The 72,089-nt window shown below is 41.4% G+C and overlaps 4 protein-coding genes across 5 annotated transcripts in view; all 4 read right to left on the reverse strand.

The window, feature by feature from the left end:
- LOC143127979 (lymphocyte antigen 75-like) overlaps nt 1-6,897 on the reverse strand; it is a 12,601-nt gene extending 5,704 nt beyond the window's left edge. Inside the window, exons 1-2 of the mRNA XM_076289665.1 lie at nt 6,821-6,897; nt 6,009-6,062 (exon numbers count right to left, since the gene is read on the reverse strand). Of these exons, the coding sequence (XP_076145780.1) occupies nt 6,009-6,042 (34 nt within the window). The 5' untranslated portion in view covers nt 6,043-6,062; nt 6,821-6,897. The remainder of the gene's footprint in view (nt 1-6,008; nt 6,063-6,820) is intronic.
- A 13,859-nt stretch (nt 6,898-20,756) lies between these two features.
- On the reverse strand, nt 20,757-49,754 carry LOC143127009 (macrophage mannose receptor 1-like; the record flags this gene model as incomplete). Its single annotated transcript, XM_076288311.1, has 6 exons — nt 49,672-49,754; nt 46,333-46,386; nt 25,107-25,490; nt 24,180-24,527; nt 22,425-22,703; nt 20,757-21,052 (listed from the first exon to the last, which is right to left on the reverse strand). Coding segments are annotated over exons 2-6 (1,341 nt in total), but the record flags the coding sequence as incomplete, so codon positions are not given.
- Nucleotides 49,755-52,361: 2,607 nt separating this feature from the next.
- Nucleotides 52,362-61,282, reverse strand: LOC143127980 (C-type mannose receptor 2-like). The gene is made up of 6 exons (XM_076289666.1): nt 61,147-61,282; nt 57,328-57,705; nt 54,355-54,702; nt 53,526-53,777; nt 53,346-53,444; nt 52,362-53,198 (listed from the first exon to the last, which is right to left on the reverse strand). Exons 1-6 carry the CDS (start codon nt 61,178-61,180, stop codon nt 53,152-53,154), a joined length of 1,158 nt encoding a protein of 385 aa, XP_076145781.1. The 5' UTR covers nt 61,181-61,282; the 3' UTR covers nt 52,362-53,151.
- A 4,607-nt stretch (nt 61,283-65,889) lies between these two features.
- alpk1 (alpha-kinase 1) overlaps nt 65,890-72,089 on the reverse strand; it is a 10,249-nt gene continuing 4,049 nt past the window's right edge. For both annotated transcript variants that reach the window (XM_076288673.1, XM_076288674.1), the window contains 5 exons: nt 68,988-71,451; nt 68,573-68,717; nt 68,210-68,375; nt 66,761-66,947; nt 65,890-66,142 (listed from right to left, as the gene is read on the reverse strand). In XM_076288673.1, coding sequence (XP_076144788.1) covers nt 65,940-66,142; nt 66,761-66,947; nt 68,210-68,375; nt 68,573-68,717; nt 68,988-71,451 — 3,165 coding nt within the window. In that variant the 3' untranslated portion in view covers nt 65,890-65,939. The remainder of the gene's footprint in view (nt 66,143-66,760; nt 66,948-68,209; nt 68,376-68,572; nt 68,718-68,987; nt 71,452-72,089) is intronic.

The following is a 72,089-nucleotide window of genomic DNA, read 5'->3' on the forward strand; positions in this document are numbered from 1 at the left end:
CCACATCGTTGTAACACCATACCAAGGGTCTTAAGAAGTGAGTCAATTTGGCTGATTACGTTAATGCATTTCCAGGGCTTGTCAGCTCAAAAAAAGCAGTGGCTATTGCTAACTCATTCATTTTCAATGCTTAGCATGTTAGCTAACATTAATAGGTTGCATATGACAACAGCAAATAGCTAACGTGTTAGCCTAACTTACTTATTGTTGACGTTGACCCGACACGTTCATAAGTTAGACCATAGACTGATAAGGACGTCCATCAAACTAAAAGGGTTCGTTCTTCAATGTCTTCAAATTCGTTCGAATTCCGTGTGCATCCTACATCTTTCGTGCTGCTATCCTGTTACCTCTTCCTGCTGTTCTGGCAACAAGGTTTCACGCGAGATTACGCCACATCCCAGAGAGTTGTGTTGTCTCATGATGGCGCCTGTCTGTGTGAACGAGACGTGAACGGTACTGTTTTTCTTTTTAATAAACTGCCTGTAGACTTACACAGTTCTGAATGCTTCGGTTTACATGTAGATACCCTCATTATGCTACGGTGTAGTGTGTTGCTATTTGGAGCCTTGGTAGCTATTTATTTTTACTACGTTTAGTTCAAGCGCTCTGGTTCAAGCTTCGTTGTGTTTGGTCATAGACATATACACTAGATGTCGCCTTGACTACTGCTGTTCATTGGAACGAATGCGTCAATCGAGACGCCATCTTGCTTCAGTGATCCACTCCTCTATAATGCATTAGCGTCAATCTGGGCAAAGATCTAGCGAAAATAAAATCACCATAAATCGTCAAAATCTCAAGCAATTATCTAGTTTTTTGGGTTGTTCCAACTGACAGGCATGTATTTATGGTTGAGTCTAGAGAAAACTAAGCTTAAGACGATAATAAAGATACATTTTACCCGTCTAGCCCCATAGACTCCCATTCATTCTGCACTAGCTAGCGGCGGCCCCTAGAGGAACAATGAGTAAACTGCAACCAGGTTCGATACAATGAAAGTAAACAGGCTCTTCTAGACAGGCTCTGGTTGAGGCCACATACCCCTCGTCTCGTTTACTCATGTAAATTGTAATCTCACCAGAAGCTGCTGTAGATCTGTAGAACATTTACCTCTGCTACTACATAGGCTACGCCAGTCGTTACTTTTATAATCATGGGTCAGTGCCATGGGCAAACGAGATGTAGCTGAATTCATAAATGACAAAGCCATGAGAAAGGTGATTTTCTTACGTTTCAACAACAAAGAAGCCGATCTGCCATCATTGTGAGAAGTTCCCAAATTTGTCGCTAATCGCTAAAAAGGTTTTCTATCGCTGGGGATGGCCAAACGTCGCTAAATAGGTAACGCTGACAATACAGGAGAACTAGTTTAGCGCTTCAGATCCCTGTATAAAGATGGCGGCGGTGTTGACGCATGCTGAGAAGCAGAAGGCGACATCTAGTGTATATATCTATGGTGTTTGGTGGGTCAGGTGACGAGCCGTCAGATCACAGCACAGCACCCAGAATGCATTGCAACACACCGTCATGAAGGGACTCATCGTCAGTGATGCCAGTAACGCGTTAGTCTATTTTGACCACTTTTTTCAGTAATGAGTAATCTAACGGCTACTATTTACAAACCAGTAATCAGATTAAAGTTACTTATCTAAGTTACTTTGCGTTACTTTTTTTTTCATTTTCCTTAATAAAAAGATATATTCTTTGCTTTCTTCTTGTCTTGGGGATTAATGTCATGTAGGCTATGCTCACGTTTTCAGCATGAGCACAATTCACGTGTAAAACCACGCCGCGACACAAACGTAAACAATGGAGGGAGAGATAGAGAGATGCACATTTCATCAGTCATTACTTTGAGTTTGTGTCAGCTAAACATGACAACATTAAGGTACATTGTACATTCTGTGCTGGCGACAAAGTGCTGTCTAGCTAGACATCCCAAGTCTCCCGAAGTTTTGGGAGTCTCCCACATATTGATAGCGGCTTCCTGACGCCCGCAAATTACATAAAATCTCCCGGAACCTAGAGCGAACAAGAGCACGCAAGCCAGACCGGACTTCAAATCGCGTGTGCATATGAGCTTAACACGCACACAACGGAGGGATAGAGAGAGAGGAGTGGTGTGTTTGTGCCTGAAGCGCATCCAAAACAGAGAGCATCCTGGTCTGTTTTGCTCAATCAACCAATCAGTGTGCATATCTCTTTTCTTCCCAACTTAATTAATCAGTTCAGTCAGTGTATCTAGGAGAGCGTGATGGCAGCGTCAGTGCCCCTCAAAAAGGAAGATTTAAGACCCATTTCACATCAGACTACACAAAAGTGTACCTAGGCTAATTGTCTCAAAAGATTAAAACATAATGATAATCTTGCACACTGCACTGTTTGTAACAGCGACTTTAGCATTGCTCACGGCGGGTTAAATTATTGCAAAATACTTGTTGAGGTGAGTTTAACAAGTGTAATTTAATTTGCATATTACTCAGGCCTATACAAGATGGCTAGTTGCCAAGGCTACATGAAAAACAAATCTACAAAAAATCTACATATTTTACTATAACAATTTCTATCAATAGGCCTTCCTTATTTGGTGTACTTAGACATTATTGAACAAACATCTGAATTTCAGTATCTAAGTAGGTTAGGTTGGGATGTCTGCTATACATTGCTGTTAAAATGCACTTCCAGTATAGTGAGTATTGGCAAAACCAGTTATCATTTGTATGTTGAGGCGGTGGGGGTGTTGTCGGCAGCTGCTGAAAGTAACTTATAAAGTAACTTGTAATGTAACTTCAGTAAAGTAACTAAGTTACTTTTTAAAGGAGTAATCAGTAATCAGATTACTTTTTCAAGGTAACTGTGGCAACACTGCTCATCGTTAGGTCGGCTTTAAATAGCATACAGAACCTATAGTAATATAACGTTGTCTGTAAGCTCCACAGATCGTGACAATTGAATTGATTGTGGACTTCTTGCCGGGCAATGATGAGTAACTTAACTTGAATAGTAATGATGCGTGGATGTGCATAATATCTGTATGAAAGTGTGTTTCTCAATGTAATAATCTATACAACTGTACACATAACTAAGTTTGAATGGAGCTAGCTGGGCATGGGACTGGGCTGAATGGATTGGGAAAATACTTTATTTATTTTTTTAATGACCTCATATTTGAAAATCGGACATACGGGTCAAAAGTTACATGCACACACCTTCATATACACAGACAGCCCAGCCCAGCCCATTAGAGCTCTGCCAGATGGCTCAGAACTCTGCCAGGTGCAAGCTTAAACAATTAGTGCTGTGATGTCACAATCGGAATTAGAATCCTTGAACATTCCGCCATTCATTTCTATGGGGCCCAAAAACGCCGAAAAACGGGAATACCGCGAAAACGACAAGCGACACGAAAGCAACAAGCAAGTTACACCGGTTCGGGCCTGAATTTTTGGAGTTCGAACCACTTTCAGCCATGCTGTGGTCTTGCTGGATCAAACCCACTAATAAGTAAACTTAAGAAGAACAATAGTGGGCTTGCTGGATCAAACCCACTTATAATAAGAAAACTTAAGAAGAACAATAGTGGGCTTGCTGGATCAAACCCACTAATAAGAAAACTTAAGGAGAACAATAGTGGGCTTGCTGGATCAAACCCACTAATAAGAAAACTTAAGAAGAACAATAGTGACAGCATGGCTTCGCCATGCTGTGGTCTTGCTGGATCAAACCCACTAATTAGAGATCATGTGAAGGGGATTACAGTAAATGAATGAAGCGGCAGACAAGCACTCACACACAGCACCCAGATTGATGCTGCAAATCCTTTGGTGTTAGGAGTGTGGCCCACACACCTTCAACAGGATTGTAATCTCTTTGGTCAACTGCCGTTGTTGCTAAAAGTGTTCTATAAATAACTTGGCATTGACATTGACAAATTGACCTTCACCATAATACGACTATTGATACAGACAGATGTAATGACAGGGGGGGGTTACAACTGCTCAAGCTCAGCACAGACTTGCGCTAACCCTAACCCCAACCCTTACTCACTCTCACACATATACAGTACATCATATACTTGAAGACCCTTCTCTTCTGAGAGAGCCTCTAACACTCCTAACAAACGTAACACATAGGCTACCTGCCCAAACTCCTGTGTTTTCCCAGGCTTATTCCGTATCTCAAGGTCATCTCCCAGTGCCCTCCTGTTTTTGTTATCCTACTTCTCACAGAAAACTCCAGGAATTTGCATGACCATCAAATTTTGTTATAAAATCACGGAATCTGACATTTCCTATATTGCCAGATTGTGTTTGAAATACAGTACAACCAAACAAATCACTTACATCATTCAATTTCAATCCTTTTGTCATAAAACCTGGCAACCCAAAATCTAAAACAGGAAGCGAATGTGTGCACACTGCGCAGCCAGCCACAGTCTCACAAGCAAGTGGGCTAGATGAATGCTTCATCATTTATTCATTTAGCAGACACTGTTGTGCAATGTAAAATATGTAAACTGTATTACAAGGGATTACATTGTCCACGCAGCAATTTGGGATTAAGTGCCTAGTTCAAGGGCACAACAGTGGAAGCCGGGAATTGAACCCGCAACATTCAGGCTACTGCACGCTAGCCCAGGTCTACACTATCTCCGCCCACGGATGCTCCAGAACTAGCTGTTGTCAAATTGTTCTGGAAGAAATGTAGTGATTAACGCATTACATAAACTGTTATTAATTATAATAATACTAATAATAAGTTTATTTTATATAGCGCCTTTCTCAAACCCAAGGTCGCTGTAGGAGCCATTTATATCCACCTTTAGTTAGGTTAATTTAGTTATTACTTATCTTAGCCACTTGGGCGAGTATTGCACTGGGTGTGGCACGTCACTGGAAATTAGGTATATTTACAGGTGTGGCAATCAATTAGGGATGGCGGGGAACACACGGTTCTTACCGTAGCCGTGAGCACCCACTCCACCGACAGCACGCCACAACAATTTATCTTTTTATTAGCACAACAGCACTTTATTATTCAGCACTGGGCAAAGTACCATTTTATGTAAAATACCTTTTGATACCTTTATAATAAACGGGAACACCACCCAAAGAGAGCTAATGCCTAGACTAGGATTCTTTCTGCTACGTGTTGAGAACACCATGCCATCCATGCCGAGGCTTATAGGATAGCCTCCACAGTCGCTTTACATAGTAGGAAGGCAAGGAAACACAACAACAAACAAACAAAACAATACAACAAAGACAAGCTATCTGTATGGAGCTATGTGTTGGGTGTGGAGGAGAAGTGATCATTAAACAAAAAGGTCTTGAGATGTGCTTTGAAGAAAAGGAAGAGAAGGACAGGAATGAAGAGGTTGGGGGAGGGAGTTCCAGAGCTTGGGGGCCAAGGCACTGAAGGACCTGCCACCCAGGTCTGGAGCGGGGGATAGCCAAGAGGTTTTGGTCAGAGGATCTGAGTGAGCGGGAGGGAGTGTGAGGGGTCAGGAGGTCGCGGATGTAGGGGGGAGCAAGGTTGTAAAGGGCTTTGAAGGTGAGTACTTGTACTTTGTATTTGATCCGGGACGGAACTGGTAGCCAATGGAGTTGATGAAGAATGGGGGTGATGTGTGCTGATCGTCTGGTATGAGTGAGGAGCCTGGCTGCAGAGTTTTGAATATTAGGTGTTGTTGCTACAAAATAGGGAACTTGTGTCCTCGGAACATAATCTGACAGTAACTGAAGTTTTGGAGGTAGGCTAGGCAGTCGCTGGATACTTAACTGGCATGCAGCGTATCTCTTTCGGTAAGGTAAAAGCAACGACCCAAATGTAGTGTAGCAGTAGCGTACAGTATGAAACATATTAAATATATGCAAACATTGACATGTGCAAACATTGGCCCCCAACCCCCAAATAAGAAAAATCTCCCGTTTTTCAAAAGCTAAATGTTGGCAGGTATGACCTAACATTACGCTTTAATATAACTTTAATAACATTCCACCTACCTGAGAACAGCAGTAAGGCCAGTCTCCACTCCATGACCTCCAGCCAACCTGCTCCTACAATGCAGATAGTATCAGTATGAATAACTCTTAACATGGACGCACTTCCTGACATCTCTATTGTCATGACCTTTAATAGTACAAGTTTCATTACAGTGAGCATATTGAGAGAAAGCAAATATAGGAAGAGTGAGGAGGAAGGACACGTGTGTGTGTGTGTGTGCGTGTGCGTGTGCGTGCGTGCGTGTGTGTTCCTATTATCTCATTAGTCAATGAGAAAATAAAGTAAAATTGACCAAGTCTGTAAATTTGCATGAATGTATACATTAAAACAAATCTAGACCTCATACTTTATGTAGACTTTTTTTTTATCTGCATGTTATTTTTTATTACTTAGTCATGTTGAATGCATTTCACGAACCAAAGATATTTGAATAAAAGATGAATATTGACTTCACATCTGTGAATTTAACCCATTTTCTTTATGTAGAACCAATGAACACATTCTAATCAGGTGAATTCAATTCATTCATTCATTCATTCAAGAGAAGATTTTGTCATAGCATTCTACCAATTCCAAACGGTTACTCCCACATTAGTAAATAGTACTATATATATAATATATAATATATAATATAATATATATATATATATATATAATAATTTTATGATCAGTCCATCAGACTGCTAAAGCACCTGAGTTAATTTAATAGTCGCTTCACAGCTTTTCAAACATGGACAAATGACAAACAAGAGAGACATGAGAGAGAATTACAACACCCACTTTCCTGAGAGGGATAAAGTTTGGAGCTCACCTGATGAGGGGATGTGTTTGGTGGGTCGGTTGTTGGTTGTCCTGGTCGTGAGTTTCTATGTGCCACTCTTAATCCTGCTCTTTGTGACTGACAGATGCTCATTGTGTCGGGGGAATCAAGTTTGGGCTGTCTGCCAGGTTCCAAAACAGCATGCAAATGATTGATAATGAAATGTTTGATGCTGTTCTTCTCAGACTGACAGATGGTCAGGCCCCGGGCCTATTGAAATAGCGGCCCGGGGGTAAATTTGGCCGGATTGAAATTTATTCTAATAATTTTATAATTTTATATTATTATAAAAATAAAAAAAAAGTCTAAAAAAATCTATGAATCTGATGCGGCACACAGACAAGAGTACAGGCAAAGATTCTAGAGCGGAGCAGGTCGTCTCCATGGTGACAAATGCTCATTCTCGCTGATTCGATGTTCACGCTGCCTATCACGCTGCCTATGACACATGCATCTACTGTAACATGGCGTTGTCCAAGCTAAACCGCAAAGTTGACAGAGAAAATCATACATTTTCAGAGTGAATGGACGGAGAAGTACTTATTTACTTTGCCAACTAAGGCAAGCAAGTGAGGGACCAATAGACCTGTGTGTTTACTGTGCAACGAATCAGTGTCTGTGGCCAAAGAATATAATGTGAAGAGACATTTTACTACAAAACATTAGTCTTTTTCTGCGCAATACCAAGAGGGCTCAGTGGAGAGACAACGTAGAATAGGCAGACTGGTAACTTCTTGTTGTAGTCTCATAAAGGAGTTGTCAAAGTGTTTTTTTTTTTTTTTTGTTCTGTCATTGATTATTGGACATTATTGACCCCTCCCTCCCCCCGCCCAATATGTTGTACCGCTATGCGGTATATTGTTGATTTCTAGATCAATAGTTCCTCAGTAAATCATTGTTGCTCCAAGTCTATTTTTAACTAGATGTACCGCAGAGCAGTACAAAATATGACCGCCGCCCAGTCCAGCACATTTTTTCCACAAAAAAAAAATCACGCTGAAAGGCCTATATGATTCTAACTGTCTCACTAAATTGCATTATCCACACTCAATTCTCACTGGTATCTGCTAGACAACAAGTACCAAAACATGATTAGTTCATAGATTTCACATGTAAAATTCATTTTATACAAACCCTCCCCCATCTTGCCTGTTCATAATTCTGAGAAATTCTTGTGTGCATGTGTGCGTGTACATGTTTATGTTTATGTGTGTGTGTGTGTGTGTGTGTGTGTGCGCGTGCTTGTGTGTGTGCCTGCGTATGTGCCTGTGTTTGTGCATGTGCATGCATGCGTACATATGTCTACTGTGTGAGTATGTGTCATACGTATGATTACTGTGAATGTATGTGTGTGCGTGTGTACCTGTTTATGCACATGTGTGCACATGGAATGGGTTAAGATGACCCCTCGAGGCAAACATATGGAAAAAATTGGTCATCCTAGGCCCTATGGTTCTCAAGATATTCACAGAAACCTGTGTCTGCCCTACCCTCCTTTCGGGGGGTCCAGTCCAGCGGGGGGGCTACAGATCAAAATGAAAAACGATGGTTCCATGCTATCCATTTGGGGTTACATGCCCACCAAGTTTCGTGTACCCCGGTCTTACAGTGTCCCGGGAATCCTTGACGGAAATTTGGACATGCGAAAAAAAAAAAAAAAAAAAAAAAAAAAAGCTGCGCGGCGGTCATAATAATGTGATTGTCACCTTAACTATCTATAGTTTCTGTAGGCTTTCCAACTGTTTTTAGTCTATTGACATCAACTTTTGGATGATGGTGGCGATTCTCGTTGAGTTTAATGTGTCATGCAATGTTGGGGCAGGGGACCTCGACGATCGCATTCCTCCATATATTTATCGCATAACCCTGGAGGCTTCAATAAGATTGCAGTCTGCGCTAAAAGACACCTGTATGGTCGTAAAGTAGTCTGCCCCATGGTCATATTCTAGAACTGTGCTCAAATGATTCCGCCATCAAGATTTACTGTCTTTTTTCCTGGAACACCTATGGTCGTTCGTTCGTACAAGAAATTATTTGTACCCAAATGAGCCCATGATGGTATCAGTGTTTATTTGGTCTCTATTTCTGTAGTTTCCCCCTCGTCTTCTTCTCTGACAGCGCATGTTATCTTGACCTCAGGAGGCACCACACAGGTTCCACCATAAGCCCAGTCACAGAGCAGAGTCACCTGCTTGCCCATCAGAATGCTTGACTTTGCTGGTTTTTGGCCTTAGTCTTGGGATGTGAACTTATTGCCACTCTAACATGGTGTACAGATATTCCTGTCTGGATTAAAGGGTTAGTTACTCGTGGACTGCGCTAGTGTAATGGTAGCCAGCTGGTATATAGCTGTGCAGTATGTTGTGTAAACATCCCTCCCGATGCTACGTGCTAGTGAGAGAGCTAGCAGCCTGGGCTTTTAGCTCGATTGCTAGAATGCTCGACTTCCAATCTGCTGCTCTTTGCGGGTCCAGTCCAGGTGAGTGGATGGCTGAGCTGTGGTTCAGCACAATGCAGGTTACACTAGTGCTGCAGCAGTCATATTCAGGGAAGGCTTTTTACCGGTGTGGCAAGTGGTTAGGCCTTCACCTTTACACAGAGGCTGACTATGCCACAATGAGACTTGTACTTAAAGATATAGTTCACACATCAATAACATTAACCCAATCAGGCACTCAGGTTCGTAAAATAAACAGCAGGAGACGTGGTTCCTTTTATTAACACTGTTTGGACAGACAATGTACACAATACACTAACACATGCAGATGTACTCACACCTGTGTGCATACCAACCAGTGTTGCCACAGTTACCTTGAAAAAGTAATCTGATTACTGATTACTCCTTTAAAAAGTAACTTAGTTACTTTACTGATTACTTGATTTTAAAAGTAACTAAGTTACATTACAAGTTACTTTATTAGTTACTTTCAGCAGCTGCCGACAACACCCCCACCGCTTCAACATAAAAATGATAACTGGTTTTGCCAATACTCACTATAATGGAAGTGCATTTTAACAGCAATGTATAGCAGACATCCCAACCTAACCTACTTAGATACTGAAATTCAGATGTTTGTTCAATAATGTCTAAGTACACCAAATAAGGAAGGCCTATTGATAGAAATTGTTATAGTAAAATATGTAGATTTTTTGTAGATTTGTTTTTCATGTAGCCTTGGCAACTAGCCATCTTGTATAGGCCTGAGTAATATGCAAATTAAATTACACTTGTTAAACTCACCTCAACAAGTATTTTGCAATAATTTAACCCGCCGTGAGCAATGCTAAAGTCGCTGTTACAAACAGTGCAGTGTGCAAGATTATCATTATGTTTTAATCTTTTGAGACAATTAGGTACACTTTTGTGTAGTCTGATGTGAAATGGGTCTTAAATCTTCCTTTTTGAGGGGCACTGACGCTGCCATCACACTCCTGTTCCTAGATACACTGACTGAACTGATTAATTAAGTTGGGAAGAAAAGAGCACACTTACACTGAAAACTGATTGGTTGATTTAGCAAAACAGACCAGGATGCTCTCTGTTTTGGATGCGCTTCAGGCACAAACGCACCACTCCTCTCTCTCTATCCCTCCGTTGTGTGCGTGTTAAGCTCATATGCACACGCGATTTGAAGTCCGGTCTGGCTTGCGTGCTCTTGTTTGCTCTAGGTTCCGGGAGATTTTATGTAATTTGCGGGCGTCAGGAAGCCGCTATCAATATGTGGGAGACTCCCAAAACTTCGGGAGACTTGGGATGTCTAGCTAGACAGCACTTTGTCGCCAGCACAGAATACAATGTACCTTAATGTTGTCATGTTTAGCTGACACAAACTCAAAGTAATGACTGATGAAATGTGCATCTCTCTATCTCTCCCTCCATTGTTTACGTTTGTGTCGCGGCGTGGTTTTACACGTGAATTGTGCTCATGCTGAAAACGTGAGCATAGCCTACATGACATTAATCCCCAAGACAAGAAGAAAGCAAAGAATATATCTTTTTATTAAGGAAAATGACAAAAAAAGTAACGCACAGTAACTTAGATAAGTAACTTTAATCTGATTACTGGTTTGTAAATAGTAGCGCGTTAGATTACTCGTTACTGGCATCACTGATACCAACACACAGAAACTGGAGGGGAATGAGGAAGAACAGGGCTGAGGCTTACCAGAGGGAGGTCAGCGAGCATCCAAGGGGTCACCAACTCACACACACAAGAGCAAAAAAGGAATGCTGCACCTCCACCTTGGTCACTCAGCTCCTGTGAAACAGGAAGTAAATGCAGGGTTGGTGGGATCACACACACACACAGAGAGACAGACACAAACACCCACACACACACACACACACCTAACTAACCAGGTTAACAAACACAATATACAATACTAGCCAGACACCTTATATGCTGGACCTGACACTAGACATCAAAGGCCTCCACTAGTGGCATGAATCCACAGAAAATATAAACCAACATTCTCAAAACGTGGCTGCAGACAGACACTAATGATCAGTAGCACTGTGGAGGGCCTCCTGTCAGTGGTACAATGAAATAACATGTAAAGAAAAGACAATGTTAACTAAACAATAACAAAATCAGTTGCAGTGGGTCAGACATTGTCACTTTGGGGATAAGCACCGCTAGAGAAATGGCCTCCTACCAGTGGCAAGCAAAAAGGGGGAACATATTCATAAACAGATTCAACAAATTCATAAATGAGCAAACTCAACTGCATCAATTACACAGTCACACAATGCATATGCAAGACAAAATCATATTCATTAATTCATTCATTCATCCACTACCACTACCCAACTTCAATCTGCTACAATCTACCCCCCCCCCCCCCCCCCCTTTGCATTGTCGCCCCCCCCTACGATGGACCAAAAAGGACATCAAAGCTCTGCAAGGCTCAAAGCAAGCTATGTGTCCCTACCCGGACAAAACAGGGGAAATACTTCAGAAGGCCAACATTGCTACCAAATGAATTGAAAAGAGAAAATGAAAAAAGTCCGCTACACCAATTGCTCCCAATGAATAATTAATTTAATGTGACATTTCGGGTGTTAACCCTTCATCAGACATTTTTTTCAACACTGCTACCAACACGGGATAGGCTACATATGGAGGGCAGTCAGTAGACCAACGCTGCTACCAGGACAAGACAAGGGAGGCTAATAGCTTGGCCAGTGGGACAGACTGCAAAAGAGTAGCAGAGTCAGGTCAGCCTCTGCAAATGCTCTCTCTTACTGATGGACACCCTGACCAAAATGACACTCATGCCCAAGTTACCAGGGAGAGCAGACAGGACGCCAAGAGGGCCTATACGTAATACCCTGCTGACGGACATCACCTTACCACACAGATTCCCCTTCTGCTCCACACAGCACATATAGGAGATTACAAGCCAGTTAGCTGTGGCCCTTAACGGGACTACCGGTGACCCATGACCCAAAGGTTTGAACTGTAGGGAGACGCTCTTTGTTACCTTAAACAGACTGGACCCAAGGGGGAAGGCGAATTCCTGGAAGTAGAAGAATCAATGGAGGCTGGAGGGACCACTTCTCTGCTAGCCCCCATAGAAGCCCATTCATTTTAGGATTTTTTTTAAATACCATAACTCCATATAGCATGTATCCTGTGCCGATATTGTAGCTTCTGTGTTATCTACAGAAACAATAAAAGGCTAATGTCACAAAGTTAAGTGCGAGTCTGCGCAGTACTGGGGGGACCAACTGAAAAATCGTTCAATTTGACTCAGTGCCCTCCCAATGAAAACGACGGAGCCTGTTCGTCCATTTCTTTTACTGTCTATGACTGGACCTCATTCCCAAGTCACCAGGGAGAGAAGACAGGACATGAAGAGTGGCCCCCACTATTTGTGTCCCTTGACAGGAGATGACATCAACACACAGCACCACATCTGGCTCCCACAGTGGATGTGTGGGGTTGTAAATCCCTTAGCTATGGCCCTTATTGTAATCCCAAACAGCTTTAAAAGAAAGGCCCTAGTGCATTTTCCCACACCTCTTGGGTACATCCTCTTGGGTACAGTACAATAGGTAGGCTTGGGTGTGGCAGGAGTTGGTTCCCACGCTGGGGACCCCTTAACTTCTGATGTTGCCCCCTCCTCTGCCTCATGCCTCTTCTGCAACAGAGGTGTGTTGTGTCTTGTAATATGTGTTGTATATTTTATGCTTTCGTTTTTGCCACTTGCATTTCATGCATATCTCACGTGTTAACTGTCTGCTTGTATCATGCCACTTATGCACCGAATATTTTGTTTTTATCATTTACCTTGGTTCACCATATTAAAATTATTTATCACGCTGCAGCTTGTTAGCATGGCTGCAGGTGTAATGGCTAGGCTAGCTTATGTTGGATAGTAGGCTATCGATAGCTTAGTTGAACAATGTTTGTAAACGTTTGTGTACTGTATTTTAATTATGTTTTTTTTTACCTGGTTTGTTTGGTAGGAGCTGTGACGCATCTTGCTCGCTCCGTGTCTGATTTGCATTTATTGTATTTTCCATGCATCAGTGGGGTATACTACGAAGCACGTTAGACATATCTAGGCTATGTAGACATATCGAGGCATGACAAAGCCTTGACTCAAGGGTATACGTTAAGTGATACTACGATTGCAGTTATGTGATATATTTGTCGAACTAGGCTTTCAGCTCAGATCTGTGCGCGTTCTCGGTGTTGGGATGACTGGCCAATCGTGTAACGTGGAGACTCACAAGACCGCCTCTATTTAAAAACAATTACTTCCGCATTCATGAGCGATAGCTTAATCTACACTGCGGTGATTTTTTGTGTCTAACCTATAACAACAAATAAATAAATTGTCACCAGTTGTTGTATGGTATGCACGTCCATAGTGGGATATTTGCACGCACAGCACTATTAAAGCGCATTCGAGATCCAAAATGTTAGTAGAGGCGGAGCTCCACCTGTAAGATATATGACAGAATCCTACACGTGAGATAACTTCGTTTTTAAGACAATTGATTGGTCAGTGTGCGGTAGATTACACGATTTGAGCTATAACTTAGCACATAACCTCCTCCCGACCAGGTTTGTTTGACAGCATAAGATACCATGGTGATATAGCTACACTAAAACAGATCCACTTTCGTGTCACAGCATAGCCTGGCTTTGAACGCAACATACCTCGCTAACCCACTAATCGAGATTCGTAGTACACCCCACTGGTATGCCACAGTTATGGCTTAATTATGTGTATGTTTGTTTTTTGTTGCTCTCTTTTGCGACTGTCACAAGGCAGAGGAGCTGTGACGCGCTCACATCGTGTCTGATTTGCATGTATTTTCCATGCATCAGAACAATAAACAGCGGAACTAAAGTCGGTTGTGGCGTGGAGCAGACACACAGAATAGACATGTAGCAGATCTTGAGGATATAGTCATTGAATGTGACAAAAAGTGTATTGACTTAGAATCACCATACTGCCCCTTCAACGAATATCCCCGAATAATACAAATGACAACAGCAGACTGGGGCTGATCACTGGTGCTGAGCCTAAGCCCCATGACCTGGTTCTTAATGGGAACAAGCCAAAAAAAAGGGAATGTAAAATGCAAACTGTTACTGCTACTTTCCATATTCCACTGTAGCCTCTCTAGTTCCTGGAAAGATATAAGTCCAACAATCATACAAATAAGTTATAAAGGACCAAACAGTGAGGCCATGCAAACAGGACCAAACAGTGAGGGCATGCAACCATGCAAAAAGATGAAAGATCTTATTATAGGCCTATACCCGAACTTGGTAACACTTTATAATAAGGTGCCATAATATATAGCAAACTTGTCATTACCTAACACTTTGTTAATATTTGTAAAATGTTACTAAAATATCTATTTGGCACAAGTTAATAGTTTTCTGTCTTAGACTTTATTGCCCCCACAATCCAAACAGCCAGCACCCCCAAAACTCACACACAATCTCTACACAGCCTAAGCCACAACCCACCTCCCCAATCCCTCAATAATCCCTCCCCAATGTCCAATATGCACTTTACATCTTTACAAACACAATTTCATTGCATTTCTTACACCAGTAACTATGGTGTAACTATTAACTTGTGCCAAATAGATATTTTAGTAACAATTTACAAATATTAACAAAGGGTTAGGTAATGACTAGTTTGCTATTTATTATGGCACCTTATTATAAAGTGTTAGCCAGAACTTTGTTTATTCAGCTTTAAAATGAGTTGCAGGATGATAGTGTAACAGGTGTGGTGTTGGATCTCAAACACACACTAACAGGCACACACACACACACACATAAACATAAACATGTACACGCACACATGCACACAAGAATTTCTCAGAATTATGAACAGGCAAGATGGGGGTGGGGTTGTATAAAATTAATTTTACATGTGAAATCTATGAACTAATCATGTTTTGGTACTTGTTGTCTAGCAGATACCAGTGAGAATTGAGTGTGGATAATGCAATTTAGTGAGACAGTTAGAATCATATAGGCCTTTCAGTGTGATTTATTTTTGTGGAAAAAATGTGCTGACTGGGCGGCAGTCATATTTTGTACCGCTCTGCGGTACATCTAGTTTTATTATTGGTTTACAAAAGTTAGGCTACATGAAGCAATGACTTCTGGGAATTTCAAAACCGAATGCGTCTACTTCCTTCAGCACGGGGAATTGCCGATCTAGCATGCCTTGATCCTCGGAATTTTCCCCTTATAAAAGCTAATAAACTACCCCCAAATGCACTTCGAAACATAAGAAAATGTCTGCTTAAATTCAGTGAAGGTGCTACGGTTGAAAATCTACAGTCGGAATTGACACATCTCGCCACGCACTGGGACAACTTGAAAAAGTCTCCTCCTCCGTCGGACTTTGATGATGCCGCGGAGATATAGGAAGATACAGTAAACTTCCTGGTGAGCAAGAAATGTGCTACCTGCAAGAATTGTGCAATCTGTTGCTATTTCCTTCTCCAGCAGTTAAACCTCTTTACCTGTGCCTACAACTATATGGTTAGCAAATGAATTCCTACTAACACTGTAATGTACTCAAGTGGCATGCAAACGGAGTTTTCCACTCTTAAATTCATCAAGAATAGCGAGGACACGATTTGTCACAGGATAATTTGGAGGACTTTATGCTGATGGCGACAGAGAAAGAGGTCCTATAATGAACTTGGAGGCTGATGACGTGATAGACAGGGTTGCGGAGAAGAGCAAGCTCCTTCGCACCTTGTTAACTGCATGACGTTCCGCTGCATGACTGCATGACGTTCCGCTGCATGACGTTCCGCTCCGGCTGCTCTGATGGGTTTCCCGTTTACCAACAAAACTACATTCGCGCGCAGCCGTGGGGCAGAAGACGCTTGGTGCCACAACGTTATAAACTTGACTTAAATAGTCGCCTGCTGTAAACTACAATCGGAATTTTTTATATACCCCTGGTCCCCTGTTGTCTCAATGATAATAACATCTCATTTCAGGCTATTATTTCAGAGTTTGCCGTTCATTTGCATTAACATCGTATTTTGTCATTTTTGGCATGCATTCCTTTAAGGATATTGAACATATTGAACATTCTCTAACCATCGTGATTTTGAATTGGTGCAGTTTTTAGCACAAAAACTAATTTTGTTCTTTTCATGGAGAGCTCTATGCTGTTCTATGGTGCTTTCTGCCTCTTGCGCACGCATGTTTTCGTGACGTTGCATAGAAATCCATGTATTCTAGGCTATTCTTTTTTCATTTTCATATTTCATATTGCATTCATTTTTTTGGAGTTGTGCATTGATATCAGGGCCGTAGTCACCATAGACATTGAGGGGGACGTGTCCCCCCCAATATTTAAATATGACCAAAATGTCCCCCCCAATATTCGGACATAGAAAAATAAAGAAAGAATAAAGCGCTATACTAGGCCTACAGGAAACCAACACGTATCTGAAATGTAATCAAACGTAAGTAACGCACAAATTAGTGACCTATGGTTCCAGAGTAGCCTACACCCCTGAGTGGTTTGTCCTGGTGATTTTCCGTTTTTCGTTAGTTGCGTGCGCTATCAAAAGCTTCCATTTACTGCACCCTACTGCGGTGAGTGAGGTAGGGCTGTCAACAATATCGCAAAAGCTACCGGTACACTTTTCACAAAACTTCTTGGAAAGGTGTAGCACAGGCTAAGGAAATCCCATACATGTTTGGAGCCAATCAGACTGAAAGGGAACATTTTCCATAGTGTAGCCTATTCTCGCAATAATAGCGAAAGTGAAACGTTTTATTTTAAATGATGAGTTTGTGCAAGCCTGTGTCATTTCTTTCACGTCTTTCAACATAAATAGTGCATTCATATGCTAGTAGTAATGCCAGAAATTACCGTGTATAGGCCTCTTAGAAATGATTGTTGCATCTTGCATATTATTTAGATGCGCACTCATTCGCGCATCCATGCAGGCAAAACGTGATCAAATGTGGCGACGTTTACAATACGTGACAGCCTACAGTTAATGTGAATCGCGGACAATAACCAAAGAAAGGAATTTGCACCTCCATTCACCAATTAAAGGCTGTAGTAGGCCTAGTGTTTCTACATGTTGGCACAAAATGTCATTTCTGTCAGAAGCCAGACTATAATGCATACAGGGGTAACATGAGGTGAGTCAGACAGAAGAGGGGTCTGTCTTAGTAGTCTATTCCTGAATCCTGTCCCTTTCAAACTACGTTAAAATTGTGTGATTAGCCGCCAGCATAATAAAATCTAAATTAAAAGACAAAATCTCAAACCTATAAGTCTAAGCCTTAGTTTAAAAAAAATCTTCAGGTGTAAGTAATAAGTCAAAGAACCACATTCTGTGTAATATAGAGGTTATCATAAGATACTCTAGTTTGTAATTTCTTTTAAAGTATACATTTTGAACACAAATGGAGTCACAGGTCCAGGGACGGACCAGTGAAGTTTCTTCTCTCCACCCTTTTCTTTTCACAGGAGGGCGGGGGGGGGGGGGGGGGGGGGGGTCCTTCAAAAGTTTGGAATAACCTAATTGACTGACCTAACTAACGACTTGTTTGTGATTTTTAATAATATTTTTGCATGGTAGGAAATGTATTGAAATTCTGTTTGGGGGTCCCTCACCACAGATTTGGTCCCCCCCAATGTTGACATCATGACTACGGCCTTGATTGATATATCCATGTTCTTGGTTCAGTCTTTATGCATATTGATGTTAGAGTTCATCACCAATGGGGCTACAAACGTTATGTCCATGCATGTGAAGTTATATCTGTGTGTTGCGGGCACATGCACGCGCGTGCATGCGCGTCCCCGTGTGGGCCGCTGGTTGTTGAAAATGCCAGGGCCGTTTTTTAATCCCAGTCCGTCACTGGGTGTGCCGCACGGACAGTCGCAATAGCACAGAATATAAGTCACCATCACTGACTGTTAATAGGGCTGCCAATCTTGCAGTCGCAATAAACTATGGATCCGATACATTTTCCTGTTCCTATATTCTGTTTATGTAGGCTAATGCATTTGTGAATGTAGCCTGCACAATGCAAAGAAATAAATAATAAACTATGGTGCATTTCCATACTCATAGAAATGAACATTTCAGACACCAGATATCTCTTCCATGATCTCATCCCAGAAAGATTTTCTTTGACTTGTTAGTTTTTTTTAACATTTATTTTATCTAATGACATTGCAAACATGATGAATTGAATCCACATATCCTTGCACTTTCGAAAACTCTTTTTCACTTGCCTAAAACCATAAGACTGAAAGCTAATTGCGTTCACGTTCTAGGCTACTTAAAGTGACAGACACTCAATTAGTTTTAGCCTACACACCACAAATGTGATATTAAAGACAAGTGTAGCCTAATAGTTTAAATATCAATGTGATGTATTCAAATTACTAAATATGTTTAGCTATTAGTAGGCTAATTATGCAGATCATAAAATACTATAAATAACAATATAAAGTTTATATGAATTCCAAAATATGAAATAGAAACCTATGACAATCATCACTTTCTATGTGTCTGTGTGTGTGTGTGTGTGCGTGTGTGTGTGGAGGGTCAATCAAATTATATGATTGCCACTGATGTGAATGATCTCAGAAATCACACAAACCAAATCAAATTTTAAAAAATTGCAAGAGTATCGAAATCGAGATTCTTCACTTATTGTATTGAAACAATAATGTTGGTATCGTGACAACAGAATTTGGGGATGTGTCCCCACCAAAGCTGAGACCAAACCTATGCCCTTGCTCAAAGTTGAATGTAAATGGGGAAAAAAAAACATTTAGTTACATTTTGGTGATAAAACCACATGTTTAAAGCCTGGTTGACACCAGACTCAGCCAATTCAAATTTGCTGACAGGTTTTTCTGGGTTCTCCCAGGCTAATATATTTGTGGTGCATTGTTTTTCCTCATTGTTTTGTAAAATTGAGATAAATCTCCAAAATATGTTTTTTTTTATTCCTTGTTTTACTTCACCAGGGGTAGCAATAAATATGAAGGGCACTATACATTCAAACAATAATAAACAATGACAAAAAGACATATCTTTTTCAAGCTTTATTTTTGGAAAAAGAAGATTAAACAATGTTTTCCACAAGGTACATTGTAAATAAGTGTAAAAATATCATGATTTCTAATTCTAAAGATCAAGATTCCACTGCATTCCTTGAAATAAGTTCATGATAAGTTATTTTTAAGAACCATTGAATAATATCAGTCAATATCCAAAAATAGATAATATATGATATATTTAACAAGACTTTTTAAATACTGGAAGCAAATGGAATCCATGCCATTCCACGGAATTATTTTTGGAATCTGATCCCTTATCATACCTGTTCATTCGTACTCGTCGCTCGACTTATCGTGACTAAATTCAAGATGGCGGCGAACGGTACACTTCCTGAAGGTAAAGAAACTACGAGTGCTTTTTCAAAGTTCTCAATGTCTCGTTTTAAATGTCAGGGCCCTCGGAAGTCTACCAATGAAGTGTGGAGCTACTTTGAGCCTCGTAAATGGTGTAAAACAGTGATTTATTTGCATGGCTAGGCCGATGCCCGAGGCACCCCAATCGAAAATCTGTTGGTAGCATTGGCTAACTAGCGCCAGATTTCGGAGTGCAGGGGACAAGCCGAGATGAGCTATGAGACAAAAGTTCACACTCGGTATCATTTTTTTAACACACTTTAGGTCAATATGACACCGAACTTCTCCTTTAAGTCAAAACACCAACAATGGCTTCCTCAGCCTTTAATCTCTCAGTCTGGGCAGGCAATGGACTTTTCCATGATATTCAGTACACTATGATAAGCAAGACTTTTTAAAAAGAGTATAATAAAAGCAGTCTGTCGTTATAAAGGTAGATCACCCATAAGCTTGATTAATTAGTGACGCGTCCATGTTAAATAAAGACATTACAAATTCTTACTAAATGATTAACATTGGCAGTCTGCACTCTGGACGTCCATGTTGGCCATCTCTCCTGTGAAAAAAAGTGAATTATAAGCTATCAATCAATCAATTAATCAGTCATCCATCCTGTTCACCACACAATAAATCCCACAAGTGATCTCTCTAACACACACACACACACACACACGTCTTCTCTCTCACCAGTAGTGCAGATGAAGTTGAGTCTGGTGCTCTCAGGCAGGCTGACCCACTTCCCTCCAGACTGCAGCGCTCCTGCTCTCTGATCTCCACCGCATCCCTCCCTCCCGTCCTCCTTCTCTCTCTCCTCCTTCCCTCTCTCCTCCTTCTCTCTCTTCTCCTTCCCTCTCTCCTCCTTCCCTCTCTCATCCTTCTCTCTCTCCTCCTTCCCTCTCTCCTCCTTCTCTCTCTCCTCCTTCCCTCTCTCCTCCTTCCCTCTCTCCTTCTCTCTCTCCTTCTCTCTCTCCTCCTTCCCTCTCTCCTCCTTCTCTCTCTCCTCCTTCTCTCTCTCCTCCTTCCCTCTCTCCTCGGCCCAGCCGTCCCAGCAGACGGTCTCTCCACTGACCCAGAACCAGATGTCCAGTGGGCACAGGTAGCGCAGGCCCAGCCACACCTGCTCAGTGGAGGCCCGTTTAGCCTCCTCCATCACCCAGCGCTGGATCTCCTCTGTGAAGACTGAGACCAGGTCCATGTGGCGCTCTCTGCAGTACATGTGGGCCTCTGTCCAGCTCAGATTCTCTTTCACCAGCTGAAGTTCATCTGACAGGAACATGTGCAGATGCAGGAAAAAAAAAATATTTACATAAAACGTTTCTTACAAACTGCAGCTGTTTGCACAATGAACATGCAAGGCCAGAAATGTGAATACCTAAAACAGTGGAGGCCTCATGTTCACAAAAGTCATTGTAACCGTTTATACAGTGGACTAGAGAGTCTCTTGTTTCAGCTGCCATTTGGTCTTGCCACCCTGCTGAGGGCGTAACTCAAGTCCCAGGCCTGTCTTGGACCACAGGAAAATATGTGAACTCTAAGTATAATTGTCAAAGGAGAATTTACCAACTTGCGTGTGCTTGATATCATTTTTAAAGTCTGCATGTGAGAAATGTAGTATATTATCAGTTGTAGAACAGTAAAGGTAATGCATGATGTTTCTGTAACCTGGGATATTTGATGCATTCTCAGATGGGATGTACCCACACCCCCTGCTCCCAGACTAACAGAGATGTCCTATTGGTTCAGGGGGTTCTAAATGAATGCCATCTATATGTTAATTATGCTAAGTTGTTTTAGATTAAGGGAAGAACACAGATGCTTCCTGCCTCTTCTATTCTACAAACCCAGAAATAGAGGAAGGGGTAGAGAGAGAGGAAGTAGGCCAGGCAAAGCCTGGCCAGCCCCAGAGAAGACAAGAAAAGGTCGAAAGTCAAGACCAAGAGTGAAGAGAGCAAAAACAAGAGAACTCTTGTTTTATCATTCACTTGGGCCAACCCCCTTCAGAGTCTTTGTTATCTGAGAGGGATGGGTGTGGCCCAGGTGGATATCATCACTCTCTAGAACTATAATGTAGTTCTTAGGTATGAGCTACAACTATGCAGATACATTAAATTGTAATGAAACCATGATCAGACTGTTGGCCACATTACAAGTATTATTTCAGGACCAAACATGAGTTTATTATTCACAACAAACATTTATAGACCAATACTGTATGATAATGAGGGTTGTGGAGCATCTCACCATAAGACATCAAGTAGGCCCAGGACTGAGTTAACCTCTCAGCAGATGGGCCAGAACAAAGAGCAAATGGCCACTTTATGCATGAGCGGGTGTTGGGAATCTTTGGCCATGGCCAGCTAAGACCATACAAATCGAACACAGGTATCCACAAATGTAAATTTAATGCAAAAGGCATTCTTTAGAAATGTAAAAGAGTTGGACAAAAGACGGGGCTTACAGGTTTTACTGGTTAAATAAATTGTTAATTCACCCACCAATTACATATCTCTCTTCTCGTATGCAATGTCAATATTCAGCTATAATTAATAACCTCTTTGGTAATTATTCGAGATCAGTTCTTAATTTTATGGAGTCAGATTATAGTTTTTCACAGTCGTGGTGGCTGTCGACATACTCAGGGTGGAACCTGCTGGCACTGCAGAAGATGATGATGACGATGTCTCAGGGGTTGTCACGGCAGGCAATGACAAGGCTGTGCTGGGCTCTTGAGTCTGGCGGTCAACTGTGCTTGGCATCAGGGATGTCAGGTTGGGAGCAGTGGATAAGGTGGAAGGTGCAGGACTGTTGGTAGATGCCAATTGGGAGGTTGCAGCCTCTGAATCACTATTACCGCCAACCGACTGGATCACAGTGGTCAGACTTGGGTTGACTGCATGTGTGGTGTACAGGACAGCTACAAGAAAAGTCAAATGGTTTATGGTTAGTTGTTTCTGTAAACGTATTATTCACAGCCAGCCCAAACTGTGTACAATGGAAGACAAACATTAGTTCAATAGGACTGAACCACTAAAAGTTTGTACAGCATGCTCAATGATTTTCTGTAAGCCCCTAGATTTGGGAGGAAAGGTGCAAAACATTGGCATTGAGCATGTTACAAACTTGCTTGTATCAATCATTAATTTCCCTTAATATACAGTATTATATTTGTGCTGTGCCAATATTTGATGTCATGGGATGTGGGGAACATGAGAATGAATGTGGAAGTAGCTTATTGTATGATCATTTAGTGTTCAAAGTGGCAATGTTGTATCATAGATAGATATTATACGTAAGGGACAATGTATAGAACGCCGGTCATTATCGGGAAATAGGTCCCGACAGGGCGAACCGGACCCCGACGCGCAGCGGAGGACCTATTTCCCGATAATGACCGGCGTTCTATACATTATCAAAACGACACAATAAACTCCCCACGATATGACTCTTTAGCCTACATAGCCTAGGCTATAGCCTATTTGTCACCGTTTCATCATGGCTTTCGCTGAGAAACAAATATTTCGCAACAACACACGTTGAACTTGAATCAAACATTCTTTAGAACACAGCTGATCAACCGTCTGCTTTCACTTTCGAATGAAGTTCCAATCCTTGCGTAGTGATATGAAAGATGTGAATTAGAAGCACAAAACCCATTTTCCTTGACAGCGGTCTGTGATACTTAGCAACGGTTATGAATGGAGCATTCTTCAGCATTATGAAGAGCCGTGTAATAAATTGGAATAATATGATATTGCTATACTGCTATACTAGTTATCAAATTCTGTCACAATGCTGTAGAATTGCAAAGAGCATATACAGTAAAATGTGAAACATACATATTCAGTGTCTTGTACTCACTTACTCCCCTAGCTACAGTGATGTGTAACTTTACTGTAGTTTTCAAATGGCTGTACAAGTGTGCACTAATTGTTTTGAGAAATGCACTAACTGCTGTGCAAATGTTAATAGTGATGTGAGAAAAGCACCAAAGCGACTGAGAAAAACTGTAACTGGTTTCTCGTAATTACCATTGCTTCACCGGTCTGTCTCATTGTTCATACACGTGCAAACCTGTGAGCGGCCAATGCAACTCTTCCTCCCTGAGGAGTGCGTCTGTGCTCTTTTTCCCTCCTTACAAACAAAATGTACATACAGAGTAACTCTGACTTTCTGTTGAGATGTTACCGCTCTAGAGTATGGATCAAAAAAGAGATTTATTACATTTGAAATCTCCCCATACACCTACTTGGTTTATTAGCCGTGTCACAACAACACAGTTGTCAGTTCCCTGGTTATCAGGGCCGTCTCTTCCTGAGTATCTGAAGGATGAGGTCTAGTGGCTGGTAACAGTAGTACTGAAATAGTTCATCACTGGAGATAGAAAACTTACCCAAGCGGCAGAAGAAAGGATGTTTGTCATCACATTTACAGTCTTTCCATGTCCCCTTGTTTCCTTGAGTTAGCCATGTTACAGCACAGTTGTCCTTCCCCTTGTTATCAGGGGCGTCTGGTCTCCAGTGTCTGAAGGATGACATCCTCTGGTCAGACCACGTCCAGTCGTCTCTGAACAGGCCGATCCAGATCCAGGGAATTTTTGCTGTCTCATTAATCAGCTGGTTCTCCTCCTCGTCTCTCACACTCACCAGATCTGTGTGGTTTTCTCTGCAGTACTTCTGAGCTTCTCTCCAGGACTTCTTCTCATCAATGAAGACATATCGCTTATCGCCACTGTGTTTCTCTGGAAGACAAATACTTTTTTTATGTTCAATAAAAATTATCCTATAGTTAGTAATAGCAGCAACAGCCATGCAAGTAACAAGTAAATAAGTGAAATGACAAAACTATTTTGATATTTCAAAATCTATTTATACTTGTTACTTTGTCATGACAGCATTATGCAATTTCCAGCAGGTAGCATTCAACTATATATTCATCTATTCATGGCAAATATCAAGGCAATTAGTTCATAATGAAGAAATAATATCACTTTCTATTAACAGTTTTAGAAAGTTTCTCCTTTTATGCAAATTTGGGAAATAAACAAGCCTCACATTAAAATTGAAAAAATATCAGTTTTAAGATTTCTGCTGAATCAGATGAAGTGAAAATTTGGTTTTCATGACAAATAATATGGATAAAATAAAAATGTTATATAAAGTAACCTGGAAACTTATTGATTAATATTAAGTGGGTTTTTGATTAGCATTAGTATGGAATGGTGTATTGTTAAAGCTAACAATTAGATAGCGGATGTTCTCAGATTTTCAACATAAAAATAAATACTGAAGGAAACCAGCATGTGAATAAATGTTCTCACCATCATAGCACACAAATGGTTGTTGTGCATTACAACGTATATCGTTCCACAAATCCCAACGGATCCGCGATGCACATTCCTCATCATCCCCACCATTAGGCTCTCCTTGTCTCCAGTTAGTGAAGTTAGCCTTTCCAGGACCATAGAAATGTTCATCTGCCAGGGACCACTTCCAGCTGGGGACATCAGTCTGATGCAGCCCAATCCAGGCTTTCCCATCATAACCTTTAGCGGTGTCAATCATCATCTGCATGTCCTCCATGTTTTCTATGGTGGCCAGGTCAGTGTACTGCTCCCTGCAGTAATGCTGTGCCTCAGTCCAGGTCTTACTCATGTTCACAAAGATGAAGTGATGAGGGATACTCACACACTCCATGGCAAAACCTTTAAAAAAGTAGAAATCCTTCAACATGACACTACTATTGATACAGACAGATGTAATAATGACAAGGGGTGGACTTAGAGCAGCTCAAGCTCAGCACACACTTAGCACACACACACTCACACACACACTAACTCACACTCAGCACTCACTCACACACTCACTCACACTCAGCTCACACTCAGCACACACTCACACACACTCACACACACACACACTAACTCACACTCAGCTCACTCACACTCAGCACACACACACACGCACACTCAGCTCACACTCACACTCAGCTCACACTCACACACACTCAGCTCACACTCACACACACACACTAACTCACACTCAGCTCACACTCACTCACACACACTCACACTCACTCACTCACTCACACTCGGCACACACTCACTCACACTCAGCTCACACTCACACACACTCAGCTCACACTCACACACTCACACTCACTAACACTCAGCTCACACTCACTTACACTCACACACACTCACACACACTCAGCACTCACTCTCACACTCAGCTCACACTCACACTCACACACACTCACTCACACTCAGCTCACACTCACACACACTCACTCACACTCACACACACTCACTCACACTCAGCACACACTCACACACACTCACTCACTCACACACACTCACTCACACTCAGCACACACTCACACACACTCTCACACAGATACATCACATACTTGAAGACCCTTCCCTTCTGAGAGGCTTCCCTTCCCCTCTGCTAATTACCCCCCACTCCCCGCACACACATACACACACACACACACACAAAAAGATACCCGACCTTATTTACAAAATTTTGGTAAATGTAGGCTACCCTAACATGCAGGGTAGGCCTCTCTTTATTGAGCCTAAGAAAAACCTTTACATGAACAGGAACAGAAAGCCCCTCCTAATCATGTCAACCTACCCATGTCATCCCTTATCAAATAGCCTACCACACGACCACAAAGCGTCTAACTTTTACAACACTGGCTGTAGGCTACGTGGGCAAGGGTGTTTCAAGTTTTCAAGTTCTGGGATTAGGGAGATTTCTCCCCTGTGAATGTTTTTAAATTCTGGCTGCTAAACACACTATTCTAACGCAGTTTGGGAGGGAACAAAATACCTTTACAGAGCAAGCGGCTCAAATTAGGTGAACATACCTTATGTGCATTACTTCACTACCCAACCCGAGAAAATAGAGAAAGAAAAAATAAACCAATGAGTTTATGTCACGATTTGCAATTGAGTTATGGTAACCTACTAACAATAAGGATTTGCTCACAACACTCTAAATACATTGCACTGCTGTTTTGGTTGTCCCAAACTTTTAGATGATCCATACTCTGTGCATTAACTGAATCTTATCAATCTTGAAACCAGAACGGCGAAATGTTCCAAACTGACTGTAGAGGATGCAATGCCTAATCTCACTGCTGTCAGCTTCAGTGCTGAACAGTACGCCTTTTACTGTTAAACACCTGAGAAATATTAAGCTGATGTTTTCTTTTCATTAAGATCACTAGGCTTAAATGATTTATATGTCTGAATTGAATGTTGCGTTTTTAAGCACCAGAATTGCTCATCATGTCATGACAAAGTTTACACCAATCATCATCTTCTAATGTATCCTTATTATATGGATTTTCAACAAACAGTCTTGCTTTCACCTAACTATAGATAAGTATTAAGTTAGTGAAATTTGTAAATCTCCTGACCAAACTTATAAAGCTGAGAACACGACTGAACGTTCAGAACCTTCCAGACCACGCCTGAGAAGTAACAGAAATGATGGAATAGGATCCTGTACATCGAACATCAAAGGTACGTGCAAAGTAGTCTAGACTGCATTTTTGGGGGCCAAGCAGCAAAGCTGTGAAGGCACCCGTTGTGTTTCTATGTATTCTTCCCTATTACGCTTCTGTCATTGAAGTCAATGGCAGCTCATAGAACCGTCTGGTAAAAAGTTGTGAAATTTGGCACACTAATTAGGCATAGTGCCATGATTAATTTCACCAAGTTTTATGTCGACAACTTGAGCGCTCTAGCGCCACCAACAGGCCAAAGTTGGACATGCGTTCATGCACGTAATTTCTGACCCGTTGACCCGATTGTCAAAAATGAGGTATCTTTGGAATCCTTGGACAAAGCCGAGTTCAACGCACCCTATGTCGTCAATTTCCGCGGGATGGATTTTCCGCCATTTTGGATTTTGTCAAAAACCTTTAAAAAGTTTCACGCCTCACATAGTTTGTCCGATTTTCACGAAACTTAGTACATATGATCTTCAGACCAAGCCGCACAAAAGTTATCCCTTTTCGTCTTCGGAACTAAAACCGTTCTTTCGTAACAGCCAATCGAAATTTGTGGCGAAGCCGCCAAACAGGAAGTGAGCTCATATATCCGCAACCATTTCATGTATCATAACCAAACTTAGTACGTGGACTCAGGATCCCATCAGGAGGATGTTCAAAAACATTGGTGACCTTTGACCTCTAGGGGGCGCTGCAATTAGGAAAAATGCGTTTTGGCCTGTAGCTGCTGTTGTGTTTGGAATTAAAATGTACTAGTGGGGTCTGTTAATACTGTTGGAGGTCCATAGGCTGACCCAAGCCAAATTGTGATGTCATCATAATTGATTCGGCCGCCATATTGGATTTAATCAATAACACCTAAAAGTTTACACAGGTCACAAAGTTTGTCCGATTTTCACGAAACTTGGTGCAGATGATCTTCAGACCAAGCCTCAAAAAAGTTATCCCTATTTGTCTTCAAATCTAAAACCGTTCGCCCGTAACAGCCAATTAAAATTGTCGGCAAAGCCGCCAAACAGGAATCTCAGCAAGGTTTTCTCGTATCAAGACTAAACTTACCACATGTGCTCAGGACCCAATAAGGAGGAGGCTCAAGAAATTTGGTACATTTTGACCACTGTGTGGTGCTATAATCACAGGAAGTAGGCTCATATCTCAGCAATGCTTACACATATTGAAACCAAACTTGGTACATGGACTTGAGACCCCATCCTGAAGACGCACAATAAATTTGGAGTCTTTTGACCACTAGGGGGGCACTATAATCACAGGAAGTAGGCTCATATCTCAGCAATGCTTACACATATTGAAACCAAACTTGGTACATGGACTTGAGAACCCATCCTGAAGACCCACAATAAATTTGGTGACATTTGACCACTAGGGGCTCTATGATTAGCAACACTTTCACCTATCACAACCAAACTTGGTATGTGGACTTGGGACTACATCCTGAGGATGCACAATTAAATTGGTGTGCTTTCACCACTAGGGGTGCTATAATTATCAACACTTTCACCGATTTAAACCAAACTTGGTATGTGGCCTTAGGAGTACATCTTGAGGACAGACAATAAATTCGGTGACCTTCGAATCCAGTCCAGTCCAATCCAATCAAGTCCAATCCAATCCAATCTAACACAACACAGTCAAGTCCAGTTCAGTCCAATCCAATCCAATCCCAACTCCTGCTCAACTGCTTAACTGCTTGGCCCCCTCATTGCTGCTTGCAGCTATATTTGTGTTTGTTTTACAAGCAACAGCTATCAAACAACGGCACACAGTGCATCAAAATCATTGTCACATGACACTAAATATGAAATGAACGTTACAGCTTGCCCTTTTGTTGATTTTAGCTAGCTATCTATAGACAGTAGCTATCGATAGTGTCTTCCAAGTTAGCTGCTGCTTGCCCGGTAATTGAACCATTTGAAAAGATGAAGGTAGCTGGCATCTTCCAAGTTACCTGCAGCCTACCCTTTGATAATTTGGAGTTAGTAAAGGTCACTTTTCACTGTCTGGTGTCTTCAAACTTTTGTTATGTTTTGTTTCACCGTGGCGGCTGAATGACCGTATTCAGCACTTAACATTTTAGCATTGCTAGTTCTAACAATGCACGTGTTTGAGGATAATTTTTTGTCATCCTAGTTAAGCCTAACGTTGGCACTGTTTATGAAGGTTGGTGGGCCATTTGACATTCTTAGCTAAACCTGAACATAATAGGTTAGGCCAACATTTATTTTTTTTTTTACTGTGGAGAAGTTTGAGGAATATTCTGTGTCAATCCCTGCAAACCACGTTGTAGATTTTGTTCATTTTGTTGTTTGTTTTGGGGTCAATTTGCTAACATTGTGCCTTTCTTTTATACATACATGAAGAATTCAAACGGATCTCTACATTCATTCATTGCAAAACTGGACCAGTTGCCATTGCTTTAATAATAAACAATGCTATCAGAAATTAGAAATTGCTGTGTGGTTTTATTCAGACAAAAGTGAAGTAAGTTACTATAACTTAAAAAGATCCATGCAAATTGTTACCTTATTTTTTTAAAGTAATTTCTACTCAAGCTGTTTTTTGAGTAAATATTTTTTTTATAGTTAGAAGAACTCAATTAGTTTATCACAATCAACCTGATTTGTCCTCTAAAAGCTTAATTAAGTTAAACCAACTTAATTATATTAATTTGATCATATAATATATTTCAGTTGTTCTAACTACATAAATCTCATAATATTTACTCAAAAATGGCTTGAGTTGAAATTACTTAAAAAGATCCACGCAAATTGTTACCTCAATTTTTTTTAAGTTGAGCCAGTGTATAATTTTTGAGAGTGTAGTTGGGCAGATGTATAGTTCGTCTTATACACACCAATTGAATTGAAATAGAAATAGCAAAGATTTATATTTTGTGTAATTATTCCATATTTAGTGTAGTCATTCCATATCAGAACCCCTGAAGTACAAATCAAATGCAAGCATGAAACTTCAAAGTGTTACCTTTCATTTGAGACCAAAAGTATGCTTCTACACAAAGGCATTCATAGGCAGTAAGCATTTGATAGTCAGTATGCATTTTGGATAACCAAAAGTGCTATGGGGAGTTTCCATAGGGCATTTTACAAAACGCATGAGCATACCAAATAATGGTCTAAAGTACTCATATTTCGTTCTATATTGATCTACTTTTGAACACAGCTTCACAAGACCTGGTGCTAGGGCTCAGTTGTGTTTCTAAGTCATATCAAGTGACCTAGAGGGCTGAAATGAGGTCAGTTCAGAGATGCAAAAACAATATTCTAGCCTCTGTAACTCTGTCAGTACATCACACAGTTATTTTGATTGTTGTCCAAGAAACTACAATGTCTCAGCTTTATAGAGGTCAAGCACATGCTTATTGGCCAAAGCTTATTGGCTAGGTGGGAACACTGGCCTCTGAAGCAGGCGCTGTGTAATTTCAGGCAAAAACTTGAAATTGGTATTGAGGATTAAGCTGTATCCTGCTGAGAAGTCTGCTCTTTTTGCCTCAAATAATTGTTTGTGCACTAAGCATGTTTCAATCAAGACATTACACAAGCTATTATTATTGTTGTAGGTCTAATGATTGAATGATAAAGTGGTGAAAAAAATGTATTTGCAAGAGATCACTTCAGCTGTGCTTTGGACAACGTGCATCCCAGTTTCATTACAGTTTTTCTCAATTACTTTAATGCTTTTGTCAACTCTGACATCACATTTTCAAAACAATTAACACAGAAGCACTAAACAGAAGCACTCTGGCCAAAATGCCACATTTTACTTGCAAAGGACTCTAAGGGCCCTATATGACTGTCTAAAACGCATGGTCACTGGTGAATAGTTTAAACAAATTTCGGAGTTTGTCCAGTCCATATTGGGTGTGGTTTAGATATGAAACGTCCAGCACATGGCGCAAGAAGGTGGGCCTTATGTTTCTTAATCAGTCATGGGTGTGTTTTGGGCGTATTATCATTTACAGTTTTTCTCGATTGCTTTGACCTGCTTAAGGAAACTGGGATCCACTTGGTCTTCATGAACACTTCCTTTGCACAGCAGAAGTCATCTCTTGCGAATGTGTTCATACGTTTTCATTGGGTTCACACAGTTCTCACACCCTTTATAAAGTTAACACAGATGTCATTCAAAGTCCCCAAACTCTGTTTCCCCGTGCTAAACAGGGAAACATCTAAAAAGGAAAACATCTTTTCACAGGTGGTAGAATTCCTTACACAAGTCTGAATCTCTGATGCTACACCTGTGTGAAACTCCTTTGCACAATTCTTCAATCAGCAATCATTCATTATCCATAAGAGATGCCATGTCTGTTCTGTGTTGCTATTTGCAAGTATGGATCTTATGCACATTTAGACAAAGTACTATTGCCTATTTGGTGAAGAAAAAAGTACAAAAGGTGTTTACTGTAGGTCTATTTCGATGAAAAATTACAAGTTGTAGTTCAATGAAATTTGTCTTTATTTTTTATTCAGTACATTTTGTCTTTTCACAGTTTTTTCTGAAAAATGAGAAAAAAAGGAACAGACATAGCAAAAATGCTCATTTTGAGAACTAGATTTTGCATTTTGTTGTCCAGTGTGTAATGATTAATTGAAATCACACAGTGATTTGACGACAGGATGCGTTGTTTGAAGGCGAGATTTGCTTTTGCAGCATGTTTTAAGTGTTTTGAGAGAGTACAGCCTTTTGCAAGCAAAATGTGTAATTTTGGCCATAGTGCTTTTGTTCAGACCCGGGTGTTAACTGTTGGATGTCAGAGTTTACACAAGCATCAAAACGATCGAGAAAAACTGTATTGTATTGCTTATTTAGTGAGGAAAACAGTACAAACGGTGTTTACTGTAGGTCTATTTTGATGAAAAATGACAAGTTGTAGGTCAATGAAATTTGTCTTGTCTAGGTGCTTACTGTAAGTCTTACATGTCAATGACAGTTACATCTTGGGTGGAATGAATACAATTATTTTTTATTCAGTACATTTAGTCTTTTCAGTTTTTTCTGATACCAGAAAAATGAGAAAGAAATGGAACAGAGCAACAGACATAGCAAAACTGCTCATTTTGAGAACTATATTTTGAAATTTGTTGTCCAATGTGTAATGATTGATTGAAATCACACAGTGATTTGACGACAGGATGTGTTCTTTGAATGCAAGATTTGCTTTTGCTGCATGTTTTAAGTGTTTTGAGAGATTAACAGCCTTTTGCAAGCAAAATGTGTCATTTTTGTCAGAGTGCTTTTGTTCAGACACGGGTGTTAACTGTTTTGAGAATCTGATGTCATAGTTGATACAAGCATCAAAACGATCAAGAAAAACTGTAAACCAATGAGAATGACATCTGTCATTCCCTTTAACAGTGTGGAGCACAACTTCAAACAGTGCATTGGTATTTTGATAGTCAGCGGCACATTTGAAGCAATCTGCTTGCACGTGGACCGTATGGAACAGTTATTCTACTAAACCATGCCTTACTAAAACCTAGCAGAGTATAGCCTACACGCACTTACACTTGTCTATTCTATTTGACCTCATTGACAAAGTGAAACTAACTTCACCGTGGTCTCATAGTCAACAACAAAAACAGTTATACACAGTTACTTTCACTATTGAATGGAAATAGGTTACCATGGAAAACATAGCCTGAAAAAAGCAACACTTACCCCAATAATGTTCGAATGACTGAATAAAAAACCTAAGGACATTTATCCTGCAGAGGAGTTGCTGCTTACATCAGTGCGTCTTCAGATGTGCTTCATATATGCCTCTCGCCTCGCCTAATCACTTTTATCCATCATTACCAATTTGCAAATGATGGTGAATAAATACTCAGTGGGAGATGTATTTCGTAATATCCTCATTCTAATCATGACCACCGTGCAGCGAAGCAGCAGTCATATAGGTTTAGTCAGAGTTTTTTCTTCCGTTTTTTCTTTTTCCGCATGTGTAATTTTCCCCCTGCCGGACTGGACCCCCCGAAACACAGTTTTCTATGAATATCCTGAGAATTGTAGGGCCTAGGAGGACCACCTTTTTTTTGTACCATTCATTTCATGTATAGCGCCACCTAGTTAAAAATGAAAAAGCAAAAATTAGGTGTTGTAATCACAATATCTTCGGCTGAAATGGTCAAAACTGCACAACATTGAAAGTGTTGGATCATTATGACACGCCAAGTTTTGTTGAAAGGCCCAGAAATCTATTTATATGGATATATAAAACCATTATTATTGGTATGGTATTGTTGTTGCACATTTGACACTAAAGCAGTCCGTGAAAACATGCACATCAGTGGACTGTTTTACTAATGAAAAAATGAAAACTATGATTTCATTGCATTACTCAGCATGGTTGCACGATGCTTGCATGATAAATACTTCCCAAACAACAGTAATTATAAGGATGCCATTTAGCAGTGTAAATCAAGTTTAATAACAATTCAATACAATATCGATCCTTTAAGCCAACGATTTGATTCTTTACAATACTTCAAAATGTGTAGCAATCCGATTCAATGCGTTACTGGGGTCTGTTGTCGATAGGAAATGATAGATTTTGGTTAATTTTCATGGATTCAAATGCCAATATTATAGGCTAAATTATAGGCCAAATACTGAACATTGACTGTGAAATCAGGTAGGTTACAGAGTTTGTTCTCTTACAAACCCCCTCCCTAAAACCTCCTGTCACTAGCTAGATGCTTTCAAATTTAACATGGTTTATACCAGGGGTTCTCAAAGTTTTGATTGGTGAGGGCCAATTCAGGAACCCAACATTGAACTGAGGGCTGCCAAAGGGGCGGGGGGAGAAAAAGAAAGAAAAAAACTGGAAAAAAATCCCATTTGTAATCATTCTAATAACCAGGTTGAATCTCTACAGTTTATATTTATTGCATTAAACACATTTTAATTCATAACTGGGGCTAAACCTGGCAAAACTTGTGAAAATCTTAAGAAAAATTGCAATGCACACACAATCCCTGGGTGTCACAGCTTTGCCAGGTTCTTCAGCAGCACCTCACTCTGCACCAGCCACTTCCCCAGCCACGTCCACTCATCAGACTCACACTCCACCATCATACCTGTGCCGAAGAAAACTGCTCCATCCTGCTTCAATGACTACCGCCCTGTGGCACTGACACCCATCATCATGAAGTGCTTTGAGCGGCTTGTCATGTCACATATCAAATCCATTCTCCCCCCCACCCTGGACCCCTTCCAGTTTGCATACCGAGCCAAACGGTCTACAGAGGATGCAATCTGCTCTGCCCTCCACCCAGCCCTCACCCACCTGGAAAAAAGAGACTCATATGTGAGATTGCTGTTTATAGACTTCAGTTCTGCATTCAACACCATAATACCACAACAACTCATCTGCAAACTTGACAAACTGGGACTCAGTACCTACCTCTGCAACTGGCTACTGGACTTCCTCTGTCAAAGGCCTCAAGTAGTACGTGTTGGCAACAATACCTCAAGCAGCATCACACTGAGCACAGGGGCCCCCCAAGGCTGCGTGCTCAGTCCACTGCTCAGGCACCATTGAGAGCATCCTCTCCAGCTGTATCGCTGTGTGGGGCGGAAGCTGCACTGAATACAACAGGAAAGCCCTGCAGCGCATAGTGAACACAGCTGGAAGGATTATTGGTGCTTCACTCCCCTCCCTGAAGGACATTTACACCACCCACCTCACCCGCAAGGCGACCAAAATTGTGAGTGATGCAAGTCACCCCGCTCACAATCTGTTTGATCTACTGCCCTCTGGGAAGAGGTACAGAAGCCTGCGCTCCCGCACTACCAGACTCACCAACAGCTTCATACACCAAGCTGTTAGGATGCTGAACTCTCTCCCTCCTCTCCCCCCTCCACCCTCAGCTACATAACATCCTGGACATTGGACCCACAAATGGCCGCCTGCACCACTCCACTTGCACACTTGTACACTTTGCAACTTGTTGTTGTTGTCCTGGAAACACAACACTTCTGCTGCTCTTACATAACTTGCACCACTATGCCACTTTATTTCTTACTTAGGTCAAACAGAACTACCTCAGCCTCTTATTGGCCTGACTTTGCACTAGTATTTTATTTTATTGACTGTCTATGCACAATTTCAACCAAATTTTGCTGCTCTTATTTTTTCATTATATGTGCCCTCTTATTTACTTATTTACTTACTTTTTTGTTTACTTGAATGTTATGTTTGTCTGTGGACTTAAAATTGTTAAAATATGTCTTGTCTCCACCGTGGGATAGTGAGAAACGTAATTTCGATCTCTTTGTATGTCTGGAACATGTGAAGAAATTGACAATAAAGCTGACTTTGACTTTGACTTTGACTTTGACTTTCACCCTGCTGACACATGACTGCACTGCAACCTACAGCAACAATCACATAGTGAAATTTGCTGACGACACAACTCTGGTGGGTCTCATCACCAAGGGCGACGAGACTCAATACAGGTTGGAGGTCGACCATCTGACCACGTGGTGCAGGGACAACAACCTCCTGCTGAACGTCAGCAAGACCAAAGAGATTGTTGTTGACTTCCGGAGAGGTCACACCCAACACCTGCCACTGACCATCGACGGTGCTGTGGTGGAGAGAGCGAGCAGCACCAAATTCCTGGGGGTGCACATCAGTGAAGACCTCTCCTGGACCACCAACACAGCATCACTGGCGAAGAGAGCTCAGCGCCGCCTGTACTTCCTGCGGAAACTCAGGCGAGCAAGTGCTCCACCAGCCATCATGACCACATTCTACCGAGGCACCATTGAGAGCATCCTCTCCAGCTGTATCGCTGTGTGGGGCGGAAGCTGCACTGAATACAACAGGAAAGCCCTGCAGCGCATAGTGAACACAGCTGGAAGGATTATTGGTGCTTCACTCCCCTCCCTGAAGGACATTTACACCACCCAACTCACCCGCAAGGCGACCAAAATTGTGAGTGATGCAAGTCACCCCGCTCACAATCTGTTTGATCTACTGCCCTCTGGGAAGAGGTACAGAAGCCTGCGCTCCCGCACTACCAGACTCACCAACAGCTTCATACACCAAGCTGTTAGGATGCTGAACTCTCTCCCTCCTCTCCCCCCTCCACCCTCAGCTACATAACATCCTGGACATTGGACCCACAATGGCCGCCTGCACCACTCCACTTGCACACTTGTACACTTTGCAACTTGTTGCTGTTGTCCTGAAAACACAACACTTCTGCTGCTCTTACATAACTTGCACCACTATGCCACTTTATTTCTTACTTAGGTCAAACAGAACTACCTCAGCCTCTTATTGGCCTGACTTTGCACTAGTATTTTATTTTATTGACTGTCTATGCACAATTTCAACCAAATTTTGCTGCTCTTATTTTTTCATTATATGTGCCCTCTTATTTACTTATTTACTTACTTTTTTGTTTACTTGAATGTTATGTTTGTCTGTGGACTTAAAATTGGTAAAATATGTCTTGTCTCCACCGTGGGATAGTGAGAAACGTAATTTCGATCTCTTTGTATGTCTGGAACATGTGAAGAAATTGACAATAAAGCTGACTTTGACTTTGACTTTGACTTTGACTCCTGTTACTCATTCTCTCTCCCCTACCTACTGAAGCCTTACACCTGCAGCTGATCAATCAGCTGATCAGCTGCACTATATCAGGCCTCCCTCCACACACACACTTTGTCTGGCCTCGTCAATGCTGTACGAAAGACCCAGCCAAAGACTCGCTCCCTTGCCTGCTCTTCAGTATTCGTTGGATTCAGTTAAGTTTTGGACTTATGAACTTTGTTGGACTTTGCCCTCTCTCTTTAGTTGCCTTAGTCTGATCTCCTGTGTGTTTGCTTTGCTTTGTATACTGGACCTACAAGTACTTTTCTGTTGACCTTTCAATAAATCTCCATCACCGTGTTCACTTCTCCTAGTCCTCCTTCTGTGTACTGAGACAGAAGGCCAGACCAGGCAATGCAGCCTCAAAATGCAGACCCCTTCCAGGAGCTCGTGAATGAGTTTCGCCAGGCCCTCACAGCTGCACAAGCCCACCCTGCTCCTCCACCAGCAGTCCCCTCCAGCCCAGTAGTCAACCCCACGCCCTATTCTGGTGCACCCGAGGGATGTAAGGGCTTCCTCCTGCAATGCTCCCTGGCCCTGGAAATGCAAGCACACCGGTTTCCAACAGAGCGATCTCGAATTGCCTACATCATCTCTTTGCTCTCTGGGCGTGCCTTGCAATGGGCAGAAAGTGTATGGAGCCTCGATGGCCCTGCGACGACATCCGTGGACGACTTTGTGGAGCATTTCGCGGAAGTGTTTGGGCTCCCAGAGGGTGATTCATTGGCCCAGGCCAAGTTGCATGCTTTGAGGCAAGGAAAACGACCAGTCACCGAATACTCCCTCCAATTCCGCACCCTCGCTGCAGCCAGTGGATGGAATGAGGCCGCACTCATCACAGCTTTCCGACAAGGACTAGAGCCCAACCTGTGTCTCCAACTCTCTACCTACGATGATGCCATGGGACTGGAACGGTTCATCCAGCTAGCAGTCCGAGTTGCTCACCGGAGGGACATTTGCCTACAAGAACTCCGCTCAGCCCCATCACCAGTACAAGCACCACCCAAGTGGGAAGCAAGTTCCTCAAGATCTTTTGAGCCCATGCAGGTGGACACTGTGCGGCTTACACCAACTGAACGCCACCGCCGTCTCACTCAGGGCTTATGCCTCTACTGTGGAGCCTCAGACCACATCATTGCTCAATGCTCTACAAGACCACCCCGACCGGTGGTGAGTACTGTATGTAACCCGAATGTTCATCTGAAACTTCCTCTCATGCCTGTAATTCTAATGGATTCTGTGTCCTCCCATACGGCCTCCGCTCTGATCGATTCCGGTTCAGCTGGGAACTTCATCTCCGGCTCCCTCTGCCAGCGCCTCCAGCTCCCGAAGACCCGCTGTGCGACCCCCTTCAACATCCACTCCATAGTAGGTAGGCCTCTAGCCCGCAAGCGGGTTCAATACCAAACACCTGTTCTTGAAATGCAAGTTGGGAGACTCCATGCTGGGAGGCTATCTCGTTTTTTGTACTTGATGAGTCTACTACTGATTTGATCTTGGGGCGTCCATGGTTAGTGCAACACTCACCTACAACCAGTGGTCTAATAGTGAAGTTCTTAGTTGGGGTGATCAATGTCAGGTCACTTGCTTCCCTGAACTCCCACTTCTACGCAACCCCCAACTGGTTGTTCCCCTTAACCCTTAGAACCCTAAGCTGTTTTTAGGGCATTTTCACTACCTTTATTCATAAGGATTTATTCTGGTCATTGTAAGTGCCACACACATATATTATATATTGTTTTTTTCAGGAGAGTTTAGGCTATTCAGATCTGCCATCATTTCATGTATTAATACTAGCATTGATTTTATTTTGATTTTTAAAGAATTAAAATATAAAAAGTGTATTATAAAAATTATTATATTTCGACATGTATCTCACCACAGCAAGCTCACAGCTCTACATGCATTTCATGTGTGTGTAGGGCAGACTGTCCTGAATCGGGCAATATAATTGCCATGTTGGAGGGATACTCTGGGGCTGAGCAATTTACAGAAATATTTGCTGTGTGATTTACGGAAATAAATGCCATTTTTTATTTAGTGATGAAAAATGACCTTTCTGCGCTCCATATCTGTGACACGAACTGATCTGACCTGACTTGACCCGAGGTTGCGTGTTAGCCTGCGTGCCTGTGTGTATGCAGTCATAATAATTCTCAACTCTTTACTGCATTGCCATGAACAAAGTAAAGGCAAAAAAGGTGTTTATTTGTTGAACAAATTGGGATGCAATGTGAGCCTTGAATTGGATGCCATGCAGGAATTTGCTAGGATCTCAAAACCGGAATATGAACATGCTTTGCCATAGAGAAACACATGATAGCATTGGATTATAAACATGCTTTGCCACAAGAACAGACAAAAACGTGGGGTAAGTCCAGCTATATGAAGTTATTATTTTGCTGTCACTTCGTCTGTTTTATAACCCAGAAGGATGTACTTGGTATCAAATGATAGCTCTGAGTCTCTTCTTTCATCTGACATGCGTGGCATATCTATGCGATCACGGGTCCGCGAGTAATTCAAACGAGAGTAATGAGTGTGCAGCTTGGTTTGTGTACATGACGTTATTATTTTGCAGTCACTTCGTCTGGTTTTATAAGCCAGAAGGATCGATAAACATGGTACCAATGGATAGCCCTGTGTCCCCTCTTTCATCTGATATGCTTGCCATATCGATGCGATCACGGGTTCGCGAGTAATTCAAACTAGAGTAATGTGTGTGCAGGTGAATGCAGAGAAGTATAGACTGTAAATATGATGCAATTTGATTTAATTTCATGATTTTTTTAAATTTTCATACTTGATCGTACAGACACGTGTGTAGTCTCGTTGGAAAGCCCCACTTCTGCTCTGTCGTGCAATAAAGGTTTCATCTCGCTGCGATGAACCGTTCCGGAGCAATGTAACAGAGAAGAAAGGGTGTGTTTTTTGACGCACTTTGCGTCAATCGGGTTCTAAGGGTTAATGCTACATCGATAGAAAGCCCCGAGCTTAATCAACCCGTTACTGTTCCACCCGAATATGCTACCTACCGTGATGTTTTTTGCCCAAAATGTGCAGCCCAGTTACCACCTCATAGACCATGGGACTGTGCGATTGATCTAGTGCCAGATCAGCCATTACCCCATGGAAGGGTCTACCCACTCTCTCTCCCTGAGCAAGAGGCTATGAAAGGATATATTACGGAAGCCCTAGAGCTGGGATATATACGTCCCTCAAAATCCCCAGCTGCCTCTTCCTTCTTTTTCGTGGCCAAAAAAGATGGGGGTCTTAGGCCCTGCATTGATTACCGTGCCCTCAACAAAATCACCATGAAGTTCCGCTACCCATTGCCACTTGTCCCTGCTGCCTTAGAACAACTACGAGGTGCATCTGTGTTTTCCAAGCTTGACCTACGGAGTGCCTATAACCTTGTGCGCATTCGTCCAGGGGATGAGTGGAAGACCGCCTTGATCACACCTACTGGCCACTATGAATACCTTGTGATGCCCTATGGATTATCCAATGCTCCCTCCGTCTTCCAGGGTTCATGAATGAGGTTTTCAGAGATTACATCAACCAATTTGTCATAGTCTTTATTGATGATATCCTCATTTACTCCCCCGATCTCCAGACACACATCCAGCATGTACGCCTGGTCCTTGCTAGGCTGCGTGAGTTCCAACTCTTTTTGAAAGCCGAGAAGTGCACCTTTCACCAGACTTCCACCCAGTTTCTAGGCTACAACATCAGCGCCCAGGGGGTAAGCATGGATGAGGGAAAGGTGACAGCGGTTTTGTTTTGGCCCACTCCACAGTCCGTCAAAGACCTCCAGCGTTTCTTGGGCTTTGCCAACTTTTATCGAAGATTCATTTGCAACTTTAGTGAACTTGCTTCTCCATTAACCTCTTTGCTCCGCAAGAAACCTAAGGCCCTCTCCTGGCGTGATGAAGCCTCCCAAGCTTTCCACCTGCTGAAGGAATCCTTCACCAAAGCGCCGGTCCTCTGTCATCCAGATCCAGACCGGGAGTTCATTGTGGAGGTTGATGCCTCCACCTCTGGAGTTGGAGCTATTCTTTCGCAACGCCATGGAGACCCTCCCCGCCTCCATCCCTGTGCTTACTTCTCCCGAAAGCTTAGTGCAGCGGAATGCAACTATGACATCGGCAACCGAGAATTGTTAGCCATTAAACTAGCCCTGGAGGAGTGGCGCCATTGGCTTGAAGGAGCTAAACATCCTTTCCTGGTTCTTACGGACCACAAAAACCTCCAGTACCTCAGGGAAGCCAGGCGCCTCAATCCCCGTTTGGCAAGATGGGCCTTGTTCTTCACCCGCTTCAACTTTTCTATCAGCTACCGCCCTGGATCTCACAATGACAGAGCTGATGCACTCTCCCGTCTGCACCACCCGGAGGAAGGTGAGGAGCAGCCTGAAACCATACTCCCCACTGATATGGTCGTGAGCCCCATCCAGTGGACCATAGATGAGCAGATCCATGAGGCCACTGCTGACGATCCTGCACCAGCCAACACTCCTGCTAACTGCACTTATGTTCTGCTCAGTCTCCGAACTCAACTCCTAACCATGGCACACTCCTCCCCAGGCACAGGACACCCAGGGATCAATGCCACCCTCTCTCTTCTGCAAGATCGTTACTGGTGGCCGGGTATGGCCAAGGATGTCCGAGGGTTCGTAGCCGGGTGTGCAGACTGTGCCATGGCAAAGACCCCATGACACCTCCCAGCAGGGAAGCTAACCCCCTTGCCAGTTCCCAGAAGACCATGGTCACACCTGGGTGTGGACTACGTCACAGACCTTCCCCCTTCAGAGGGCCACACGTGCATCCTGGTGATTGTCGACCGCTTTTCCAAAGCATGCAAACTAATACCGTTGAAAGGCCTTCCAACAGCTGCAATCACCGCCTAAGCCCTGTTCACACATGTGTTCCGCAACTTTGGAATCCCAGAAGATGTGGTATCGGATAGGGGGCCACAGTTCATCTCTCGTTTCTGGAGAGCTTTCCTGCAGCTAATGGGAGTAACAGTGAGTCTAACTTCAGGATATCATCCTCAAACGAACGGGCAAACGTAACGAAAGATTCAGGAGATTGGCCGCTTCCTCCGCACCTACTGCCACCGCCACCAAAGCTCCTGGAGTCGCTTCCTACCCTGGGCCGAGTATGCACAAAACTCCCTACGGCAACCAACCACAGGTTTGACGCCGTTCCAATGCATACTCGGTCACCAGCCTCCACTTTTCCCTTGGTCCGGAGACTCTTCCGAGGTCCCAGCCGTTGACTCCTGGTTCCGGGAGAGCGAGCAGGTCTGGAGTGAGGCCCATCACCACCTGCAGCGAGCCATCCGTCGGCAAAAGGAGCACGCAGACACTCGGAGGTCAGCCACACCACAGTAGGAAGCAGGCCAGAGGGTCTGGCTCTCCACCCGGAATATTCGGATGCGACTTCCTTCCAGAAAGTTAAGTCCTAAATACATTGGCCCCTTCACCATAACACACCAGATTAATCCAGTCACTTACCGCCTCCAACTTCCACCCAGCTACAAGATCCACCCCACATTTCATGTGTCTCTCCTGAAACCCTACCACTCACCCCATTCTCCTTCCTCCACAGAACCTGGTGATGCTGCTGATCCCCCAGTACCGCTTCTGCTGGACGAGGGTTCGGTCTATGCCATCAACGAGATCCTCGACTCTCGGCGTCGCAGGGGCCGCCTGGAATACCTAGTCGACTGGGAGGGTTACGGCCCGGAGGATCGCTCCTGGGTCAGCCGTGATGACATCTTGGATCCCACGATGCTCGCTGAGTTCCATCAAACCCACCCCAGTCAACCAGCCCCTCGCCGTCGAGGCCGTCCACGTCGCCGGGCACCCTCGTCCTCAGAAGCGCCCCCTGGAGGGGGGGGTACTGTCACAGCTCTGCCAGGTTCTTCAGCAGCACCTCACTCTGCACCAGCCACTTCCCCAGCCACGCCCACTCATCAGACTCACACTCCTGTTACTCATTCTCTCTCCCCTACCTACTGAAGCCTTACACCTGCAGCTGATCAATCAGCTGATCAGCTGCACTATATCAGGCCTCCCTCCACACACACACTTTGTCTGGCCTCGTCAATGCTGTACGAAAGACCCAGCCAAAGACTCGCTCCCTTGCCTGCTCTTCAGTATTCGTTGGATTCAGTTAAGTTTTGGACTTATGAACTTTGTTGGACTTTGCCCTCTCTCTTTAGTTGCCTTAGTCTGATCTCCTGTGTGTTTGCTTTGCTTTGTATACTGGACCTACAAGTACTTTTCTGTTGACCTTTCAATAAATCTCCATCACCGTGTTCACTTCTCCTAGTCCTCCTTCTGTGTACCGTGACACTGGGGTTCTCTACCCTCAACAGACAAATTTGGGATATAACTGTTCTGGTTGCAGTCCATTTCAAGTACAAACTTATTTAGAACAAACAGTCTTAGTGTGCCTTGCTTCTTATCAGCATAGGCCTTATTCAGGGCCAATTCCAGCTACCAAAGCACCACAGGAAAACCTGACGGCCGCGAAACACCTCTAAACGGAGATTCATTCTTTTCAAAGCACACAGTACAGTTGTACAGTTTTACAGATGTTAATGTGGGCCGCCATTGGCCCCCGGGCCGCACTTTGAGAACCTATGGTTTAAACTCATATGTTGCAGTATAAGTTTTCTGTCACTGCAATAAAACTAGCCTATTTGGAATATTTTGTAGGCCTGCTGTTCTTTTTATGAGAACAATTTAACTGACTGATCAAGTTTTCATAGGCTATTGAATGCTTTAAATGTGAATGCCATAAACTTAATTCACCATTAACTAGATTAGCATGGTTCTTCACGAAGTTGTCATCTAAATGCAGTCTAAATGCATAGCCTTCACGCATTTGCAGTCGTCTATTATTTGAACTCATTGGCAAAGTGAAACTAACTTCACCAAGGTGTCAGTCAACGACAAGACAGTTATATGCAGTTACTTTCACTATTGACTGACAATGGGTTACCATCGAAAACACAGGCTGAAAAAAGCAACACTTACCCAAATATTGCTCAAATGAATGAACAAAACAACATTTATCCTGCAGAGGAGTTGCTTATATCTCGTGCGTCTTCAGCTGTGCTCCATACGTGTCTATCGCCTCTCCCCTAATCACTTTTCATTACCAATTTGCAAATGATGGTGAATAACTACTCATCATGAGATGTACAGTATTTCGGGTAATACTTTCTATGAAGGTTGTATTTATAACACCCTATGAATGCATTCATAATGTTTTATAAGGTGTCTATAAAGCATTGTAATGCTCATTATTACCATCTATATGTATTCACAAGTCGTCATAACCAACGTCATGATGCATTATGACAGCTAATTATGAATGATTATAATTTTAATCTGAATAATGCATTATAAATGTGTCAAGATCTGCCTACTCACTTGTCAGTTTTATGATGCATCATAACTACTTTGCTTTGTTAAATGCGTATAGTGATGCATAAAGAGTTTTGACTTATACTGTAGTCCTATATATCTATAGCTATAAGTATATGTAATAAAGTTATAATATTTTATACATCTCCATACAGCACAGAATTATAAACAGCTATGCAGTATCATAAGTGTTATTTGTCAGCTCTAAGTAAAGTGACAAGAATATGACCCTATTATTGACAGATATAAGTTCACTGAGTAATTAAAGGGTGCAATGAACTAAGTAACGAGTCTAGCATCTTTACCCCATATGCACAATATTATAAATTACTATGTTAATGTCATAGGTGTTATTTGTCAGCTTTAGGTAAAGTAGAGCAAATGAGGTGTTGTTATAAGTAGATATAAGGTTATTATAAACAAATATGAGGTACAATGAAATGAGAGCCTGGACAGTAAAGACAAAAGGAATGATTTTAAGTTCACTTTATTTTCATTTAAACTAACACACATAATCAGACTGATTATCAATGCTCTGAGCACATTACACAAACACAATGAGACAGGCCAAAAAAGTGGCACGACACGGTCCTATATTTTGTGGTGGTGGTTATTATTGGAATAAAACTCACAATGCCACTGAAATCTATGGGTCATTATGAAAGATCGTTCGAATCAAAATAGACCTTTGGTTTAAATGAAAATAAAGTGAACTAAATGCATTCCTTTTGTCTTTACTGTCCAGGGTCATATTCTTGTCACTTTACTTAGAGCTGACAAATAACACTTATGATATTGCATAGCTGTTTATAATTGCTATAGGGAGATGTATAAGTTATTATAACTTTATTACATATACTTATAGCTATAGATATATAGGACTACAGTATAAGTCAAAACTCTTTATGCATCACTATATGCATTTAGCAAAGCAAAGTAGTTATGATGCATCATAAAACTGACAAGTGAGTAAGCAGATCTTGACATATTTATAATGCATTATTCAGATTAAAATTATAATCATTCATAATTAGCTGTCATAATGCATCATGAAGTTGGTTATGACGACTTGTGAATACATATAGATGGTAATAATGAGCATTACAATGCTTTATAGACACCTTATAAAACATTATGAATGCATTCATAGGGCGTTATAAATACAACCTTCATAGAAAGTGTTACCGACTTGGTAATATCTTTATTCTAATTATGTTTCCCATTGTAATCGTGCAATTTGTAATGTTTTGCATGGACTTGCGCTGGTGTGCATTCATGAATGATAGAAGGATGGTGCGTGCACCTGCCAATATGACTGTTGACAATGCGCTCTTAAAATAACATATAAACAACTCGCCATAGACTTCTGACCAGGTGTACAATAGCAATTTTTAGACAATGCGCCAGGCCCCTCCCTAGGTTGTTAATTGACACACCCCTGGGCGCATTGTTTAAAAAATAAACATGCAAAATACCGAATTAAACTTTGCGCGGGTGGAAAACGAGTTTTACGCCATGCGCCAGTGTGCAAAATACAGCCCGGTATCTCTTATGAATAATGAATGATTGCTGATTGAAGAATTGTGCAAAGGAGATTCACAAATTGACATTACAAGTTCATAATTTTGCAAGCAATATCTATTAGCTGAGAATAAATGTTTTCCATTTGTTTCACACAGTTAATCTAGTGGAGTTTGGTGTCTTTATGATAATTGTGCTAAATGTTATGAAACATGTGTTAAGCTAATGAAAATGTGCAAGAGATGACTTCTGCTGTGCTAAGAAGGTGAAGATCAAGATCAAGTGGATCCCAGTTTCATTAAGTGCATCTAAGCAATCATGAAAAATTGTAAGCAGGAAAAAGGAATTGAGAAAAACTGTAAATGTGAATTGAATTGAATTAATTTCAAGTTTTAATAACTTTAATAACATTCCACTGACCTGAGAACAGCAGTAAGGCCAGTCTCCACTCCATGACCTCCAGCCAACCTGCTCCTACAATGCAGATAGTATCAGTATGAATAACTCTTAACATGGACGCACTTCCAGACATCTCTATAGTCATGACCTTTAATAGTACAAGTCTCATTACAGTGAGCATATTGAGAAAATAGGAAGAGTGAGAAGAATGAAAAGAAATGAGAGGAGGGATGGCTGTGTGTGTGTGTGTGTGTGTGTGTGTGTGTGTGTGTGTGTGTGTGTGTGTGTGTGTGCGTGTGCAGGGGTGCTGCTAGAAATGTGGGCCCTATGACAGAAAATAATTCTGGGGCCCCCCAAAAAGCCAGGGGGTCCGGGGGCAATTGATAAATTGAGACTTAACATATATTCATTGATTATGGCATATTACACTATAGCCTATAAAAACCTACATAGGTATTCAAAAAAAGTTTTAAGCAAGTCTATTGGGAGTTTGATCTCTTCACAACATCAATAGAGTGCTCCTGAGCAACTATAGCCTAGGAGCTTTGACAAATGATAAGGTGACACGATATGCTGAGGTGAGCTCAACCGGTCTCACCTTTACATTTTTCAACAACAAAAAGTGCATAGCCTACCTATCGTCCTGCTATGTCTTCTACAGTCAGTCAATCAACCAAGTTATTCAGCAAATACACCTTACAAAATATAGCTGCAAGCAACAATGAGGGGGCCAATCAGATAGGCTGAAGTTGCCATGGCAACTCAATGCTGTTACATCAGACACATGGCCATAAGCTGTCGGAGTTAAGTTGCATGTCTAGAAACCAAAGATCATGAAAAGTTGTTTGTTGGTGCGCACATCCAAGGCAGGTGCTGGACAAAAAGTGCTAGGCTACCAAAAGGAAAAAGGGGTGATGAAGAGTGTAAGTCTAATGAAGAGCGTTAGCTCAAAACGTAACACTGATGAAAGTCATTAAAAAATTCTGATGGGAGCAAGTGTGCGGACATAGCAACCAAAGATTGCCTGAGATATAAGGTTGCTTTCTGTTTGGCGGCATCACAGCGGATTTCGATTGGCTGTGTTGGGCAAGTGCTTGTCAAAATGGCTTCAAAAATCAAGATATATCTAAGGCTCAGTCTGAACAGTATTAAAAGTCACTACTAGTACGTTTTAATTCCAAACACGCCCAACAGTTACAAGCCAAAATGTATTTTTGTTCATTGCAGCGCCCACTAGAAGTCAAAGGTCACCAAATTTCTTGAGTGTCCTCCTAATGCAGTCATGAGTCCATGTGTCATGTTTGGTTATGATATGATGCATGCAAGGGTTGCTGAGATATGAGCTCACTTCCTGTTTGCCAGTTTGGTGACGATCGTAAAAAAATTGTGACCATTTTCGCTAATATCCAATATGGCGGAAAATCCATCATGGCAGAAATTGGCGTCATATCATGCTTTTAACTCAGCTTGGTCCAAGGATTCCAATGATATCTTATTTTTGACAATCGGGTCAACAGGTCAAAAGTTATGTGCGTGAATGCATGTCCAAATTTGGCCTGTTGGTGGCGCTAGAGCGCTCGAGGTGCTGACATGAAACTTGGTGACATTAATCATGCAGCTGTCCCCAATCTGTGTGCCAAATTTCACAACTTTTTACGAGATGGTTCTATGGCCTGCCATAGACTTCCATGGCGGAATAATAATAATAGGAAAACTTTCCTTTGTGTGTGTGTGTGTGTGTGTGTGTGTGTGTGTGTGTGTGTGTGTGTGTGTGTGTGTGTAAGAGAGAGAGAGAAATTAGTCAATGAGAAAAGCACATTGAGAAAACAGGTGAATAGGTGAATTCAATTTATTCTTTTTTTAAGTGGTCAGAAAAGAGACTGTTACTTCTACATTAGTAAATAAAAATGTACTTCAATTCCACATTAGTACTAAACAACAGTACATTGCTATTTTCTAGGAAGGAGGGATTAAAAAACAAGAATTGTATAATCAGTCCATCAGACTGCCAATGCAGCTGAGTTATAATAATAGGAAAACATTTTTTCCTATTAGCTTCGCTGCTTGGCCCCCAATTAACTTTACATTTCATCTTACTGTACATGGCATTTAATTTGGAAATTAAAATCCCCCTACCCCAGTCCAAAGTCTGTGTGTTTGTGTGTGTGTGTGTGTGTGTGTGTGTGTGTGTGTGTGTGTGTGTGTGTGTAAGAGAGAGAGAGAGAGAGAGAGAGAGAAATTAGTCAATGAGAAAAGCACATTGAGAAAACAGGAAAAGAAGTGAAATTTACCTGTAAATTTAAGTCTGTAAAAAGTTAATTCACATTACTTAGTCATGTTGAGTGTGTTTTATGGACCAAAGATATTTAAATGAAAGATGGATATTGATTTAACTACTGTTAATTTAACCCATGTTCTTCATATAGGAACAGTGGACACATTATAATCAGAATTCAATTTAGGTGAATAGGTGAATTCAATTTATTCTTTTTTTAAGTGGTCAGAAAAGAGACTGTTACTTCTACATTAGTAAATAAAAATGTACTTCAATTCCACATTAGTACTAAACAACAGTACATTGCTATTTTCTAGGAAGGAGGGATTAAAAAACAAGAATTGTATAATCAGTCCATCAGACTGCCAATGCAGCTGAGTTATAATAATAGGAAAAAAATGTTTCCTATTAGCTTCGCTGCTTGGCCCCCAATTAACTTTACATTTCATCTTACTGTACATGGCATTTAATTTGGAAATTAAAATCCCCCTACCCCAGTCCAAAGTCTGTGTGTGTGTGTGTGTGTGTGTGTGTGTAAGAGAGAGAGAGAGAGAGAGAGAGAGAGATAAATTAGTCAATGAGAAAAGCACATTGAGAAAACAGGAAAAGAAGTGAAATTTACCTGTAAATTTAAGTCTGTAAAAAGTTAATTCACATTACTTAGTCATGTTGAGTGTGTTTTATGGACCAAAGATATTTAAATGAAAGATGAATATTGATTTAACTACTGTTAATTTAACCCATGTTCTTCATATAGGAACAGTGAACACATTATAATCAGAATTCAATTTAGGTGAATAGGTGAATTCAATTTATTCTTTTTTGGTCAGAAAAGAGACTGTTACTTCTACATTAGTAAATAAAAATGTACTTCAATTCCACATTAGCACTAAACAACAGTACATTGCTATTTTCTAGGAAGGAGGGATTAAAAAACAAGAATTGTATAATCAGTCCATCAGACTGCCAATGCAGCTGAGCTACTTTAATAGGCGCTTCACAGCTTTGCAAACATGGACAAATGATAAACAAGAGACATGAGAGAGCATTACAACACCCACTGAGGGATAAAGTTTGGACCTCACCTGATGAGGGGATGTGTTTGGTGGGTCGGTTGTTGGTTGTCTTGGTCTTGAGTTTCTATGTGCCATGCACCCTTTGTGCTGCTCTTCTCAGACTGACAGAGGCTCATTGTGTGGGGGTATCAAGTTTGTGCTGTCTGCCAGATCCCAAAACAACATGCAAATTATTCATAATCAAATGTTTTTTCCTGGAACATCTGTGTTCGTTCGTTCATAGAGGCGGAACGGAATTCACCCAAATGAGCCCATGATGGTGGTATCAGTGATTATTGTCTCTATTCCTGAAGTATTGAATGTGTAGCCTAATATTTTTTTGTTTATGTTAAAACTTCATTTATGAATAGAAACAATACAAAAAATGCATTTGAGTTTAGAAAATATAAAATATAAAAGTATTGCATGATGGTTTAATAAACATTAAAGACATAGCCTATACTGTAGCCCAGTAGAAGTGCACGGTCACATCTGGCCCTCTGATAGCGACAATAAAATATGTGCGGCCCTCTCTATCATAAAAGTTGCCCATCCCTGAACTAGTCTATAACTAGATGCATGCATACAAACATATTATCACAATGAACACATTTATTTAACAATTTTTTTGGAGCTTATTACACGTGACTTAGCAAGGCTACTGCAGACCGGTAACTATGTGGGAAATTCCCCTAAAGGTTGCAGTAGATGATGCTCGTGCTATGTAAATTATGCCTGTCCCACAGGGAAACTAATAGCCAAATGATAGCTTTAGGGATAATTTTACCAATAAAAACAAAAAAAACAAAAAACAAGAAAAGAAAATAGTAATAAAAAGTTAACTTTTAATAGCAAGTGGAATAATTAACTCCGCTACACACACACACACACACACACACACACACACACACACATAAACACACACACACACACACACACATAAACACACACAGACACACACACACAGGCATGCACACACACACACATAAACACACAACCACACACATAAACACACAACCACACACATGAAGATTCACAGACATGCACGCACACGCACACACACACACACACACATAAATACACACACACAGGATCGCACACACACATAAGACACATAAACACACAGACGCACACACAATCATTTACATACAAATGAGTTGCAAGAGAAGGGGATGGAGTAGAAGATGGAGACAAATTGACCAATGGGATTTATTTTTGCGGAGAGAACATGCAGGACTGAGCGGCGGTCATATCTAATTGATAATGAAATGTTTTTTTTTTCCCTGGAACATCTATGTTCGTTCATTCATACAGCGGAACTGAATTCACCCAAATGATCACACCCATCAGTATTAATTCTCTTTTCTCTATTTCTGTAGTTTCCCCCTCGTCTCCTTCTCTGACAGCACATGTTATCTTGACCTCAGGATGCACCACACAGATTCCACCATAAGCCCAGTCAGAGCAGAGTCACCTGTATGCCCATCAGAAGGCTTGACTTTGCTGGTTGATGGCCGTAGTATGGGGATGGACTTATTGCCACTCTAACATGGTGTACAGATATTCCTGTCGGGATTAAACGGTTAGTCACTCGTGGACTGTGCTAGTATAATGGTAGCCAGCTGGTACGTAGCTGAACGGTATGTACGTTGTGTAAGTCTCCCTCCCAACGCCTTAAGAATCATGCTAGTAAGAGAGTTAGCAGCCTAGGCTTTTAGCTCGATTGCTAGAACGCTCAACTCCTGATCCAAGGTGCTGCTCTTTAAAGGTCCAGTCCAGGTGAGTGGAGGGCTGAGCTGTGGTTCAACACAATGCAGGTTACACTAGTGCTGCGGCAGTCATAATCAAATGACAGGAAAGGCTTTTTACTGGCATGCCCTCTAAATAAGGTTACTTCTGAAGAATTTGTGGTGTATTATTTGGTCACCCCAAGATGCTACTTCTTTCTGTAACTTACCAACAGTGATCCTTTTAGATATCCTTGCCTCATCTCTTACCATCCTCCTCACATCTGGGGGCAAGAGAAACAGTTCTTTGTCCTCGCAGGTTTGAAACATTTCCAATTGATTAGAACCCCTTAATTATATGGTAACACTTTACTTGACGGGTGAGTTCAACACATTCATAGCAGCTGTCATAAACTGCACATAAAGCATTCATGACTGTTTCATGAGACATGACTCAACATTCATACCAAACCTTTCATGAATGTGGAAGACAGAACGACAACAACTTTTCAAAATAAAAGTCTTTTATTTTATACCTTAGTGTCTTACTTGAACTTGAAGTCATGGAACTCTGCCTCAATGGTCAAAGTTAGCTTAGCTAGTTAAAAAGCTAGTTAACTCAAAGTTAAATGTAAATGGGGAATTTTGGTGATAAAACCACATGTTTAAAGCCTGGTTGACACCAGACTCAGCCAATTCAAATTTGCTGACAGGTTTTTTTGGGTTCTCCCAGGGTAATATATTTATGGTGCATTGTTTTTCCTCATTGTTTTGTAAAATTGAGATAAATCTCCAAAATATGTTTTTTTTTATTCCTTGTTTTACTTCACCAGGGGTAGCAATAAATATGAAGGGCACTATACATTCAAACAATAATAAACAATGACAAAAAGACGTATCTTTTTCAAGCTTTATTTTTGGAAAAAGAAGATTAAACAATGTTTTCCACAAGGTACATTGTAAATAAGTGTAAAAATATCATGATTTCTAATTCTAAAGATCAAGATTCCACTGCATTCCTTGAAATAAGTTCATGATAAGTTATTTTTAAGAACCATTGAATAATATCAGTCAATATCCAAAAATAGATAATATATGATATATTTAACAAGACTTTTTAAATACTGGAAGCAAATGGAATCCATGCCATTCCACGGAATTATTTTTGGAATCTGATCCCTTATCATACCTGTTCATTCGTACTCGTCGCTCGACTTATCGTGACTAAATTCAAGATGGCGGCGAACGGTACACTTCCTGAAGGTAAAGAAACTACGAGTGCTTTTTCAAAGTTCTCAATGTCTCGTTTTAAATGTCAGGGCCCTCGGAAGTCTACCAATGAAGTGTGGAGCTACTTTGAGCCTCGTAAATGGTGTAAAACAGTGATTTATTTGCATGGCTAGGCCGATGCCCGAGGCACCCCCATCGAAAACCTGTTGGTAGCATTGGCTAATTAGCGCCAGATATCAGGGTGCAGGGGACAAGCCGAGATGAGCTATGAGACAAAAGTTCCCACTCGGTATCATGTTTCAACACACTTTAGGTCAATATGACACCGAACTTCTGCTTTAAGTCAAAACACCAACAATGGCTTCCTCAGCCTTTAATCTCTCAGTCTGGGCAGGCAATGGACTTTTCCATGATATTCAGTACAGTATGATAAGCAAGACTTTTTAAGTATAATAAAAGCACTCTGTCGTTATAAAGGTAGATCACCCATAAGCTTGACTAATTAGTGACGCGTCCATGTTAAATAAAGACATTACAAATTCTTACTAAATGATTAACATTGGCAGTCTGCACTCTGGACGTCCATGTTGGCCATCTCTCCTGTGAAAAAAAGTGAATTATAAGTTATCAATCAATCAATTAATAAGTCATCCATCCTGTCCACCACACAATAAATCCCACAAGTGCTCTCTCTCTAACACACACACACACACACACACACACACACACACACGTCTTCTCTCTCACCAGTAGTGCAGATGAAGTTGAGTCTGGTGCTCTCAGGCAGGCTGACCCACTTCCCTCCAGACTGCAGTGCTCCTGCTCTCTGATCTCCACCGCATCCCTCCCTCCCGTCCTCCTTCCCTCTCTCCTCCTTCTCTCTCTCCTCCTTCTCTCTCTCCTCCTTCCCTCTCTCCTCCTTCTCTCTCTCCTCCTTCCCTCTCTCCTCGGCCCAGCCGTCCCAGCAGACGGTCTCTCCACTGACCCAGAACCAGATGTCCAGTGTGCACAGGTAGCGCAGGCCCAGCCACACCTGCTCAGTGGAGGCCCGTTTAGCCTCCTCCATCACCAGGTGCTGGATCTCCTCTGTGAAGACGGAGACCAGGTCCATGTGGCGCTCTCTGCAGTACATGTGGGCCTCTGTCCAGCTCAGATTCTCTTTCACCAGCTGAAGTTTATCTGACAGAAACATGTGCAGATACAGAAACAAAGACAAGGAGGGATTTATTTTACATAGAACATTTAATAAAAACAGTACTTGATTGAGTAAAGAACAAAATGGCAAAAAATACATTGTGTGTGTGTGTGTGTGTGTGTGTGTGTGTGTGTGTATTTTTGTGTGTGTGTTGTGTTAGATGACACAATATATCTAGATCCAGATCTTCCTGTGGCACAATGAGACTTTAAGGAGCAACTCATTCAACAATGGCTATTTCCATGCCAGTTTGGTGGATGGCTATGGCTATTTCCATCATGCCAGTGTTGTGGATGGTTATAGTTATTTACATCTTGCCAATGTGATTACAGAGTAACTCTGACTTTCTGTTAAGATGTCAACACTCTAGAGTATGGATCAAAAGAGGACATTTATTACATTTGACATACAGTATGCCTGCTTGGTTTAGTCATGTCACAACAACACAGTTGTCAGTTCCCTGGTTATCAGGGGCGTCTCTTCTCCAGTATCTGAAGGATGAAGTCTGGTGGCTGGTAGCAGTATTGAAATAGTTCATCACTGCAGATAAAAAAAACTTACCCAAGCGGCAGAAGAAAGGATGTTTGTCATCACATTTACAGTCTTTCCATGTCCCCTTGTTTCCTTGAGTTAGCCATGTTACAGCACAGTTTTCCTTCCCCTGGTTATCAGGAGAGTCTGGTCTCCAGTGTCTGAAGGATGAGGTCCTCTGGTCAGACCACGTCCAGTTGTCTCTGAACAGGCCGATCCAAACAGTTTTCCGTCCCACTGTCTTTTCAATCAGCTGGTTCTCCTCCTCGTGTCTCACACTCACCAGATCTGTGTGGTGTTTTCTGCAGTACTTCTGAGCTTCTCTACAGGACTTCTTCTCATCAATGAGGATATATCGCTTATTGCCACTGTGGGTCTCTGGAAGAGAAAACAAAAATGATCTTACAGCAAATCCCACGGAAGTAACAGTAAGTGAATGACATATATTTAGACAATTAGTTCATAATGAAGGAATATCACTTGTGATTAGCAGTTTTCCATAATTTCTATTTTTACGCCGATCTGGGAAAGAAAAAAAAATGTCCCTTTTAAATGTGTGACAGATGTAAAATATATTTACTTTTAAAATATCTTAATCAGTAACGAATCAGCATTTAGAAATACCATAGAAGAAGTGTGGAGACTGCACCGGAAGTTAGAGGGAGAGTGAGCAATACGTGAAGACGGTAACATGTGTGAATGGCTGCCATTTGAGAGGGAGAAAATTAAGAAGGTGAGCGGTGTTAATGTTCAATATAGTGAAGTTTAAGTTTTAACAGCGCAGAGTTTGCCTCCTGGCTTTTGGAGTGTGTAGCCTATGTGCGAGAGTGAGGCTCAGTGCACCTGCCGAGGGAAGGAGAGTTGGCTAGCTGATATTGAACTCCCCACGCTGCTAAAGAAGGAGAAGTTAATCTAATTATTTTCGCTAAACCATACAGACTGAATTACAAGGAGCTCATTTGAACACTTTCATTTTGAATTGGGTGTTTTGGACTGAGACATGTTATGCCCAAAGAAGCACATTGGTTATTGTAACACATTATCTTTGTTTATGGCAATGTGCAATTTTGCTAAGAACCGTTAGTAGGCCTACTTCAAGGTTGAATAGCTCTGACATTGAACTGAAGGGTTTCATATTGAATTCATTGAAAATTGAGAATAGCTTTATTTGAGCGCTCAACTCTAAAGATTGGCCAACCATTTTGTGTGTCACCAGCACTTATTTTCTACTTTTCAAATACTGTTTCTGCTGGGACGTTCTTCATTTTGATATTTCAGGTAATTCTCTCTGGAATAGGGGCGTCTCATTCTCTGCTGACAGAATAGTGTAGTTTGGGGGAAACACAGGGTAAGTGACACTTAACCAGTGTTGCCACAGTTACCTTGAAAAAGTAATCTGATTACTGATTACTGATTACTCCTTTAAAAAGTAACTTAGTTACTTTACTGATTACTTGATTTTAAAAGTAACTATGTTAGATTACAAGTTACTTTATTAGTTACTTTCAGCAGCTGCCGACAACACCCCCAACGCCTCAACATAAAAATGATAACCGGTTTTGCCAATACTCACTATACTGGAAGTGCATTTTAACAGCAATGTATAGCAGACATCCCAACCTAAGCTACTTAGATACTGAAATTCAGATGTTTGTTCAATAATGTCTAAGTAGTATGGGGATGGACTTATTGCCACTCTAACATGGTGTACAGATATTCCTGTCGGGATTAAACGGTTAGTCACTCGTGGACTGTGCTAGTATAATGGTAGCCAGCTGGTACGTAGCTGAACGGTATGTACGTTGTGTAAGTCTCCCTCCCAACGCCTTAAGAATCATGCTAGTAAGAGAGTTAGCAGCCTAGGCTTTTAGCTCGATTGCTAGAACGCTCAACTCCTGATCCAAGGTGCTGCTCTTTAAAGGTCCAGTCCAGGTGAGTGGAGGGCTGAGCTGTGGTTCAACACAATGCAGGTTACACTAGTGCTGCGGCAGTCATAATCAAATGACAGGAAAGGCTTTTTACTGGCATGCCCTCTAAATAAGGTTACTTCTGAAGAATTTGTGGTGTATTATTTGGTCACCCCAAGATGCTACTTCTTTCTGTAACTTACCAACAGTGATCCTTTTAGATATCCTTGCCTCATCTCTTACCATCCTCCTCACATCTGGGGGCAAGAGAAACAGTTCTTTGTCCTCGCAGGTTTGAAACATTTCCAATTGATTAGAACCCCTTAATTATATGGTAACACTTTACTTGACGGGTGAGTTCAACACATTCATAGCAGCTGTCATAAACTGCACATAAAGCATTCATGACTGTTTCATGAGACATGACTCATCATTCATACCAAACCTTTCATGAATGTGGAAGACAGAACGACGAGAGCTTGTCAAAATAAAAGTCCAAAGTCGCAAAGCAGCATTGCCGTTTTTGGTCCAAACTTCTTACCTGATCACAGCACATCTGAGTCAATGGGCTACTCCAGTGCCAAAAAGACAGAACATGGTCAAGCAAATAATTTTTGTTTCATAAAAATGTATTTGTTTTATGATGTAACCTTTGCAGATGATTTCTCATCTTTTGCTTCTGGGAATGGCCAACCGTTCCAGATTACACAAATACGGGTCAGCTGAATGAAGGCTAGTTTACGTCCTAGTGTTAAACTCAGTGATTACGAATACTTCTCAACTTGTATAGTAAAGTGACATTCGATGTAGACGTCATAAGATATTCATGAAATATTTACAAAGGCTGGAGAGATTAAATGAATGGTATCCAGGTTACACAAATACGATGTTGGACTTTTATTTTGACAAGTTTTTGTTGTTCTGTCTTCCACATTCATGAAAGGTTTGGTATGAGTGTTGAGTCATGTCTCATGAAACAGTCATGAATGCTTTATGTTCAGTTTATGACAGCTGCTATGAATGTGTTATTAACTCACCCGTCAAGTAAAGTGTTACCGAATAAATACTCAAGGAAACCAGCAATAAATGTCCTCACCATCATAGCACACAAATGGAAGTGGTGTATTACAATCCTTATCATTCCATAAACCCCCAGGGAGCCGTTCTGCACATTCCTCCCCAGCCCCACCACTGGGCTCTCCTTTGTCCCATTTAGTGAAGTTAACCTCTCCAGGACTATAGGAACCACCATCTGCCAGGGACCACTTCCAGCTGGGGACAGCAGTCTGATGCAGCCCAATCCAGGCTTGCCCATCATAACCTTTAGCGGTGTCCATCATCATCTGCATGTCCTCCATGTTTTCTATGGTGGCCAGGTCAATGTACTGCTCCTTGCAGTAATGCTGTGCCTCAGTCCAGGTCTTACTCATGTTCACAAAGTGGAAGTGATGAGGAATACACTCCATGACAAAACCTTTAACAAAAATTGATGTTCACTTACCAAAAGTCATGACATTCATAATTATGATAAAAACTTTACATAGAGATAGATAGATAGATAGAGAGAGAGAGAGAGAGAGAGAGAGAGAGAGAGAGCGCAAGTCCTTTGAAATGTCTGGGTGTGGCGTAGAGACACATTTACCATGTATCCTAGTACTCAACTGTAACACTTTACTTGACAGTATCGACATAAGAGTGACATGACACTGTCGTGACACATGAACCCTAACCCTAATGCTAACCTCTAACCTTAACCTTAATCCTAACCCTAAACCTAGACCTAACCCTAACCCTAAGCCTTAACCTAACCCTAATCCTAATCCTTACCCTAACTTGTATTGACAAAAACCAAAGGACACTTACAGAAGCGTTATGTCATAAACATGTATGACTTGTTCATGACACGTTCATTACAGTGTCATGTCACTCTTATGTTCATACTGTCAAGTAAAATGTAACCCTTTACGGACACAGACTGATGTCAACACAATGCTATCCCACTTTACATAGTTTTACGTAGAGACATGCATGCACCAAAATAAATACAGGCAATTGGCTAATTCTACAACTTTTTATCAACAATTGAACTGTAACCCAGCTAAGGAATTTAAGAAGCGTATCCATAGCTGTTTGAATATCTTATTGGAAAAGAACATGATTACTAAACAGGAACACTCATGATGGTTGAGTTTCCTATCACTCCAGTGTTTTATATCTTACCCAAGATCCATAAAACATTTACGGATTTCCCTCCAGGGAGACCTATTATCTCCGCTATTGGGTCACTGACAGAAAAGATATCTGCTTTCGTGGACTATTCCTTACAGCTGTTGGTTATGCCGTTACCTTCTCATACAAAAGACTCCATGGATTTCATTGAGGTGATCAAGTCAATTGGAAAGGTGGAGGAGTCCCACCTATTAGTGACAATGGATACTGAATCCCTCTACCTTTTGAGGATGGGATACGAGCTACACAAACATTTCTAAATAACAGATCTGAGGCTTATCCAAGCACCCAATGTTTATTGGATCTGACTAAGGAGGTGCTGACTTCCAATGCCTTTCTATATGACAATGATTTCTTTCTTCAAATCTCAGGTGTCGCCATGGGTTCCAAAATGTCACCCAGATTTGCCTCCCTATATGTTGGACTGTTTGAACAAGAACACATCTATGACCCTCAAGCCAATCCCTTCATTCATTACATCTCTATCTGGAGGAGGTACCTTGAAGATGTGTTCTTTATTTGGGCAGGATCTGACAAACTTTTGGAGGATTTCTTTACCTTTGTAAACTCTAAGAGCGAACACCTTACATTTACTATCTTCTGACAAAGAGAACATTTATTTCCTGGATATTCTGACAATTAAGAAGAACAATATGTTAAAAACGGATTTATATTGAAAGCCTACTGATACCATGACATATGACAATTATGTTGAGTCATACCATCCAATCCACCTAAAAAGGAATCTTCCTATCTCTCAATTTAACAGGATTAGACGTATTTGTAGCTCCTATGACGATTTCACTCGACAAAGTTTGGATTTGGAAAACCGTTTTAGAGAAAGGGGATATAAGGAATCTTGGATTAATGATGCATCAACACGTTTTGTGAATATGTCACAGATGGACTGCCTCAAAAACAAAAAAAACAAAAGGGATGATAAGAGAATAGTGTGTGCCATCCAGTACTCTCCGGTAGCTAAAGCTATAGAGGGTGCTATTACTGTAAACAACACTGGCACATTCTGAACACGGACCCAACATACAAACTTGCTTCTATAATCCCCCTCGAGTGGTATTCAAAAAACCACCTAATCTACGCAACAGATTAGTGAGAGCAGACGTACCTTCCATAGTGGCCACTCATTTCCTTAACTCCATACCTACAGGGAATTACCCATGTGGAAGATGCCAACAATGCCATTTCATTTATACAACTAATACATTCAATCATAATGGCAAAAAATATATGATTAAAGAAGTGATCTCTTGCTCCACTACCAATGTTATTTATATGTTGACATGCCCCTGTGGATTGTCATATATAAGACCACTAGGGCATTAAAAGGATCTCAGAACATCTCAGTGCTATTCAAAATGGTGTAACATCTAGCCCTGTAGCTGTACATTTCATGAATGCTAAACACAATGTTTCCGGTTTAAAATATGTGGGGATTGAGGCAATCAAGTGTCCACGTAGGGGGGGGGTAACGTTGATAATATGCTCTTAAAAAGAGAACTGTTTTGATGTTGGACACCTTAGCTCCTAGAGGTCTTAACAAAGAATTTGATATTAGACCTTTTTAGGGTAACATGGTTTTCTCGAACCTGGTATTTGTTTTCTCATATCTCCTCTTGAATAGTGTATCTGGTACTCTGTGACTTTTGTTCTCCTATAAATACAGATTGGTTCAGTCTCACTGAATATGTGGTCCTCACCTCCTAGTTTATAATGTACAATGTATTGAGATAAAAACAGATGCCTCTTGTTTGTCTTGGAGAGTTTGTGAGATTACCCACAACTTTACTTGAATATGTTGCAAAGAAAATTCAAACATACTTTCTAACATGGATATATGTATATGTTTTTGAAAGTTGATATGTATAGTATAATACTGCACCTTGAATGAAATGGTAAATATATGGTGATCTGATGTGTGGACTGGATATGTGAGTTTTTATACCCACAATGAAGAAAATGTTATATGTACTGGCAATATTGTGTATATTGTATATTGTAATTTGTATATGTTTGTATTGTGTATATACACGGGCATGGTGCAATAGTCTATTTTTACCTCTGCAATGAATTGATTGTATATGTGTATTGTTGATGTACACGGGCATGGTGCAATATTCTATCTTCTTTTTTAATTAATTGTTTAATGGATCCTGCAACCTAATTGTAATCACGTGACAAATGGAATTTAAAAGGACAGTTGTGTAACACTTGGTTGGAAGTCTGAGGAAGGGCTTGAAACGTTACCAAAATAAAAAAAATACTTAAATGGTAGCTCTACAGTGTGCGGATCTTCACTTTGTCTTATAAACCGTATCTTCGGTCCTACACCTGGATGAATTTTGGATGTGCGTGATAAAACTGTGCTTTTCCAAAATAAATACAGCAAATATGTACCAATGATATTACATGTTTTACATAGTTCCATCTTTTCATGTCAACAGTGCAATATCTAGTGCACTTTGCATGTTTTTCTGTCATAAACAACAGACAAGCACATATGCAAACATGCACCTCCCACCATCTTCATTCTCTGTTTGTCTTTCTGTCTGTATCCCTCTCACTCTGTCCCCCTCTCTCTCTCTCTCTCTTTCTCTCTCTCTCTCTCTCTCTCTCTCTCTCTCTCTCACACACACACACTGCACTGGCTGTCAGAAATGTCACTGACCTGGGAACAGCATTAAGACCAGTCTCCACTCCATGTCAGAAAGCTTTTACAGCTACAACGCAGAAAGTATAATATTAGCACAGTATGTATAGTATTGTACAGTGTTGGCTATAGTTAGTATAATATTGAATAGGCTATAGTTAGTTTAGTATATTGAGTAGGCTATAGTTAGTACAGTATAGTATATTAAGTAGGCTATAGAAAGTATATTACGCATATTTACTTTAATGATACAAGTCTCATGACAGTGGTCAGTGCAAATTGTGAAGAGAAAGAAAGATGTAAAAAGAATGAGAGAACAGAGGAGGAGGATGTGGGGATGCGAGATGGGTTTAATCACTGGAAAAAGGTAAACAACGAAAAAAGAGGAATATCAGATTATGCTGTCAGGGGACTGAAAATCCAGAAAACACACAGCATATACCGATTAAAGTACAACGCAGATTCATAATGTAAAATGAGAGCATCCTTGATGTGATCCAATAATGGATTTCAACAGCATGTTTTCTATAGTAACATACTGTTGTGTCATTATTATTATTTGCAGGGGAGGGGGGTTGTAAATTTGCACTCACCTGAGTGTGTCAGTCGCAGCTTGTCTGTAGAGGTTTCTGTTTGACGGTCTGGTTGCGGGATCTCTCAGTCTGCCTGTCTTTGACTGATCTGTCGGGCTGTGGACACAGCAAGTTTTAAGGAGCATTGAAATCCATAGGGAGCATTGAAATCCATAGGGAGTTGTTTATTATGGAAATATTGTGGTGATCTTATTGTCCTCTTGGACAAAAAGCTCTCATGAGTTATCAAGCAACATGCAAAGGTAGCTCTCTCTGTGCAGTGATGTCATTTGCTTCAACAAATATCTAGTGAGTAGCTGACTGTGGCTGTCGACCCTAAAAAATGGGCCTACCAAGTTTAGTCAAGTTTAAAGATCTTTCAGAATAGGTCTACATTATCCAGCCAAAGCTGATTGAACAATGATATATTATTCCATTTGGTGGGCTAAACACAAATAAGTTTATCCACCTCTGAAAATAATTCTGATATAGAGTTTATCCACTTCTTATTAGAGTTTATCCACTTCTTATTAGAGTTTATCCTCCTCTAAAACGAGTTTATTCACCAATTGCATCTTTTATCTTAGTCAAAAATCACAAACACACACACTCCATTACCCCCCCCACACACACACACACACACGCACGCACACACACACACACAGGTACCCCCTCCCCCACACACCCCATTTACCCCCCTTCCTCCCACACACACAGGTACACCGCCCTCCCCCACACACCCCATTACCCCCCACACACACACTAACCCCCACACCGTTTCATCACCCCCCCCCCACACACACACACACCATTTCCTCACCCCCCCCCCCCCCCACACACACACACACACACCATACACACACACAATATATATTTGATTATTTTCTGCCTGACATCTGACATTATGTGGATATGTGGACATTCTACTGTTGTTCTACTGTAGTTCTACGGTGTCTTGGGAAAAATGTAATATACTGTACGAAAGTGAGAGACGAGATCCAGTCACAGAGAAGAAGTACAAAAGAATACAAGTTTATTTTGGCTGTATACAGGAGAGAGGCACACACAAACCACAAGGCACTTCAGCATATGCGTCTCTGACCTGACACAAAATTATCCAGAGCTTAAATACACAACAAATCGTGGCAAAGCATAGATAGCCATAGTGACAGTGGCAGAGAAGACGTCCAGGCTATTGTCCCTAATCAATGACATACATGGCATTTGACAGGAAACAAGCAATCAACAGTGATATTAACCCAGGCGCCATATATTGTCCACTGTATGATGAAGAAGAGGGGCCTCGAAACTGAGCCCTGGGGAACCCCTGTGGTGACAGCTGAGCTCTCAGACTTGCGGTTCATCATTTGGACAGATTGCGTCCTATCAGTGAGGCAGGGATGTAGCCAGAAAGTATAATTAAAGGGGTGGTTCAGGATTTTGGACATAAGACCTCATTTCCAAGTAAGCAAGTGTGATATTTATCAGTGGAGACCGTTTTCAACACGTTTCATCCAGTCCTTCTAATTGCAGAGTTCGCAGGTGCTAGGCTAGCGCAAGTCAACGGTATGTGCTAGCCTGCCACTAAAGACAGTCTTACCCACTCCAAACTACACCTGAGGCAAATTCCAGACAATCGATGTAAATGTCTGTGTTGATAGAATAGTGTAAGAAATACAACTACCCTTGCATCGCGTTGCAATAGTTATACTTTGGTCCCTGAAGTTGTTAGTAGTCATTTTGCAACTCAGCGGCGGACTGCTATTACCAAGGCTACTACTAGGTATCCCCATTGGAGTGCGCTTTACTGTTTACTTTTCGGCGCAGTACTACTAACCGGAGCAAGTATAATTCTGCCGCTGCTAAGAAACTAGTCCCTCAAAATGTAATGCGATCGTTGAAATGCAAGGATAGAATAACGTTAGAAATAACACTATCAATACAGACATTTACATCGATAGTCTGGCGTTATAATTTATTTGCCTCGGGTGTACTTTGGAGTGGGTAAGACTGTTTTTAGTGGCAGGCTAGCACATACCGTTGACTTGCGCTAGCCTAGCACCTGCGAACTCTGCAATTAGAAGGACTGAATGAAACGTGTTGAAAACGGTCTCCACTGAGAAATATCACACTTGCTTACTTGGAAATGAGGTCTTATGTCCAAAATCCTGAACCACCCCTTTAAGGTGTGCCTGTGATATTTTAGGTGGCCTCAACCCCGTAAAAGTGAGGTGTGCAGTCAGAGACATGATGACAGCAAGTGACCTGGACGCAAATGACCTGGAAATGTAAACACACTACTGTATAGCCTGTATCAGTTCTCTCAAAATGAACGTGATCGCGTAATGACAATCAAAAACTGCACGATAAAATATGATACTTGCAAGAATAATGATATTTGATAATTATGATAATTCACTTTCAGAGGCTGCACCATGATTAATTTGTTTAAAAACTTAAATAAAGATCTAAGTAGAAAAAATAGCCTATAATAAGCCTCTACATTAGGGGTCTCCATCTTTTTTTCCTCCAAGAGCTATTTTGACAAAATGGACATGGCTGAGAGCCTTTTTTCCTCCGAGAGCTACTTTGACAAAATGGACATTGCCGAGGGCTTTTATGTTATGTTATGGTATTCACATAGCTGATCTCCACCCAAAACTGCTGAATAAGATTTGTATGCTTTTTAAAGGTTCCTTATCGTCCTCATTTACCTTCTCTCTTTGTAGACTGTGAATTTGATTTCATAGAAATTTTAACATGTTTCCCAAGTGACTGGGTTATCAGATTTATGAACATCTTCCTCAAACCTTTTGGAGAGCTACTTAGAAACAGGTGGGGAGCTACTGGTAGCTCGCAAGCTTCCTGTTGGAGACCCCTGCTCTAGATCAGTGTTTCTTAACTGGTGGGTCGGGACCCAAAAGTGGATCGCGGAACCGTTCTGGCTGGGTCGTGGAGCTTGTTGATTAAAAAAATAAGCAATTTTAAGTGCTACTTTATCAGATCTAATATTTGACCTTTATTTTGATAGACTTTATTCGTATATCAGTTGTTGCCATGGACATAGACTATGTTAATGTGACAGGTCATGTTAGACATCAGTTTAGTGGTATACGCAAGTAGGCTATGGATTCATTTAAATTGAGGACAAAATGGGACAGAAACCCCAGTGTGTGGTGTGCAGTGAATTGCTGGCACATTAGAGCATGAAACCATCAAAACCAAAATGCCACATGGAAACAAAGCACCCCTGTCAAAGACAAACCTGTCGAGTACTTTGAAAGGTTACATCAGGAGTTGAAGACTTCACAAATGTAATGCCAAACATTAGCATGTTCCAAACAAGTAGACCTGCAGGTAGGCCTACTGCGCGTGTCTTACCCTGTAGTTCACCGTATCTGTTGGTTTGAACACTAAACAAATATATGGGTCGCGACTAAATGAACATCGGAAACTGTGGGTCCCAAAGCCAGACCAGTTAAGAACCACTGCTTTAGATGATTCTAGGATCTAGGAATATTACTTGTATGTGTAGCAATTAAAATGTGGACATGGGAACAGTAATGCCAAACACCAATAGAAGTAAGATAAGAAGACAAGAATGCACAGAGAATAAGAGAGATGGACTTTGGGGTTTATAACTTTGGAGGGTGACTGCAATTAGTTGAATTATTTGCTTTTCATATGTCCAGCTGTGTCTTTAGCTAACAATAATTCTGTGAGTAGGCTATGGATATAAACCTGGCAAATACACGAGTAGTGGCACAGGGAAACGGCAATTTCGAGAGGTATGAAAATCAGGTGCTTCACCGGTCAGATCATTAAATTGTGCTGTGTAGGCCGTTAGGTTAGTTATATGTTGAATTAGGCTAAGTGTATGCTTTTGAATTCAAATAAGCTCCTTGTCAGGTGTACGTTGGACGCCTGCAGATATTTTATTAACAAAACCCAGCAGCTATCTCAAATGCATTTTTTGGATGCATTATATATTTAACATTACTGCCATGAATTAAGATTGAAAGCAATACAATTAAGACAAAATCAGTTCAATATGTTATCATTTTTAAGATCCTGATTGAAAGACGACGTGCACACCAAGAAGAAACATATAAATTATAAAAATGCTCTGTAAATTGTTCTGTTATGAACCACTAAACCACAAAACACTATATCTTTATGAATACTCATATTTCCTTTTTCAATTCATGTATTTAATTTTCACACGCATAGTTGTAGACATTACAGTGCACCTTTGGGCATCTGCAATTTCCTCAGACCGAGCAGTTTGCAGACCTCATTGCATTCTGGGCCATGTTGTTCCTCCAGGAACAGATTGATGCCTCTCTGATGGAAGTTGGAGGTCCTGCTCTGGGGCTTCCATAGGGTGTGGATCTGGGGGTCAGTGAGGTATGTCAGCCCTTTACCGTTCACTGACACCCAACCTGCATGGTTAAAGAATCAAATTACAGATTTAAACATTATGGGAAGAGAAATAAAACTTTTTCACAGCAGCCATTTTGACACAAAATAGTATGGCAATTAGCACAGGTGTTACCAATTACACAAATGAAGTCTCTGTTCAGTGTAGCAGAATCAGAACATTAATGTAATTAAAGTAATGGCTGGGTCTGCCATAAATTTATACAAAATATCTCCCTTCATCTCAGAACTGTCCTCACTACTCTTCCGGGGCAGCTGTGAAAAAGGTCCCATGGTTCACCTCATTGTAGCCTCCAGGAGTATTTTATGCATTAAATCCAAGTTGTGAGCATCATCAAAGTAAACTCAGGACAATTAACACTTCTATGTTTTGGAAGTTCAAATAACACCAATGCTTCGGCCTTTCTTTTAAATACACAGAATATTAACTGATTTACTCATCATTTTTCGTCTTCTCTTTTCTAATTGACTGAATATATATGAACATAGTTGTCTATGAATATAATTATATATTTAAATATTACAAATTATCAGTCCAAACCTAATCCCCAAATCAAGCCAACAGTGGACATTTTGTTTATTTCAGTTCTTTATATACAGTCTATGGTTTATCTGCTTACCTTGGAGGTCCACAACAACCTCCTTCCCTCCGGAATACTCATAAGTAAAGTGGCCAAAGGCAATACCATACTCAAAGGCCTTATATTTCCTGATGACTTTTTTCGTGTTGTTGGTGAGCTTGCTGAAAGTTCCCAGCATGTATGGTTCTGCTGTCACACAGCCAATGATGGTGTCTCCTTCTAAAATCTGGAAAGTAATATTTTCATTATCTATTCATCTGGTTACAATAAAACATAGCTCGTTGAAATATGAGCTACTCAATGAGCACTCAACCGACACTATCAGGCCACAATTAGCTCACCTTCAACTGACAGGACCCTGTCACAGGCCACAACCTCAACAAGCTGTGTTCATACTATGAACCATCCATATTGACAGCACAGTCACTTTAAATATGTGCCTAGAGTATTTTAAGCATATTTTTGTTGCTGTTGTGTTTTGCCTTTATGCAGATAGGACAATAGACCTCTGAAGTTCGCCTAAAAAAACACCTACCATCTTTGCCTATATAAGGAGAATTTTCCTATGGGAAAATAACATAGGGATTTTTAATTATCACACCTGTTAAACTCTCGCGGGGATGAAGAAATCGGAAATGCAAACATTTTGCTCTACACATTTTTGTCCTCTGCCTTAGAGTGGAAACTGTGATCTCCGGTACGTGAAGGCGGACACTTTGATTTTTACTACCCCAGAGCTAACGTGTGATGCAACTTGCCATTAAGTTAGTTAGAAAGTTAGCTCTGGGGTAGCAAAAATCAAAGTGTGCCGCCTTCATGTACTGGAGTTCACATTATCCACTCGAAGGCAGAGGATAAAAATGTGTTCAGGAAAACGTCTGCATTTCAGAGGTTTAGAGTTTAGAGATTAAAAGGTGCGATGATTCAAAATCCCCATTTATTTTCCCATAGAAAAAATCGCCAGATACCGGATCTCAAAGATGACAGCTTTTTTGTAGGCGAACTTCAGAGGTCTATTGGCTCTTTGCACCTACGGCTCGTTTGTTTCCGATGGAGCCAGGTGTGTTTGAACCTGCTGCTATAATGTAATTAGTGTCTTCACAGAGCCGTTTGGGTGTTGCACCTAATAAATCAGCATGTTACGATAAAGAAGGATTTATGTGAGTTAAAATTATTATTATTAACAAGATATTCAGTGTTAGAGTGAAGATGTTAGGAGCAGAATATAACAGAAGGTGCCGTTGCAACACAGTTAACGCTCCACAGTTAACCGGAAATAAAGCACCTGAATTGAAAGCCTTTCGTGCAAAGAGCCCATTGAGTGTGACAGGAAACTAGGCCCGTGTGAAGTCGGGAAGCTATCGATTGTGCCACAGCTCCTCCAGCCTAGTCTAGATAGTGCTTCTCGGATGCTCCTGAAAGTAGCATTGCAGCTAGAACATGGCGAAGACAGACTTAGCAGAGTGCCGAACGCACGCAGGCACTCACCAGCAGGACTTCCGAGGGGATGAAGAAGATCTGCGCTGTGACGCTCTTCTCGTACAACTTCTTGTTGAACTCCGTCACGTAGTACTGAGCGGTCATTTGCCTTTCCACGTCGTTGAGGTGATCATGGAGGGCCACATCACACCTGTAATACTGCTTTCCCACATAACTAATTGACAAAGAGATAGAAATGTTTAACATACAGTATGGGAAATATTGTTGATCTTCAAGTTCATTAAAATGTTTGTCTCACATTGTCTCAAAATAAGTGTGGCAGAACATGAAAATCTCAAACTATATTACAAACCTTTAACTAATAGATAAAAGTGATGTACTCATGTGGTTTTATTATATTACCATACTCACCTGCCCAAGAGTTCTTCCTGGTGGAGGAACTGAACCTGGAATGCTTTCCGTTGTTGGCCTTGCTGCAGATAGCCACCAATGTATATATTTGTCTCACGGCCAGTCCACAAGCCAGTGGACTTTGAAAACTTTAGCAACACTGCACCTGGAACGCGAGACCATAGCTTTTCAGTTAAAATAATACAATTCAAGTGTTTAAAGTAGATCATGTATATCACTGTGTGTTTTTAGGTGATTCTAGCTAATTCTAATTCATAATATTACATAACACAGTCAATGACAACTATGTCAAAAGAGAGCATTTATGGGACATTCTCGTACTCGTACAATTGCAGTTAGAACGCAGTGCTTGAGTTAATGAAACAGTAAAATTTGAGTTACAGTGACACAAACATTTAGATGGGTAGAACCATACCATAGGCTTTATTGTGAGGTAAGGGTGGAATTGTCTTCTTCGGTAGTCTGTTGATCAGGCATCCATGGCACACCCCTGCAAGTAGTGCACTATAATCTTGTCGCGTCAGAATATCGCTCAGCACACCCATCTCAACAAAGTGAGGAGGGAAGCATTTCTTACATCTGACATTTCCAATAGATTGCTGACTTCTGTTTGAGGAGTTTTCTTTCTTTGCCTTTGTAACGTCTTGGGTAAAGACTGAATGGGGAAGAGGATCCAAAATATCTCCCTTCATCTCAGAACTGTCCTCACTACTTTTCTGGGGACCACCATAATGTCTTGGTGAAGAGCAAGGTAATTTGTTAGCTTCAAACATTTCCCCAGTGTTTGCTGGGACACCCTCACGTCTTCCTGTCAAGCCACTATCACTGTTAAATGATGATCCTGTATCAAGGGAAGGCACTTTTTGCCAGGAAGATGTTGACCCAAAGCTACTACTTAAAGAACTAGAAAATGACACCACCTTGTTTCCTTGGGTTGGTTCTCTAAGACCTACTGATGTATGGTTTAGGTACAACCTATCTGGCTCATCTTCCTCTGTTTCCGTGTTTTGGTCAGAAATCGTTTTTGGAATTGTAGCAGACACAGCTATAGTTTTGCGTTTGTTGCCCTCTCCACCCCTTTGCCCAGATGAAATAGAGCCTGTTGTGGAATCCTGGCAGTTTTTATCACTATCAACTTGGTTTGTTGGAATATCATTACCTCCGACAACCTCTTGGCCTTCATCGATAGATGATCCTGTAGCAAGAGAAGGAATTTTCTGCCATGATGACAGTGACCCAAAGCTACTGCTCAAAGAACTAGAACAGGACCTCTCTTTGTTGCCTTGGTTTGCTTCTTTGAAATTCAGTGATGTGTGGCTGATATTCTCAATATTCAGATCTTCTTCTTCAGTTTCTATGCTCCTTTGATCAGGCATAGTCTTTGGTATAGTCTTTCCAGGTGCAAGTGTTGTGCCATCTTTGTTGCCCTTTCCACCACCACTTTGCCTAGACAAATGGGAAAGCATTGAAGGACCTGGATATTTTTCATCACCCGTGTTTGTTGGGATACCTTTGCCTTGTCCAATCAGAGGACTGTTATCAGCAGACGACTCTGTGTCAAGAGAAGGCACTTTTTGCCAAGATGACAGTGAGCCAAAGCTACTGCTCAAAGAACTAGAGGAAGACCTCTGTTTAATGCTTTGGGTGGTTCCTTTGGGAGTATGGATGTTCAAGTTCTGCATATCTGTTTCATCTTCTTCTGTCTCTATGCTCCTTTGGTCCAGAATTGTCTTTGTAGTACTTTGTTTGGACAAAGGTGTACGGTGGCTCTTGTTGCGCTCTCTCTCTGCTCTGACATTAGAAGCAAACTGTGATGGAGAGTAAATAGTAGATGCATCTCTTCTACCCTTGTCTTCTTTCTCACCTCCAGGTTTGGCTATGGATGCCGCAGATGAGCCTAGTACCAGAGAATCTAACAGGATTGATGGGTCATCGTCATCACTCTCCGTTGGACAACTTGAGTCAACCTGGTCTTTTGGAGCATTTGCCATTTGATTACTGTTCCTTTTGATGCTTATCATGTTGCCCCATGAGGATCCTAAGCTACTACTGAGTAAGCCAGAAGAGAGCATTGCTTCCCTCTTCCCACCTGCAGGTTGCTGACCCTCTACAGAAGGGACTAGCATCTCATTGCTGGTTGCTGTATCTACAGCTCCCTGATTTCCAGGTAAATGGGCAGATTGTCTTGTTGGGGACTGATAGGATGAAATTTCATTCATCACTTCCTGTTGGATACCAGATGGCCCTTTGTCTACTTGGCTCTCTGTGGTGCATTCTGTGTTAGCCATTTCAGTGGCTGTTCCAAAAGATGTGACACAGATTCCAGATGATGTCTCCAATTCTGCATTATCATGCCTGTGGCAGTTTGCTTTAGAAGACTCACAAACAGATTGGTGATGCTGCTGAAATTTCTTCATGACCTTAGCAAAGTCATCAAGGGTGAAGACGACTATTCTATCCTCTGCAGCTCTGTAGGTGTCTGGGATGAAAGATCCTGGGTCAGTATTCACAAATGGCTCCACCTTCAGCAGTGACTTAACTTTTTGCACCAACCACATGATCTCTCTGCACAGTTTTCCCTTTTCAGCACTCTCCTCGAAGCAGTAAGAGTAATAAGTTGTAGATGCTTCCCGACAAACCTGGGTAGCTTCTACCACAAGGCTGTAAGGGCTACCAAGCCACTTATGGATGATTGTCAATGCATAAGCTGCTTTCACAAATGTGTGTAATTCCTGTTTGCTAGTCACCACATCTTCCTCGGTTTTTGTCAGTAGACCGATTTCAAAGGCCTCTTTCGCTTGGGTCAGGTAAGTGGTCTTCTCTGCTGGCGGGCACTCTGTTGAGAAACTATATGACAGAAGGCAAGTCCCTTGGGCAACCTGGAGAAAGCGTAAAACACAACATGAACACAAGTTTACATATTTCATTTAAAATTGAGAAAATTAGAAATGGGAGATTTTTTTAATTCATTGAGCTGATGGTTATGGGCCCTATAAAGTGGCAAGACCAAGACTGTCAACCAAGGCCCTTAGCAGACTCTGTCCAGAACTCAGCTGCCAGGGTTCTAACCCACACAAAGCAGCATATCACCCCCATCCTCCAACAGCTCCACTGGTTACCAGTCAAGTCACACATCGCCTACAAGATCCTCCTGCTCACCTACAAATCTCTCCATGGACTCTCACCACAATACCTCACAGATCTCCTCCACCCCTACACTCAGTCGCGTTCCCTGCGGTCCTCTGACAAGGACCTGCTGGCCACCCCCCGTACCAGGTTACGTACTTTTGGGGACAGGGCTTTCTCTGTCAATGCTCCCTACACTCTACCACTCCATGTCTGCTCTGCCCTGTCCCTGCCCATGTTCAAAAAACACCTCACAACATTTATTTTCACTAAGTCCTTTGACCCCCCATTTGTTAAGCGACCTTGGGTACCATCAAAGTCCAAGTTATTATTATTATTATTATTATTATTATTATTATTATTAATAATAATAATAAAAACAAAACAAATG

Source organism: Alosa pseudoharengus, unplaced genomic scaffold (assembly GCF_046254945.1).
Source record: "Alosa pseudoharengus isolate Yale_2024_CS ecotype anadromous, Long Island Sound unplaced genomic scaffold, YU_APseudo_1.1 YU_APseudo_1.1_scf_17, whole genome shotgun sequence".
Lineage (NCBI taxonomy): Eukaryota > Metazoa > Chordata > Actinopteri > Clupeiformes > Clupeidae > Alosa > Alosa pseudoharengus.

Coding starts and splice junctions, on each gene's coding strand:
- LOC143127980 (XM_076289666.1), bottom strand. CDS start 61,180: ATGGAGTGGAGACTGGTCTTAATGCTGTTCCCAG. Junction 57,706..61,146: donor GGTCTTAATGCTGTTCCCAG/GTCAGTGACATT, acceptor TTTTTGTTAAAG/GTTTTGTCATGGAGTGTATT. Junction 53,445..53,525: donor GGAGAGAGGGAAGGAGGAGA/GAGAGAAGGAGG, acceptor AGGACGGGAGGG/AGGGATGCGGTGGAGATCAG.